Source organism: Lactuca sativa, chromosome 5 (assembly GCF_002870075.4).
Source record: "Lactuca sativa cultivar Salinas chromosome 5, Lsat_Salinas_v11, whole genome shotgun sequence".
Lineage (NCBI taxonomy): Eukaryota > Viridiplantae > Streptophyta > Magnoliopsida > Asterales > Asteraceae > Lactuca > Lactuca sativa.
In genome coordinates, this window is record NC_056627.2 from 313,951,103 (window position 1) to 314,023,191 (window position 72,089).

At 32.5% G+C, this 72,089-nt stretch overlaps 2 protein-coding genes and 1 long non-coding RNA gene across 3 annotated transcripts in view; all 3 read right to left on the minus strand.

Annotated features, from left to right (window-relative positions):
• Positions 1-23,383: 23,383 nt before the first annotated feature.
• Positions 23,384-42,649, minus strand: LOC111887914 (uncharacterized). Its single transcript, XM_023884050.3, has 3 exons — positions 41,687-42,649; positions 36,495-36,837; positions 23,384-23,653 (listed from the first exon to the last, which is right to left on the minus strand). Exons 1-3 carry the CDS (start codon positions 42,148-42,150, stop codon positions 23,438-23,440), a joined length of 1,023 nt encoding a protein of 340 aa, XP_023739818.1. The 5' UTR covers positions 42,151-42,649; the 3' UTR covers positions 23,384-23,437.
• Positions 42,650-53,207: 10,558 nt separating this feature from the next.
• On the minus strand, positions 53,208-58,420 carry LOC111887993 (probable serine/threonine-protein kinase WNK5). The gene is made up of 7 exons (XM_023884117.3): positions 57,677-58,420; positions 55,849-56,114; positions 55,175-55,398; positions 54,938-55,095; positions 54,426-54,750; positions 53,952-54,332; positions 53,208-53,848 (listed from the first exon to the last, which is right to left on the minus strand). Exons 1-7 carry the CDS (start codon positions 57,764-57,766, stop codon positions 53,481-53,483), a joined length of 1,812 nt encoding a protein of 603 aa, XP_023739885.1. The 5' UTR covers positions 57,767-58,420; the 3' UTR covers positions 53,208-53,480.
• Positions 58,421-70,959: 12,539 nt separating this feature from the next.
• Positions 70,960-72,089, minus strand: part of LOC111887934 (uncharacterized) — a 1,141-nt gene continuing 11 nt past the window's right edge. Inside the window, exons 1-2 of the long non-coding RNA XR_002848954.3 lie at positions 71,673-72,089; positions 70,960-71,220 (exon numbers count right to left, since the gene is read on the minus strand). The exon at positions 71,673-72,089 is cut by the window's right edge and continues 11 nt beyond it. This is a non-coding gene — a long non-coding RNA (uncharacterized LOC111887934). The remainder of the gene's footprint in view (positions 71,221-71,672) is intronic.

The following is a 72,089-nucleotide window of genomic DNA, read 5'->3' on the forward strand; positions in this document are numbered from 1 at the left end:
AGATAGTGGGAGGCAAATAGATCTTGAAGAGATTCAAGAGTCGAGCGATGAAGGAACCTCTACCGCTGGCGCTCAACCCGAGGAGGAAACTTCGGCTGAACCAATTGACGAGTCATTACCTCTTAGAGTTCCGAAAGAGTTAGAGTTCAACCCCAGTTGTATGGTTTTCATATTACTACCGAAGGGGACATGTATATTAGTGATAGTACACTAATAAATCTAGATGAACCTAATTGCTATAAGGAAGCCATGGCAGGCCCGGAGTCTGCAAAATGGAAAGAGGCAATGGACAGCGAGATTCAGTCCATGTATGACAACCAAGTTTGGAATTTGGTTGACAATGTGCCCGGACGTAAGATGGTTGGGTGCAAATGGATCTTCAAGAAGAAGACCGAAATGGATGGAAATGTGCACACATACAAGGCACGATTGGTTGTGAAGGGCTTTACTCAAACTCCCGGAGTTAACTATGATGAGACCTTCTCACCAGTTGCGAAGATAAAATCTATTAGGGTGATGCTAGCTATTGCCGCATTTCATGATTATGAGATATGGCAAATGGATGTCAAGACCGCTTTCCTTAATGGGAAGTTGGCTGAGGATGTTTACATGGCTCATCCAGAAGGTTTTGTCGATCCGAAGCATCCAAATAGAGTGTGCAAGCTTGAGAAGTCCATTTATGGACTTAACCAAGCGTCTCGCAGATGGAATCTTTGCTTTGATGAGAAAGTCAAAGAGTTTGGATTTGTACAAAGCGAAGATGAATCATGTGTATATGTCAAAGACAGTGGGAGCATAGTTAGCTTTCTCGTTTTGTATGTCGATGACATACTACTCATAGGAAACGACGTCCCGACTCTGTAGGAAGTAAAGTCCTAGCTCGGGAAGTGCTTCGCTATGAAGGACCTCGGAGAGGCTTCATATATTTTGGGAATAAGGATAGTGAGAGAAAGAAGTAAGAGACTAATAGGACTTAGTCAGAATACTTACTTAAATAAGGTACTAAAACATTTTAGTATGGAAAACTCGAAGAAGGGAGAACTACCGATACAGAGTAATACCAAGTTGAGTAAGACTCAAAGTTTGAGTACCAAAGCCGAGATAGCTGAGATGAGCCGAGTACCTTACGCTTCCGCAGTTGGCTCGATCATGTACGCTATGACTTGTACTCAACCCGATGTGGCCTTTGCTTTGAGCATGGTCAATAGATATCAAGGGAATCCTGGTAGAGCGCATTGGATTGTGGTCAAGAACATCCTTAAGTACCTTCGGAGGACCAAGGAATGGTTTCTGGTCCTCGGAGGGAGTGATGACTTGAAGGTGCGAGGTTATAGTGACGCCATTTTCTAGACCGACAGGGACAACTACCGTTCGCAGTCGGGATGGGTCTTTACCCTTAATGGAGGAGCAGTAACTTGGAAAAGTTCCAAATAGGAAACTGTAGCTGATTCAACATGCGAATCAAAGTACATTGCAGCGAGCGAAACATCAAAGGAGGCAATATGGTTGAAGAACTTCATTGGCTATCTTGGAGTTGTGCCTTCCATAAAGGAGCCCATGGAAATTTTCTGTGATAATGAAGGAGTGGTTGCTTTGACCAAGGAACCGAGGGATCATGGTAGATCTCGGCATATCGACAGAAAATATCACTTTATTAGGCATCGAGTAGAAAAAGGACACCTTGTGGTTAAAAGGATATCATCAGAAGATAACCCAGTAGATCCGCTTACGAAGGGACTGAGCAAGTTTAAGCACTTGCAGCGTGCTAGGAGTATTGGGCTGAAAGATGATATTAGTTTAGATTAGATAGTATTAGAAACATGTAATAGATAAATGTAATTGACATTTGATGATTAAATAAAGGAGTATTATTTATAAGTATTGTTACTGTCTTATGTTAATTGTTTAGCTATTGTTTCACTTTGCATGTTTTGACTTCCAGAATAATTGAGTTTATTAAGAATAATCGAATTATTCAAACTGTCCACAATCGTTCATATGTTGGAAGTAGGTATGAATGAAGATTGTCGTGAATTGGTGTGTAGATTGTCTAAATGGTATTATACATAGCAAAGGTTTGCTGCAACGTTCATGAGTGCTTATGAACAAGTTTTGAGCATTGGAATAAACCCGCGCTTGTTGGAATCACTTTGGAGTGATCGCAAGACGATAATATCATATGGTCTTAAAACCTAGATATATGGTTTATTATTTACTAATTGATTGTACATTGATAATGCGAAACCGCATCAGTAAATTGATGTCATAAAACGCATCGTTGTGTATAGTTGGTTAGTTGATAAGTAAATGCATATAAGTCGAAGTTTATCTGTTACTTTTATCCTAAGAGGGTAAAAGCGATATCACAGCCGCTCGATGATTTGATTTGACTTATGTGCCTGGCCCAGTCAGGACTGAATTGATGTGTTCAATTAAGTTCTATGTCAAATAAATCTGAGATCGAGAAAATAGTTGCAAGACAATGAGTATCGTCTGCACGATATCAAAACAGAGGACTATACGATCCCTTATCTAAAGGACAGGTTATTGATATGATCAGAGTTGACAACGTCTTTGAGAGCTACGATTGCTAATCGGAGTGTGTTTGCATTTATAGTTACTAGACTTATCCAAGTGGGAGACAGTTGGATTAGTGTCTAAGGCTGTAACTATATTTGGTAAGTACTTGACCCGGTTATGCATGGTCCTTTTGGGTTGCCTTCACCATAGCAACTTGACAGGATGATTTGTTAAGAGAGAAGAGATATTATTGTTAATATATTATGAGAACAATATATTAAAGGAATAATATTGTTATTTGATTAATATAAGTTATATATTAATTGACAATTAATTTTATAACTTAAAGAAGTTAATTGAATAAAGGGGCATAAACTGTCAAATGTGTGATAGTTGTGTTTTGGGCTATGTATCCTTATGAGTAATGGGGTGGACGAAATTTAGGGTTAGGGAACCTTAAATTCGTCCAAGCCTAGAATCTAGAAGGATCTTGGATTGCTTAGGGCCTAAGTTATTCAATTAGGGTTAAAGGTGAAACCCTAGTATCCTATAGTATAAATAGATCCCTAGGGTGAAGGAAATCGGTACTAATGCAAGGCAAGGAACCCTATGGCCGATTTCTCACCCTCTCTCCTCTCTCTCAATATCATCCTCTTGCTAGTTTGTGTTTGTAAGCCATTAAAGGAGTGACAATTGTGACTCTAAGCTCTAAGGAGAAGAAGTATCAAGCAAGTAATCTAAGGTATTGTTCTAGATCCAACTACATATGATTTGATTCAATTGTTTACATTAGATCTAGTATTGTAATTCTTGGATTCAATGCATGTTCAATTAGAGAAACCTAGATCCAAGCATTAGGGTTTGCATGTGCCCATAGGAAAGTTCTTATGGCTCAAACCCATCATCATGTCCATAGGATATCTTGTAGAACGGATGAATATTTGATCACTTATCTAAGGACACCTATCTGACTAGGTTAGAGTTCAACAATGGCTTTGAGAGATACGATTGCTTGTCAATTTTTAACGTCATACTTGCAACTATAGCTATTAGACTTATCCAAGTGGGAGAGTGTTAGATTAGGTGTCTAAGCCCATAACTATATTTGGTATGTATTTGAATTAAGAGTTGCATGGTCCTTTTGGGTTTCCTTCACACTAGCAACTTGAAATTGATATAAATGATTTATTAATATGTTATGGAAATGATATATTAATTATAAATCATATTATTAATTAATATTTAATCAAAAATTAATTTGGAGTTAATTTTGGGATTAAAGGAATTAATTAAAAGTATAGGGGTTGTTTTGCAATTTATTGATAGTTGTGGAATTTGGCTCTTGGACAATCCTAGGAGGGATGGACGAAATTCTCTAGGGAAGGCCTTAAAAATTTTGTTCATGGCCTTAAGGATGAGGATCCATGAGTTGTTTATGCCTTAATCAAAGGAATTAGGGTTTCCTTATCTTAACCCTAGCTTTGGCTCTAAGAAACCAACAACTATATAAAGGGCATAACCCCTTGTGGATTTCGACTATGCTGAGGTTCCAAAACCCTAAGAAAACCGAAAATTATCTCCTCTCTCCCGCACTCATAATGCATCCTCTTGTTAAGTGTGTTTGTGAGCCATTAGAGGTGTGACGCTACGTTCTGAAAGTTCAAGATCTACAAGGTCTTAGATTGTTGTTACAATATAACAATCAAGGTATGCATTATGATCCCAATTGTGTGAATTTCGATTATTATACGTAGATCCTAAGGTTTCTTGTATTGTGTTCATTGTTTGCATGTTCAATAGAGAAAACTTAGATCCAATCAATTTAGGGTTGCATGCACACATAGGAATATATGTTTTGCTCAAAACCCATCAGTTAGATTTTTTGGTACTTCAACCTTCGGTAAGGTTGTGGGTTTCCTTAATGGTGTGTATTATGGTAAGTTCATTGGATATTGTCGTTAGGGGTATGTGTAGGTTGGATAAGATAGCAATGGAGTACTTGGTTCGAATTATATGCATGGTTCTTATTTAGGTTATAACATTTGAATTGGAAGAAGAGTGCAACCCTCTATCCTATTATTGGGTCATGCTTGACTATGTTTTTTTTATCATATTTTGAATTGGTAGCAGCCTGTACTGTGAAAGAAATTGTGTGTGGTAAAAGAGTATGGTTGTGTTATGTTCGGTTAGCATTGAAATGGATGTTGATTAGATTCCTACAATATGGTGGATTGAGTTTAAGTATCTTTAGGTCCTGTGGTGGTGGTCGTGATTTTTTTTGGCAAGTGATGGAATAATGGTAGGATCGGTGTGGTAACATGAGCTTATCATTTCAGTGATAAGAAGGTGTCACGACGTATCGTGAACTAGTGCTTTTATGTTTCACGTGGGCGAGACCCAGTAGTCAATTGGTTGCGACTCTTAGGTCTCAAAATCGTTAGTCATATTGGCCTGTTTTGGATCGGTAGTCATTTGGAATACCAAGATACTGGGAGCATTCCAGACATGGGCTGAGGGTCGGGAAGGGCATTACAGACTCATGTTGTGGGCTCGGAGGCAATCCAGACTTATTTTGAGGACCTTATAGGGGTATTCCAGACATAGTTTGTGGGCCCCGTGGTCATGTTTGTTTATCTTCCACGTGTAGTACTTTAGATCTTAGTGCATTGTTGGGAGTCAGGATAAGCAGGAACCAACTGGTTCGGATCATGTGGTCAGTAAAAGTTTGTTTGGTTGATGTATTGTTTGTGCATCAGAAGTCGCTTGATGAATGTTTGCAATAGTGGACCCTGTTTCCTTGTAGGTTGTTTATTAGAAGTTTGGTTACCAGTGTTAGGTATTGGTTCTAAAATCTCGATTCATGAAGTTCGTTATAAATGTCTCGAGTGATCTGTCAGGTGGAGGTACACCTGAGTTAATAAGGGATACAGATGCAATGTTAAAATCATCGACGGACCATCATTATGTTCGTGGTCATGGGAGCACTGGGTTGGTGATGAATTGTCAGGAAGTCAAGTGTGTATTTAAGGTTTTTGGTCAAAACAACCAGATTTAAGGATTTGTTGGAAATTCACGATCGGTGTCTTCTAAGTATTTTTTCTGCATGAGTTGGTGGTCTTCCCAGTCAGGGACTAAGAGTATGTACGTCATATAGGTGAACATCAGTCTTAGGCTATGGTTTCTGAAGTTTAAACTGATGGGTTCCCAGCTCATAGAAGTATATTGATGGATTTGATTTTTGGTTGTAATTTTGAGTGCTCCCGATATGAGTGGTTCTCTGTAGACGCTGTGTCTTACTTACAGTTCTGGTTGTAGTTGAGGATTTTCAAGTTATTCGGTTGTTTATTCGTAGTTGCGGGTTTCCAAGTGGTTTCTCAAGTTTTCTTTATATGGAGCCTTGACTTTGAAGTGGTTGAACAAATTTGTCAAATATGTCGGCGGTGTGTGTGTGTGTGTGTGTGTGTCTTTTTCTTTACAACGACTTTCTTGTAGAGACTCATGTTGGGAGAAGGGTTTAACAGCAGTGGATAGGCAGTCAAGGCTTTGGATTTCTGGATTTCGGGTAGAGTAGTAATGTTTATTCTTCAAGGGTTAAAGATAGTGGGTCAAGAACACATTATTAGCTAGTCTGTAATTCTTCTTAGACAGGGTTTCGATTGTTGTATGCGAAGGCAGCCGCTTGTGGGAGTCGAATTCGTAGTTCAAAGCGAGGGCGTGGAAGAATTGTCCAAATTTTCGGGTATGTCTGAAGAGTGGTAAGGAGTGACTTCGAGGACGAAGTCTGATTTAAGTGAGGGAGAATTTTAACAACTGGTTTCTTGATCGGATTGATTTAGGGCTTCGAGAAGTCAACATAATGGTTTTCGGGTAAGACCATGGCTCATCACATGACTATAGAGAGGTCACGACGTGAGTAGTGATCAACTAAGATTCTAATTTAAACCGAGCTCACGACGTGAGATGCGCTACAGCTCAAGCCCATGATATTTTATGGGTTCTTTCATACTTAAACCCCATAAAATTCATTTTAGGGTTCCAAAAATAGCCTCCTTCGTCCCTAAGCTTAGTAATGGATTAGGTGTCTAAGCCCATAACTATAATTGGTATGTACTTGACCTGATAGTAGAATGCTCCTTTTGGGTTGCCTTCACCATAGCAATTTGAGAGGTTAAATTATGGAGAAAGAGGTTAATTATGATTTATTAATATATTATAAGAAAAATATATTAATGTAGAAATCATATTATTTAATTAGTGATAAGAAATTAATTTGGAATTAATTTGGCGATCAAAAGAGATTGATTAAATTACGAGGCCTAATATTGTAGTTATATGATAGTTGCAAGTTGGGCTTATGGATCCCTTGGAAGGGATGGACGAAATTCTATGTGTAGCCCACATAGAATTTGTCCAAATGGTGGATTCTGGAAGGATCTAATGGGTTGCTTAAGGCCTAAGCATAGAATTAGAGTTCCATTTAGATATCCTAGCAACTCAACTATATAAGGAACTCCTAGGAATCCTTAAATCGGCCACTTGATCCCAAGTGCATCTCTAGCCGAGTTTTAGAGCCTTCCCACCTTTCTCATAATCCTCCAATTCTACTTGGTGTTTGTGATCCATTTGAGGTGCAACATTTGAGGCACTAAGCTCTTGAAGGTCACGATTAATCGAGCTACAAGAAAAGGTATTCATCTAACTTTGTATTAGTTGTCAATTTCGAAAATTGTATGCTAGTTAGGGTTCATGCTCTGGATGATTAGTATTGCATGTATAATTTGAGAAAAACCTAGATCCAAAGCATTAGGGTTGCATGTACATCATAGGATTGTTGTAGTGCTCAAAACCCATCAGTGGTATCAGATTTTAGGGTGTTTTTCTATTATATTTGATGCATTAATGAATTATTTCAAGCAAAAGAAAAATCATTTTTTTGTTCTGCCTGATGAACATGACGTGGTCATAATGGACCACGACGTGTAAATGGCATCACACGACACGGAGACGAGTCAGACAGCAGATTTTCGAGATTTTGGCTTAAGTTAGGTTTAGATAATTACCATAAGTTATTTTACTAATTAAAATTTTGAGTTTTTGATATGGTAATTGATATCTTAATCAAATTAAAATATAATATTCAACTTTTAAGATAATTACAAGTTTTTATGATAAATTAATTATTTGTAAAATTTAATTTGTATTTATCTTGCCAATTAAAATTGGATCAGGTCAAATTTAGATAATGGTAAATTATATGATTATCTTAATTATTTTAAATTTGATCTAGAAATTTTTGAAAAGTTTCAAAACTTGCCCTCAAGTTTTAGAATTTTAAAATTTGATTAAAAAGTTTTAATTTTGAAACATTAAATTCGAAAACCCTAGTGTTTTAAAAGTTTAAAATACAACCCTTATACTTATATGTATATATATATATATATATATATATATATATATATATATATATATATATAATTTTTACCGTTAGTAGGCCTCATTCACGAAGCCGATCTATAAGGGGGGGGGGGGGGGTATAAGGAAACTGCCTATAGAATGACGATTGAATGGGTGTCCACTCTCACCCACCGCTTCCTTGATTGGTGGAGGGCCGTTAGCCGAACGGGTAGGATAGGACATTTAATTGCTCATTAATATGTATAATGATTAAGTCACTAAATCTTTCCATAAATTCCCAATCTTAGTTACTTTAGGAAAAATATGAAAATGATGTTATTCCATGAAATTGCACTTTGCACCTTGCTACGTCGTTAGTGGAGCATGTGTGGTTAACCGACACACTAACTTGGACTAACAAGGGTGGAAAAGGGTAGCTCGATGTTTGTCATAGATCAAGGGAGCATGTGTGGTTAACCAGCACATTGATTAGGTGATAAATGACATCGAGAGTAGCGAGCACATTTGTATGATTATTCACACCTTGTTTGTGATCCTCGGTATCCCAGTCACAAATTTGAAGGCCATAATCGAGATTGAAACATGCCATTGAAAAGTTAAATGAATCACAAAGAATCTAGGAATTTCAATTCATTTAAAACCTAATGTTCATTTTCGTTTTTCATGGTGGAAATTGGTAAATCGTCATTTACCTACCTTCAAATATTTTGAAATTGGATTACGACATCCCTTTTCTGAATTGAATAATATTGTGTTGGGTCCTAGCCTTAATATTTCATTTGGGTGTTATATTTAGGATTCTTATCTAATCTAAACTTTGTCTCTTTTCTTTTTCAGATGTTAGGCTCGAACTCCTCCAACGCCAACTCCTCGAAGCCACTTTCTCTCTTGGGCATTTGTGGGAGGGTCACATTTGATAGATCCAAGTTTAACGGTTGGATTCGCAACATTTGCATGGACCTAAAGTACAAGGACAAGGAAGAGATTCTCTACAAGGAACTCGTCGAGATCAACAAAACTATTGCTTCTCCCGAAGAAATCATCGAGTATAGGGCTTGATGCAAAGAGGCGACAAAGGTGTCGTGCATCATGGAAGCCACTATGACTCCCAAACTTCTAAAGTTCTATGAGGACTATTGGCCTTATGACATGCACCAAGATTTGATGAAAAGGTACCATCAAAGTGCGCGTCAAGAGAGGTACGAGATATTTGCCTCGTTAATAACAACCAAAATGAAGGATGGAGAGTCCATCACGACCCACTTGCTAAGAATGCAAATATATGTGGATTGCTGAAGTTGAATGTCAACTTCGATGAAGAGATGGACATTGATATTATCCTTCACTCTTTATCTCCTTGTTATGAACAGTTCAAGATGACTTATCATATGAACAAGGATGAGGTGACCTTGAGAAAACTTCAAGGGTTGTTAAGAACTGCTGAAACCGGCTTAAAAGGCAAAGTCGTCGCATCAACTCCTACTGCTGCCTCTATCTTGGCAATTGGACAAGGGAAGGGGAAGAAGATGAAAGCTCCTTCTAAGAGCCACAAGGGAAAGTCTCATGATGGTTCTTCTTCAAGTGGAACCAAAGGTGATTCTTCTACTCCTTCGTCTAATCCGAAAGATGTAGAGTGCTTCTACTTTCATGATAAAGGGAATTAGAAACGAAGATGTCTGAAGTATTTGCAAGATATCAAAGATAGGAAGATAAAGTCCACCTTCAAAGGTATTTACACTATTCAATCTAATAACTCATCACATGCTAGTTCTTGGGTCCTTGACATAGGGTGTGGTTTTCACATTTGTTCTGATTTGCAGGGTCTAACAAGAAGTAGGGATGTGGAGCATGGGAAGATGAACTCGATCATGGGGAATAGGAAAGTATCGCTTATCACTAAGATTGGAGTTTATTCCTTAGTTCTTAGTAGTGGGTTATGTTTAAAGTTTAATAAATGTTGCTACTCGTCAAAGACGATAAGGAATATTATTTCATTTCATGGTTTGTATAGAAAAGGTTTTATATTTTCAATTTTCATTAAATAATGAAATTGTAGCTATTAATGCTTTCTATAATGGTATTTTTTTATTTTGAAGCATTTCCTTGTAATGGTATATGTGAAACTGTGATGGTTGTAGACAACATAGGAAATAATGTGTTGTATATTGATTCGTCCAATGGTTTGGACAAGGCATGCTTGGGGCATTGTCATCTTGGACATGTCAACAAGAAGTGCATAGCCTGACTCCAAAAGGATGGAGTGCTGGAGTCATTTGAACTAAAGTCGAATGACACGTGCGAATCTTGTCTGCATGGAAAGATGACTAAGTCACCTTTCACTAGTACTTATGAAAGAGGTGAGGGATTATTGGATCTCATACACATCGATGTGTCTGGACCCTTTAGATCCACCAAAAGGGATGCAAATCACTTCTACGTGACTTTTATCGATGATTATAGAAGATGTGGGTATATCTACTTAATTAAGCATAAGTCAGAAACTTTTGAAAAAGGTCAAAGAGTTTAAGCAAGAAGTGGAGAATCAATTGGGCATGAAGATAAAGATGCTCTGATCTGATCGAGATGGTAAGTATCTTAGTGTCGAGTTCCTCGACTATCTTATGGAATATAGAATTGTTTCACAATTGATGCAGCCTAGGACACCGCAGCTGAATGGTGTGGCTGAGAGGCGCAATCGAACCTTGTTGCACATGGTTCGTTCCATGGAGATTCGTTACCTATCTCATTTTACGGGTATGCCTTAGAGACTGCCGCCCATATCCTTAATCTAGTCCCAACTAAGAAGGTTACCAAAACACCTCACGAGATGTGAACAGGGAAGGTTCCCTCGTTAGCAGATATCAAGGTTTGGGGTTGCGAGGATTTCGTAAGACGAAAGACTCACGACAAGCTTGAACCTCGCAGTGAGCGGTGTATTTTCATCAGCTGCCCATAGAATTCCTTTGGATATCTCTTCTACAGACCGAGTGACAATGTTGTCTTCTTTGCAAGGGGTTTTCCGAGAAAGAGAACTCATATGCCAAGAGGACAGTGGGAGGCAAATTGACCTTGAACAGCGTCAAGAATCAAGTGATGAAGGAACCTCAAACACTAGCGCTCAACCCTGATGTGAGTTATGAGCATTGGTTTGGCATGTAGAATTATAGAACACCCAAAGAACACAGTGATTTGGATGTTTAAGAGATGCATTCGATTATGAAAGGTGTTTACAAAAAAGGATCTAGATCTAAATCTCCATAATTAACACACACTAACACTCTCAATGTTACATCTCTCAAGCACACCTCTACAAGTGGTATGAACCCACCTTATATAGAGGTGTTTACATGTCTCTCTCTTTCTCTCTCTCTCTCTCTCTCTCTCTCTCCCTCTCTATCTATCTATCTATCTATCTATCTATCAATCTATCTATCTATCTATCTATCTATCTATCTATCTATCTATCTCTCTCTCTCTCTCTCTCTCTCATGTCACCAGGCTATTTTACCACATGCAAGTGGGTCTACAAAAGTCAAACCATTTACAAAGTCATAGATGGATAACTTTGTACCCAACATTCTCCCCCTCAAAGTTAGGAATGGATGACCCGCTTCAAATCTTCCAAACTCGAGCAACTACACGAATCGAGCCTCAAACGTGACACATGTAGAGATGAACATCAAATCTTCAATACTTCCATGATTTTTCAATCCGGGTTCTAGAATGTGAGACCACACAAACTGAGCATCAACGGATAATTAGGAGTTTCTCAATCTCCAAATAATCACCCTAAAGTTGAGCATAAAAGCATACCCCAAAAATCTTCAATAAGTCCAAACCCATCATGAACCGAAATCACTTCCAAATTTCCAATCGAGTCACTACATAAACTTCAAATACTTGCAGTCACTTCAGTCTTCAAGTCCATCTAATATGAAAAATTTAACTTTCGAATTCCCATATCTAAATCTCTTCCCCTTTTATAATCGAAAAATGATTATAAAACCAAAAAGGAATGAGAAAGTGCTCAATTTGAAAAAAAAAATTATCCAAAACTCCCCCTTAACACATGGCATAAACATTTTGCTTCAATCCGAAAAATCCAAAAAATCTTCAATTTTTAGCTTCGTTCATGGACCGCCTTTGACAAAATTTCTCAAATTTGGGTAGATATTATCAATTTCCAAATTCCGCAGTGACCCGGTGCGCCTAAAACAGACAAAAATGAGAAACTCTCCCCCATTTGCGAAACTGGATAGAAAGCGTCAATTCGCATTAACTGCAGGGGCCTGTTTTGAAAATTATACCATTTCTCAAAGTTTTTAGCCCAATGTCGAAGTTGGGTAAATTCTGCCAAATCTTCAAAACTGCAAGGACCAACTTTGAAACTTCTGCACAATTCTTCATAATGTCGAAAATTAGTCCTCATTTCGAAAGTGGTTACAAACTGTCAAACCATCAAAACTTTTAAGACCGATTTCCAAACTTCCCATTATCTTCTTCTACAATTCTTTAGTTTCAGTCCACATTCAAAACTAATGCCAAATCTTCGACAGTCGACTTCGGGTCCATTCGAATCCAAAACCTTCGATAGTAAACCAAAATCTTCGACATTAACCCAAAATCTTCGCTATTTATTCAACATCAATGCGTTTATCAAACCATCGGAATCAATATGATTGATCGACTGAAAATCATGGACCTTCGTTATCAAAATCACTTCTTCCTTCGAAATCAACGATACTGGACTCAAAATCAACAATCTTCGCTTGTCATCAACAATGACTCGACATCACTGATTCCAAATCTAAAATCGCTCCATAAAAGTCGACCATTCCCAAATACAATTTACTGACAATATCAAACGAATCCAACAATCGACTCCAAACAACAAATCTTCCCAGTCAATCCAAACCTTAGAAATCATAATCAATAATCATCGATTAGTGACTCCAATTCAAAACACAGCCTTCGTTTTTCAGTAACTCAACCTCATCTACATGCTTAAGAATGAAGCACGAACAAAATTTGATGACGAACTCATTAACCATCACAACTCGACGTCGACTTCAAAATCTTCGACTATCGACATCCAAGCAAACACAAAATCAAATACATTATCACTGACTTCGCTACCTAGAAACAATCAACCAAATCAAAATCGACATAAACATACATACTTCGCACATTGACCAACACAGGGAGCCTTTGCCATCACGATTTCATGTTTTCGTTAACACATCAAGTATAATTGTTCGAAATCAAAATCTCAGCTTTCATTCTTAATTAACTTCCCAAAATCATTCGACAACTATAAACCCATCCAATTTCGAAATCGATTTTAAGAGTCGAATAAAACTCATTTACTGTGTTCGACACCAAGAACTCCAAACCAAGCAAATTTCGAAATTAAACCTCAAAGCAAGTATGATTTCAACATCCATAGCGCAACTACAACTTGTAGCTTCCAATTTCTTCTACCAGTTCATTGATTCATCCCCAGAAAATCGACTGTGACTTTTTTTGGATTTGACTTTTCGAAGTCAAGGATTAATAAACACAAAATCGAAGATTCCGTCACCAAATCTCAGATCAAAACGTGTTCAAACAACTGTTCTAAACCTCCTTCAAGTGTTCTTGACCAAGATTAACAAGAACAAAGAATCAATTGCCGATTTCTAAATTTTGACTTGAATAAAATCGATTTTATCATAAACCAATCATATGAAATCGAATATCATTTTCAAACTATCAATCAACAACAAACAATTAGGAGACGTGAGAAAATGAGAACGATAATGCAGGAATAATCGATGAAGAACAGAACAGTGTATGCTTCGAACACGTTGAATGACAAACAACAACAAACTTCGAATGGACTTTATGAATCAATGGGCTTCAATCATTTAAAAAGAATTCAACTACAATTGGACTTATTGATTTAAGATAACCGATTGAAATTTGGGCTTGACAACAAAAACATGAACAGTATGCAGATTAAATGATTGGGCTCAATCAATTTAAATGAAGTAACAGAATGAATGATTTGGATTAATGAATTGTAATGGATTAAATCTTTTAGATTCAGATTTGGGCGTGATCTAAAAAAATTATATTGGATCAACAATGGGGTTTGAATCAAAATAGATCCAATGTAACAAAACTATCAAAATTGAAAAACGGAAACGCACGAATCAACAAGATTTAGAGAGATCATAGAGAGACTCACTATGAATTTTCCAATTGTGATGATTGTAGCCAAATCAAGAATCGTTTCTTCAAAAAATCATGTTGATCTTCTAAGACCTACTCTAATACCAATTGATGTGAATTATGAGCATTGGTTTGACATGCGAAATTAAAGAACACGGTGGTTTGGGTGTTTAAGAGATGCATTCAATTATGAAAAGTGTTTACAAAAAAGGATCTAGATCTAAATCTACATAATTAACACACACTAACACTCTCAATGTTACATCTCTCAAGCACACCTCTACAAGTGGTATGAACCCACCTTATATAAAGGTGTTTACATGTCGCTCTCTTTATCTCTCATTTCACAAGGCTACTTTACCACATACAAGTGGGTCTACAAAACTCAAACCATTTACAAAGTCATACATGGATATCTTTGTACCCAACAAACTCGAGGAGGAAACTCATGTTGAACCGATTGGCGAGTCCTTACCTCTTAGACGTTCCAGTAGAGTTGGTGTTCCACTTGTGTTATATGGATTTCATATTATTATGGAAGGTGATACGCTTATCAGTGATAGTACACTGGTAAATTTGGATGACCCTACTATTTATAAGGAAGCCATAGCAGGCCCGGAGTCTGCGAAATGGAAAGAGACAATGGACAGCGAAATTCAGTCCATGTATGACAATCAAATTTGGAACTTGGTTGAATGTACCAGATCGCAAGAAAATCAGATGCAAGTGGATCTTCAAGAAAAAGACCAAAATAGATGGGAAAATGCATACGTTCAAGGCACGATTGATTGCAAAGTGCTTTACTCAAACCCCTGGGGTTGACTATGATGAGACCTTCTCATCGGTGGCCAAGATCAAGTCTATAAGGGTTATTCTAGCCATAGTTGCATTTCATGATTATGTAATATGGTAGATGGACATCAAAACCGCTTTCCTTAATGGAAAGTTGGTTGAGGATGTTTACATGAATCAGTCAGAGGGTTTTGTGGATGCAAAGTACCCGAATAAAGTGTGCAAGCTTGAGAAATCCATCTACGGATTGAAAAAATCATCTCGCAGATGGAATCTTTGTTTCGATAAAAAGGTCAAAGAGATTGGTTTTTCGAGAAGCAAGGATGAGTCCTACGTATATGTCAAAGCTAGTGGGAGTATAGTTAGCTTCTTGGTATTGTGTGTGGATGACAAACTACTCATAGGAAACGACGTCCCAACCTTGTAGGAGGTTAAGTCTTGGCTTGGGAAGTGTTTCGCTATGAAGGACCTTGGAGAGGTTGCTTATATTCTAGGGATAAGGTTATTGAGAAATAGGAGTAAGAGACTAATATGACTTAGTCAAAGTACTTACTTGGATAAAGTGTTGAAACATTTTAGCATGGAGAATTTAAAGAAAGAGGAGTTACCAATCCAGAGCAATACCAAATTGAGTAAGACTCAAAGCCCGAATACCGATGTTGAGATAGCAGAAATGAGTCGAGTGTCATATGCTTCCGCCGTTGGCTCGATCATGTACATTATGACGTGTACTCGACCTGATGTGGCTTTTTCTTTGAGCATGGTTAGCCGATATCAAGGGAACCCTGGTAGCTTACTGAATAGCAGTATAGAACATTCTTAAGTATCTACGAAGGACGAAGGACTGGGACCTTGTACTTGGTGGAAGTGAAGACTTGAGAGTGACAGTGTATAGTGATGCTAGTTTTCAGACAGATAGAGATAACTTTCGCTCTCAGTCGGGCTGGGTATTTACCATAAATGGATGAGCAATGACTTGGAAAATTTCCAAGCAAGAAACTATAGCTGATTCAACGTGCGAATCAGAATACATAGCAGCAAGTGAAGCATCAAAGGAGGCGATATGGTTGAAGAACTTCATCGGAGACCTTCAAGTTATACCAACCATAAAGAAGCCTATGGAGATTTTCTGTGATAATGAAGGAGCGGTTGCCTTGACCAAGGAACCAAGTGATCATGGGAGATCTAGGCACATCGATAGAAAATACCACTTCATCAGACATCGGGTAGAAGAGGGACCCCTTGTAGTAAAGAAGGTATCATCAGAGGAGAACCCAACAGATCCCCTCACAAAGGGTCTAAGCAGGTTTAAACACTTACAGCATGTGAGGAGCATTGGTCTGAAGGATGATATTTGTTTTGGTGATTAGATAGTTATTTAGAAACTTGTAATAGATAAAATGTAATTGACATTTTATGATTGAATAAATGAGTTTTATTTATGACTAAAGTTACTATCTTGTGTCAATTGTTTACTATTGTTTTACTTTTGCATGTTTTGATTTCCAGAATAATAGGATTATTCGAATTATCCACAGTCGATCATACTTTGGAAGTAGGCTATGAGGTTAGAATGTCATGAATTGGTTTGTATATTGTCTAAGATTTGAGTTTTGGATTAAACTCACGCTCATATGAATCACTTCATGGAATTTATCATGAGTGATTGTAGGACGATAATATTGTGTGTGCATTTATAATGCATAAACGCATCAGTAACTTGATGCTATAAAAAGTATTGGTGTATATGATTTAATACGTAAATAGTATAAGCATATAAGTCAAAGTTTATCTGTTCCTTTTATCCTAAGAGGATTAAAAGCGTTATCTTGGGCCCTTCGATGATTTTGTGTTGAGTTATGTGTCGCGCCCGGTCAGGATTGAATTGACGTGTTCAATTAAGTTCTATGTCAAACAAATCAGAAATCGGGAAACAAACTGTTGGACAATGAGAATGATTATGTTCCATGTCTTTGACCACACGATCTCTTGAGAACGGAGGACTGCATGATCCCTTATCTAAATGACGTGTTATTGACTTGGTCAGAGTTTGATAGCTGCTTTTGAGAGCTATGATTGCTCATCGGATCTTGAACTCATACTTGCAGTTATAATTATTAGACTTATCTAAGTGGGAGACTGTTAGATTAGGTGTCTAAGCTCATAACTATAATTGGTATGTATTTGACCCGATAGTAGCATGGTCCTTTTGGGTTGCCTTCACCATAGCAATTTGATAGGATGAATTATGGAAAAAGAGGTTAATTATGATTTATTAATATATTATAAGAATAATATGTTAATTATGATTTATTAATATATTAAAAGAATAATATATTAATTGAGAAATCATATTATTTAATTAGTGATAAGAACTTAATTTGGAATTAATTTGGTAATCAAAAGAGACTGATTAAATTATAGGGACTGATATTGCAATTATATGATAGTTGCAAGTTAGGCTTATGGATCCCTTAGAAGGGATGGACGAAATTCGGTGTGTAGCCCACATAGAATTCGCCCAAAGGGGGATTATGGAAGGATCTAATGGATTGCTTAAGGCCTAAGCAGAGAATTAGAGTTCCATTCAGAAACCCTAGCAACTCAACTATATAAGGAACCCTAGGACTCCTTAAACCGGCCACTTGATCCCAAGAGGAACACTAGCCGAATTTTAGAGCTTTCCCACCTCTCTCATAATCCTCCATTGCTACTTGGTGTTTGTGATCCATTTTAGATGCAACATTTGAGGCACTAAGCTCTTGAAGGTCAAGATTAATCAAGCTACAAGAAAAGGTATTCATCTAACTTTGTATTAGTTGTCAATTTCGAAAATTTTATGGTTGTTAGGGTTCATGCTTTGGATTATTAGTATTGCATGTATAATTTGAGAAAAACTTAGATCCAAAGCATTAGGGTTGCATGTACATCATAGGATTGTTGTAATGCTCAAAATCCATCAAGTAAAACCCTAACCCTAGCCTCTCATTGTGAATCTTGAGATTTTGGTGGAGTTTTGGTGGCTTGGAGAGGAATAGATCACCATTGGGGCATAGTTTCAGCATGGAAGTTCCATTTGCAACTTCTAGCTACACTTATGGACCATTTTGAATAAATAATATCCAAACTTTATGTTTCATTGTCGCTACATCTAAGTTTTTATGAATTTTTTTTCCACGGTTTAAGAGTTAGAGTGTTGGGACTCCATAAAGTTGGCAACTTTATTGGTCTAAGAGTCCCTTGGTGCTTATATCTTATGGATCTGAAGTTTGGAGGATATTTGAGTCCATGCTTGAGAACCTAGCTTATTTTTCTTAATAAATGACCTAGTTTGAGCTCAAGTCTTGTATTAGACATACGAGACCTTAAAGCATCAATTTTTATGATCCTTGGAGTGTTAGGAAGCCTCCTGGAAGAGATGGGTTAGTGACTTAATGGATTAAGATGCTTTTGGATCAAATGGCACTCAGACGGATCTCATGGAGTGAGGAGATGAATGTCACGTCGTGAGGGTTGTGAGACTCGACTATTTTTTCCTGTAGTGGCTCACGATGTGAGCCATGGATGGTCACGTCGTGAGGGTCTGTTAATCGTTGACCGTTGACTCTTTGACCAAGTTTGACTTTAGGTCAAACTTGGTGGTTTTGGGCTATTTGCTAAGATTCTACCTGGTTTTGGTGATTAGCAGATTTGTGGGTGCACGCAATGCTTAAAAGGGGATCGTATCGAAATGTTTCAGAATTCTTCGATTCAAGTGAGTTTTCCTCACTGTACTTGTGGGTCGAAGGCACGAATATGAACTCACTAGATTATGTATCCTAGTATAGAGGATGTTGTTATTTTGTAGTGATATGTTAGATATGTATCCTAGTATATAGGATGTTATGTTGTAGTGATCTGTTAGATTTGTGTCCTAATATATAGAATGTTGATATGTGGTAGTGATGTGTAGATTTGCATATTTGTCTGCTGACTGGTTATATGTTTATCTATTATGTATATGTCGACATGTTATGGTTTTGGGTTGAGGCTTTACTGCTATGTGCGTGATTCAACAGACTGGGGGTAATCCATCTCGATGGTTGTGGACCCATTGCATATTGGCATTCTAGTCTGATGACTGATTGGGCCAAGGGTAATCCATCTCGATTGTTGTGGACCCTATGGTATTCTAGTCAAATGAATGATTGGACTCAACATGCTTGTTTGTATATGTTATGTTGTTTGGTGGTACTTTAGCAGAACTCACTAAGCTTTGGCCTATAGTTTCAGTTGTTGTTTCAGGTACTTCAGATGATCGTGGCAAGGCAAAGACGTGATCGCGCACATCCTTTGGATTTATGTTATTTGGATTTTGGTAATACTCTGATTATGATTTATACTTTTGAAACAATGGTTTTGTAAACAATTATTGTCTTGGGCTTGTTTTGAAAAATGAAAAATGAAAAATTTTACGTTGATTTTTGGGATGCAAGCAACTTTCATGGCGTCATCAGAATGCTTGTTGAAAGCAGCTATTTCTTCAGGAGTAGCAATGGATTAAATGTTTTCAACCAGAGGCTTTTTGAGAACATGTTCCTTGTTCTCGTATCAAATATTCATCTTCAAATTTCTCATCAGGTCCATATAGTTTGGACCAATGAGCTTCTCTTTTGACAGAATCGACAAGAGAGTGAAGTTAGAACTTTGGGTGGAGTTTTGAGAAGCAGTAGAGTCACCATTTACAGACATCTTTAATGATATATATATATATATATATATATATATATATATATATATATATATATATATATATATATATAGTTTTAGACAGTTGATATAAATCCTTAATGCTTTAACCAAAATTAATATTCAAGGCTAGGATCCAAAATATAATTCACAATTAAGAAGAGGGAAGTCGTAATCTAATTGCAAATTTATCAATGTAGGTATAACAATTCACAAATTTCAATCTAATATGAATTCCTAGACCATTTGAAATTCATTGAATCATATCAATGGAATGTTTAATCTCATATTATGTTCTTAAATTTGTGACTGGGATACCGATGATCACAAACAAGATGTGAGTAACCATGCAAACCCAGTCGAAAACCTTAATATCCTTTATCATCTCAATTAATGTGTCGGTAAACCACACACGCTCCACTAATAATGATAATTTATGATTTGTACCATCATTCAACTTTATAGTCCCAAATTAATGTGTCGGTTAGCCACATACGCTCCACTAACAACTTACAAAGAATGATGTGTGTTTTCATGGATTAACATACATTTCACATTTTTTCTTAAAGTAACTAGAGTGGGATTTTAAAATAAGGTTCTAATACTTTTATACCATTATACTTTTAACGAGATTATGTCCTATCAAACTCATTAGCTATGACCCTCTATCACACAGGAGAGTGGTGAGTGAAAAAGACACTCATTCAACGGTTATTTTATAGGTCGTTTCCTTATACACTCTTTATAACATGGCTTCGTGAATGAGGCTTACTAGAGATCTGACTAACTTTGTTTATACATATAGTAATTAATCTTATAATGCATATATAAGGTGGATTTTAAAACACTTCAAAATACTAGGTTTAAAATTAATTATCTGAATTAATTGAATACTTAATTAACCGTTTAAAAATTTAAAATTATTTATTTAATTAGTCATTTAAACCATTTATGGATTTAATATTTTTCTTATAATTAATCAATTAATTAAATTAATTATTAGATCCAAAAGGATAATATTAATCTCATAATTAATCATTATTTTATCTAAGAATATCTCCTAATATTTAGGGTTTTTATTTAATCATCTAGAATAAGCAAAAATCAGATTTTAGCATATATCAAAACAGATAACTAGCAAAGTACAAACACATAAATCAGATTAGGTAGAAGATCTCGAAAATCTAGATATGATCCACCTTCACGTCGTGACAGAAGCATTGTCACGTCATGAATCAAGTTTTTGCGAAAAAAAAATTGTTCGATTCACAAATGCGTTTTAAATTTAAGACACAACAATTAGCTCTGATACAACTTATGGGTTTATTAGATTACAACAAAGTGCTCAATGTGGAAAATTACTTAACAATTAAGAAGGGCACATGCAACCTAAAAGGATTTAAGTATTCACATTAAGGCAACATACTTTGAATAACAAAACTAATATGCATCCTAGTAACTTTGAAAATCATAAACTAGAGATAGATACCTTAAAATTCATATATTAAACAAGTTACTTGATTCCTTCCTTTGTAGACTTGAGAAGCTAGCACCAACAGTTTAGTGCCTCTAATGGTTTCTACCCAAATCCTAGCAAAAAGAACACACAAGAGGAGATAGGAAAGAGGTGCAAAAATTCGGATATTCTAATGTAAAAATGTTGGACAAAAATAAGGCACCTAAGGGGTCCTATTTATACCTGATACTATAACCTTGGAAACCCTAATCCTGAATAAAATCTTACTATTTCAAATCCAGGTGGTTATCCAGTTTCCTTATCTTAGAAGGAATATTTCAGATGCCCTTTTGGCATCACCAAAACTGTCAACTCTAGTGGAAGGTTGTGGAATTCCTTCTTCTTCAACTATTGAATAATTACAGTCAAGTGCTTGCAACTTCAATTAATTATAATTAACCCGAAATTAAATCCAAATTAATTTTGATTAATTCTTAATTAATTATTACTAGTTTAAATTAATATATTAACAAATTGTTTATTACAATTTATTAATCATATAATAAATCAACATCTCTCTTAAAATGTTATTCTATTCAATTACTAGTTATGAGGGTAACCCAAAAAAGATTTTGCGTCTACTTACAAGTCATACTGATTTAGTTTTGGGCTTAGACACCTTAATCCAACAAGGATGTAGTAGCCCTTTAGTGTGAAATTAGGCCACTCGACTAGCTTAGTTAGTTTCTTGTCGTGTTGGATTGTTTGTCTTTTCTTTATCTCTCTCTCTCTCTCACTCTCACTCTCCCTCTCCCCCCCTCTATATATATATATGTGTGTGTGTGTGTGTGTGTGTATGCGTGTCTGATTGTGTGTTGATATATTATTATGTGAGAGTTGACGGCGGACCAGCCTCGTGCTAGAGGCCAATATACTCAGGTGGACCAGCTTTGTGCTGAAGGCTAATGGGGGAGGCCAACTTTGTGCTGAAGGACAAGGGGCGGACAAGCTTTATGTTGGAGGCCATTATGTGTATTATTGGTGGATATGTGAAAGGTCATGATCCGTTAGGTGTATGGATTGTATATGTATTGTGGTATATTGTATTTTAGGGAACTCACTAAACTTTGTGCTTACCGGTTAATTATAAATGTTTACAGGTACTCCTTCGGATCAAGAGAAGGGCAATGCTTGAAACCGCGCATTCTAATCATGTTTTCCACATAACGTAATTATACTCTAATATATTTGAATAAATAAAAATGAAAATTTTATTTTGAAAATCGGGATGTTACACACAGAAAGTACCTTGCTATTTTGTGTTTTGAGAGATAGATAGAATCAAATGATCAATTTTCGAATATGGAGAATCCAACCCTTTTCTAGAACATTGTCTATGTTCTTATACAGGAGAGAAAGTTGGTTAAAAATGGTTGCATCCATTTTGGAGCAAAAAGTGATAGATAGAAAAGTGGTTATATATGAGACATAACTAATTCTTACATCATAATGATTATTACAACCGCTAAAGGGGGCACTTCCCTTTGGAATCCTATACCCTGAGGCATTGTCTCCAAACCCTCGTATTTTAGAGTTTACTTTTATCACTCTGTGTATGCACCCCACACCTCTTGCCTCAGTGAGTAAAGAGAACTCAAACTTTCTTAATATTGATAAATACCACCCTAAAATATATTGATAATGCTAAAATCATGAACAAAGTGGATGGTGGTTTTGGTGGTTGGTTTCATAGTGGAATGAATTAAGGCTTTTAGAGTGATAAAGAAAGATAATCTAGATTTTATAAAGAATGGGAAAAAGGTGATATACAATTCAAAATTCAAATAATTTTAGAGTCTTTTGATATGTGGCATTGCCATGTTCCTCTTGTGTGAATTTGTGGAAGCTCTAAATGTTGTACAATGAAAGAAAACATCAATAAATCCAACATAGTGCTTGATATAGTTTTATTATTCAAAGGTGGATTTTGATTGGTTGATTATTATCATCATATACAACATCCAATTTAAAATTAATAGGTAAGATCTTTCCTTATTCTTAATACAATGTCTTAATCACTTTATGTTTTAAGAATTTGTACAATTATCCATGCATTATGATATACTCTCTCTCTCTCTCTCTCTTTATATATATATATATATATATATATATATATATATATATATATAGAGAGAGAGAGAAAGAGAGATAGAGAGAAAGAAAGAGAGAGAGAGAGAGAGGGAGAGAGAGAGAGAGATGTTGCAGTAGAAAGAAAATGTCCAAAAATAGAAATATTTTAGTTTGTGCATAAATCTAAGATAGTAAAAAGGAAATTAAACAATATAGAATAGAAAGAGCTAGTAGAAAGAGGATCTGATCCGTTATAGAAAAGGTGTTGATCCTATCAACCGCATGATTAAGGATGGAAGGTGAACACTTGAGCTCTATGGAGTATGCTCCTTCTGCTTGTATTTCTGGCTCTATATTTATCTCCCCGAATGAACCTTTAAACTCTCCACAGCTCCATTCCTTAATCACCATAATTTTTGGTATTAAAATACTTACAAAAACCATAAACCATAAAAACTTATCCACCAAAATAAAATAATTATTAACAATTAATAAAATTGCACCATATACACTACTATCACCCATTATGATATATAAGTTATAATTATAACCACGTTATGATTATGTAAAATAAACATTGTTGTGTCAAAATGATTCACAAATTGATGTTAACTATTATACTAAAAATATATAACCAGGATGACTACTATGATTGATGGGATCCATAGCCTTTTTTACCATGATCATCGAAATATTACAAGTTTTGATGCGAATTTTATAGTACTCGTTTACACAACAAACCTATTTAGGGTTTAAACATAGATTAAGAGATACTAGAACACATGCAAAGACATAAATTAACAAATCCCAACAACTAAGCCACTAAATATGTTTGTATGATCATTTTTTATTTGGTTAATGTCATAAAATGGTAATGAACTATTTAGTTTTCATGGCAAGTGGAGGGGGGGGGGGGGGGTAGAAATAAATATATAACACTTTTCCTTCAAAATCTATCGCCTTAAAATGAGATGAATAGGAAGGAAAGTTCCTTTCCGTCATTCTCCCCCCCCCCCCCCCCCCTTCATGAAAACGGGTTGTTAGATGTAGCGTATTATTATTTTACAACCAAAAAGGTTTTTTGTTTAGATTTTTTTTAAAAGTGAGGGAAAAAAGTTTTATTTATACGTAAAAGGTCTCCCAAAGTTTTTAGATAGTATCTTTAGTTATAGAAATATTTTGGACGACTCTCTCACTAATGTAGGTATATTTATGAGTGAGTTCTTGACTTGTAAAAGGTTGTCTTCTAAACTAAAAATAAGATATATATATATATATATATATATATAAAGACATGTTTAATACACACACTTAGTTAGAGGAGAAGGTGGATGAATGCTCAATCTGTTTTGTAAAATCTTCAAATAAATATTTACGGGGGCCTTTAGTAAGATGCTGACAGTTTGTAGTGATAAGGTAAATATAGAACACAAAATTTGTCGTTGGTAACTTGCTCTAAATGAAAGAATGCTTTAACACTTTAACAGTAAACAAGAGTGGCTTTTGTAACCCTTAAAGATAGTTCTAGATGTAAATTTTATATCCAATAGGTTTTCAAAAAACAAAGTCTGTGAATATGTGGTATTTTGCTTTGGTGTTGGAGCAAAAAATTTTAGCTTGTTGTTTGGACGCCCATGATAAGGGTAGGTTTTGATTTGCAAAAGTCATCTCGTCATATTCCAAAATTCCCATCGTGTACTTCTTGTGAGAGAGAAAATGACCTTGATCATGGTAAATAACAGTATATCCTAAAATATAATTGAATGGACCTAAATTATGTTAGTTTATTCATTACATGTATATGAAATTTCAATAAATTAATAAAGAGTGATTATGCTAAATATAGTAAAACCCGAAGGAAGATAAATAATTCTTAAATCTTTGGAACCATGTTTGTGGAGTTTGTTCCGACCTATATACTGATTTGTTGAGTGAACAAACATCATTTAGATATGATGGGTCGCAAAAACCCCATTAGTGTGTACATATAAACGGTTTCAATTAAGTCAGTATGTTGGAACAGATTTTTACATCTATTTTGATGGATGAGACATGATAATTAAGTGGAAATATTAAGAGCATAATGATTGTTACAAGTTTTAAAACTAGACTAAAAGTTATCACAATAATTTATAATTTGTTAACCATGGACATCACTAACTAGTCTAGCTTTGTATCATTTAGAACAGTGGTCTAAATCAAACTTATGTTCAAAAATCCGTCTTACATGGCATTCTTCCAATTTGGATAGGAAAGTATGAATGTAGGATCGCATGATAATAGAGAAGGAATGGTAATTGTGTTAATATTAAAAAGTTTTTTTTTTGTTTTTGAGATGTCATGTATACTCCTTGTAGTCATGGTTCGATAAAGATAAGTCAATTGTGGTGGAGGGTTGGATTTTTGTGTTTATGGAGATAACATAGATGGCAAATTTGTCATCACATGGGGTGAGAACACTCCTCATTAAGAGTGGATAAATGATTCTTATAGCTAGCAAAATATGTCATCACTAGATTTTGGTATTTTTATTTTATTTTATTGTACAGCTTCAGGTCATACATAAAAGTAAGGGATGATATTGGTGATTTTAAGTTGTGTTTGGTATAGAGAAATAGAATTAAATCAGGGAAAGAGAAATAATTCCACTATTTGGTACAACCGAGAATTCACAAAGAGATTTAGTCGGGAATCAATTCTCTTGTTTGGTTTTATTAAATAGTAGAATGGAAATAATTTTCTAAAATTCTCTCAATCAACATTATTTTACAATAACAATAATTATGATTTACATATTAATTTGTAAATGTATATTTTTAATTATTTATATATCTAATTTTTTATTTTTTAATTATATTTTACCAATTATTTTTGATAATTGTTAATTAACATTTATATCTAAACTAAATTTTATAAAAATATATTTTATTTGGAACATGAAAAAAACTAGCAGCGATGATTGAAGTCAAAAACAAGAAACAATGTCTATTATCTATCTAAATTTTGTCCAATCAAGATTTAATCCGACTCAAATTAAATTCACTGTCACAATTAAACAACTGTAAAAAAGGGATAAATAACTTTTAATAAAACCATTTTTCCATTTGGCTCTAGAATGGGGAGTAAGAAACCAATGACGAGGGAGACCTTTTTATTTTTCATTTCTCCGTCGTATTTACCAACCAGGCGAATGCCCACGCGTTGCGCAGAAACACTTATATAATTGAAGTCTTTACAATTATATGCTTTTTTGAATATAACAATAACATTGTTGTTAAATTTGATATAATAATTTCTATATACTATATTGATATAATATATTGATTATTTTGAATTATATGATAATACATACATTTATTATAACTTCATAATCTCAATCGTTTGAATGACTTCTACCCGCGAGTTACACATAAATAAAATTAAATACAATATATGATTTGATGTTATTTATAGTTGTTTTTATTGTTAATTACTTTTTTAAAATTTATTTGCTTAATGTTTTAATTTCTATCATTATCATTATTTAAACCATCAAACATTGTTTTTTATTTTAAAGCTAACAATATAATCATTTATATAGAGTTGTTTTTAACTATTGTTATTATAAGTTATTTTAAGCTACTTATTTGGAAACTTTTAACGATTATAAAAATATATTAAGAAATATTTTAGTCAAATTGAAATTACAATTTAGTTTTTGATTTTATCACTATAATTTATCACTTTTAACTATTTACAAAATATTCTTTAGTTTTTTTAAATGGAACTGAAATTTAGATTTGAGTTGACATTGTAATGCACAGAAACACTTATATAGTTGAAGTCTTTACAAATATATATTTTTTAAAATATAATAGTAACGTTGTTGTTAAATTTGATATAATAATTCGTATATTAATTTGATATAATATATTGACTATTTTGAATTATATGATAATATATAAATATATTATAACGTCATTATCTCAATCGTTTGAATGACTTCTACTCGCGAGTTACACATCAATAAAATTAAATATTATATATGGTTTAATATTATTTATAGTTGTTATTTTTAACTAATTTTTTAAAATATATTTGTTTAATGTTTTAATTTCTATCATTATAATTATTTAAAACATCAAACATTATTTTTTGATTTTAAAGGTAACAATATAATCATTTATATAGAGTTATTTTTAACTATTGTTATTATAAGTTATTTTAAGCTACTTATTTGAAATTTTTCAACGATTATATAAATATATTTAGGAAATATTTTAGTTAAACTGATATTACAATTTAGTTTCTTGCATTTATCACTATAATTTATCACTTTTAACTATTTACAAAATATTATTTGGTTTTTTTAGTGGAACTGAAATTTATATTTAAATTGACACTGTAATGTTATATTTAAATTAACAATTTAAGTATTTTGTCCAAACTGTTCAAAAATTGTAGCTTTAAACTGCTAATGGTTTACATGCAACAACATTTTTAATCTAATAAATTAAGTATAATATGTTAAAATTTAAAGAAATAACTTTATAAATAGAAGTAAAGATATTATTTTAAAATTGAAATTTAGTCTATTTATGATTACACTTGAGGTTTGATATTTATTTAACCTTATTAACCAACTTACAATCGTTATTAGAAAGACACTATAATTTATCACTTTTAACTATTTATAAAATAATCTTTGGGTTGTTTAAGTTAAATAAAATTTATATTTAAGTTGAGCCTATAATGTTATATTTTAATTAATAATGTAAGTATTTTATACAAATTGTTCAAAAATTATACCTTTAAAATGATAATGGTTTACATCCAACAATATATTAAAACTAATAAATTAAGTATAATATGTTAAAAGTTAAAAAACATAATTTTATAAGTAGAATTAAAGATATTATTTGAATATTGAAATTTAGTTTATAGATGAATACACTTTAGATTTGATATTTATTTAACCTAATTACCAAATTATAATTATTATTATAAAGAAATTGAAAAGTCATGGGAGTTTCAAATGAATGTGGTGAAAGGAAAAAAGAATGGGGGTTTCAAATGCATGAGATTCAAGAAAAAATGCTAGCTTTATAAGTATGTATGATTCTCTGTGTTATTTAATTTTCTTTTTCCTTGTCATTTCTCCTTATTTTATAGAAAACTAGTTGTGAGACCCGTATATTATACGGGTTAATTAAAATAAAATGTTAATATAAATGATTAAATGAAAATTTTATTTGAATTTGAAATTCAAAATAACTGAAAATTATGAGAAAAAAACATGCAAAAAATAAATAAATTAAAATTATGTGTTTAGTTATCAAATTTATGTACTAAATGGGTAAATTATAACAAAATGTTAAACACAAAGGTTTAAACTATAAATTTATTTGAAATTGAAATTAAAATTTAGAATTTGAAATTTGAAATGAATAGTCATTATTGTATGTTTAATTTATGGAAACTAAATTAATGATATATTGGAAATGAAAAATTAAGTAAATGACAAGTGGAAAATAAATATATCTCAAAATTATGACAAAATGACATATGGCCAATTGAATGGGAGAATAACAAATAGCAAAATAATTCTTATTTATTAGGGTAGATTCAAAGGGAGGAAAAAGAATTCATTTTTTTTCCCATTTTCTCCTATTTCTAACATTAAACAAACAAAAGAAATGAGATCAATTCCATTTCTTTCATTCTAATTCTCTCTACCAAACATGCCCTTAGAGTCATATGATATTTTTAATAATTGGAATTTATATGCATGCGAAATGGGATCTTCTATCATAAAATGTAAGTTAGACGATGTAGAGTACATAATTGTATTAGTATATAATGATCATGAAGATATTTGTACTACAAGTGCATAGGTAATTACTTTGGTCAACTTAGGGTTAACTATGGTCATCATGAGGTTGATTTTGGTCAATTTGGTCAACATGCACCTGATCTTCAACAACTTGATAAGTGAGCTCAAGTTGCTGACAATGTCAATTGTCCATCAACATGACATCCACAATACTATTCTCAACCGTTTGGAAACCACTTAAAGTTGTTACATGTCATTGTTATCCATGGTATGGTTATTATGGGTTATATACTTATTTACAAGATATTGCCCAATATAGTCATACATTTTAGGGTAATTATTCTAATATTTGGAGCTTAATGTGTATATTTAAAGATAAAAGATACTTAAGATGTTTTGTATTCATAAACATAGATAAATTGATTGTTTGGAGCAAAATGAAGAATTTGGAACTGAAAAATACTAAAAATGAAAAAATAAATAAATAAATAATGAAAAATACCTAGGATGTGCTGCCCCTTCAGAAAATCAGAATTTTTAGAAAAAGATTTTGGCATCGAAAAGATCGTGACCAAATAAGGCTTAGTGTCACGAACCTTTATCCTTAGCGTCGTGAAATTCCACCGACCTAAAAAACTATAAATATGTGTTTTTACACCCCCAAATCTAGTGTGCAACCTATGGGGACTTCTCCCAAAAGGTCAGAAGGTATTCTAATCGTCCAGAAACCCTTTTAGGTCGATTTTGAAGAAGTCAATGCAACTTGGAGAGAATATTTGAAGAATCGAAGCGATAAGCGTTAGAATATCAATTCAATTTGCTTAATAATCATGTTTAGTAGATCATTTCTTATGTTTTTCTATTTTTGTTTATCAATTATGGGGTAAAATCCTAACCGTTTTCACTATATTAGATGTAACTTAAAGATTTGGTGTGATTCTATTGTATGAATATTAGGTTTTATTTAATATATTATGTTTGATCAAAATCCTAATGTGTTGAAGTTTTGATTTTTATTACTTATTGCTAAAGTTAGTAGAACTTAGACTATCAATCTAGTTTCATTAGCTCGTTTCATAGTTATATTATGACCATTAAATAATTATGACTAGTGTTTTAACCAAAACCTAGGGTTAGGTAGTAAATCGTGAACTGTAATGTGTAAGAAAGTGTTTGTGAACAACTTATGCTAATAATTGACTCTCATGATCATTGAAGTTAATTTGTAGATCAAGTCCCTCATAATACAAACTTAATTATAATTGTATAGATAGCTAATTGCATGAACAATGTGTTAATTCTCTTTATAATTATACAATCTAGTTAATCGGATCAAAATAACTAATACATTAGAAATCGGTAAATGTTAACTAATACTCATTGAACTCAACTGGAATCCACTATATTTGAAGGTCAAGTCGAAATTTATGTGAAAAAGTCTTTAGATCTTTTGTTTCCAAATAAATTCCTTAGTTTTGTAAGTTTAACTTAAGTTTAATAAACCCCCCATTTTATTGTTTATAGTTTAATTAGCATTCAAATATATTTGAATTGAATTTTCATTCTCCATGTGATCGATACCCATACTTATCAAAGTTATATTATACTTGATTGTGTTTACTGCTTGTTAGTGTGTTATTATGTAGTTAACTTAAATTAGGGTTTATAAATTTAAAACCTGATAAAATATCCTCTCTTTATTATTCTAATAAATGAATAACTTTATTCTTCTGTTGACAAGTGTCACAATATTAGAAATCGTCATCCTCCCTAATAAATAAAGAACTTTTTTGTCACATGACATGCTAATAAATAAAGAACTTTTTTGTCACATGACATGCTCTCCCTCAATTTGACAAACGTCAATTTGTGGTAATTTTGAATTAATTTTTTTTTCAAATGTCATTTTATGGGTTTTCCTATTTTATAAAATTATATATAATAGTTAAATGTAATAATTGCAATAAATATAGTAATAAATAAATATCAATTTCATTAATGAGCTTACCTTCTAATTTCAATTTGTTTAAATAAAGTTTATTAGTTTCTTTTGTTTATTTATTTAAATTTAAAAGATATAAAACATTTCAATTTTAATAATTCATTAGTTTTTTTTTTATAAATTCAATGTTCTCAATTATTTAAACCTTCATATTTTTTTTTAAATTAACTCATGTAATACATGAGTCTCACAACTAATTAATATTATATACCTTCTAACATACCACATGTCAACCTATTAATTCTCAATTTCAAATTTTAAATTTTAAATTTTCCATTCTAATTATATTAAATTAATAATTGACTATCCATTTCAAATTTCAAATTTTAAATTTCACACTCTAATTACATTAAATTAACATTAGAATAAAAACATTTAGTCTCATTCCTCTCTCTCTCTCTCTCTCACTTTATATATATATATATATATATATATATATATATATATATATATATATATATATATATATATATATATATATATCCTACCTAATAAATAAAGAATTTTTTTTACCAAATGACATGCTCTCCTTCAATTTGACAAATATCAATTTGTGGTAATTTTTAATTAATTTTTTTCCACATGTCATTTTATGGGTTTTCCTATTTTATTAAATTTCGTATAATATTTTAATGTAATACTTGCAATAAATATAGTAATAAATGAATATCAATTTCATTAATGAGCTTACCTTCTAATTTCAAAAATTTTGAATTAAAGATTATTGGTTTCTTTTGTTTATTTATTTAAATTATTAGTTTAAATTTAAAAGATAAAAAAACATTTCAATTTTAATAATTCATTATTTTTCTTATCTTCTTATAAATTCAAAATTCTCAATTATTTAGACCTCCAAATATTTTTTTAAATTAACTCATGTAATATATGAGTCTCACAACTAGTATATATATATATATATATATATATATATATATATATATATATATTAGGTCAGAAACCCATCGAAACCACAGATTTATAAGATAGACAATGAAAGTACATTGTTAAAATAAGAAAATTTTAAAAATTCAATACTAAACTCTACTGAAATATGATTGTCAATCTAGGAGAACATTATATTTTAATAAACGAGACTTGAATTATTCATAATTTTATTTTGTTTTTTACTTTTTAATAGAAAATGGTTAAGATGATTGTAACATAATATGATCTAAATAAAAAAAAAAAAGTTATTGTCTTTTTATCAAAGGATAAAAATATGCATCCTAGAGATCTAAAGAATAATTAGTTACTTCAATATTATTTTTGTATGATTTGCATAAAATTATGTCTTCCAAATGTAACAAGAGATCAATACATCAAGAACTTAAGTTGTAACTTTAAAGTTAGAGCACCCACACCGGTACTATGTTAAGGTCTTTCGAATGGTAGATAGTTCATCAATATTCATCCATTTTTAGAAAGAGAAACTAGTTGGCCATTATAAAAGTATTTGCAAGCCTTTCATATATAGAAAGATGAAGTCCTAAGTGACATTAAATTATTGCTTAGTGGCATTGCAAATTTTACTTGAAAGACCCGATGTAGATAATCTTAGTGGCTCAAAATATGTAAACTTTTTTTTTTTGCTCAAGGTGAACGATATTTGAGATACAAAAAGAAAGACAATTTTATATTTATTTATAAAAGATAAAGTATATAAAAGATAATGATTAATGATTTTAAAATTTAAATCATGATTTGGGCTTTTAAAATTCAAAATATGTAATATGATCTAAAAAATTATTATATTTTGATGAGAGGGAAAAAATGTATACATCTTATAGATCTAAAAAAATAATTAATTATTTCAAGGATTATTTTATATGATTTACCTAGAATTATGTCTTCCAAATGTAGCAAAAGATCAATATTATATTTGAGATACAAAAAGAAAGACAATTTTATATTTATTTATAAAAGATAAAGTATATAAAAGATAATGATTAATGATTTTAAAACTTAAATCATGATTTGGGCTTTTAAAATTCAAAATATGTAATATGATCTAAAAAATTATTATATTTTGATGAGAGCTAAAAAGTTATACATCCTATAGATCTAAAAAAATAATTAATTATTTCAAGGATTATTTTATATGATTTACCTAGAATTGTGTCTTCCAAATGTAGCAAAAGATCAATATTTTAAGGACTTAAGTTATAATTTTGAGGTTAATGGCTGAAAATAAGTGAACTTTTTTTGTTTTGCTGAAGGGGGACGACTTTTGAGATACAAAAAGAATGACAATATTATATTTATTTATAAGAGATAAAGTATATAAATGGTAATGATTAATGATTTTAACATTTAAATCTTGATTTTAAAATTCAAAATATGAATATTAATATTTATATTTTTAAGTATTAAATGTGAATGTATTTCTAAAAATGTCACATGATAGAACCATACTTTGGAAAGATGGTATTTTTTTTAAGTGTTAAATAATGTGAAAACGTAAAAACACTACTTTTATGTTATTATTATGCAATGAATTTTATATGCATAATTTTATGTCATTATTGATCAATAAATAAATGAATATTCATATGTTAAAACTAAAATTAGAATTACTATAAAAATGCATATACATAAATTTGTAATAAAATAATAACATTTTAATGAATATATGAGTAATCATACATTAATATTCATATTAGAATTACTTCAACAATACATATATACAACATTCATTTGCAGTATAATAACATACAAATAATTTTTTATGTTTTTCACACTATTCACTGTTTTATTTAAACTTACTTATTATATATATATATATATATATATATATATATATATATATATATATATATATATCCGGGGTGTGAGCCATCCTTGGCGTACAGACGTACACCCTAGCGAGATGCTAGACGCGATGCTTAGCGAAGCCCACAAGGCTTTGATAAGGACCTTAGCGTAGGTTACTCTTCATAGTCTAAGTACATGAAACTATTCTAGTTGGTTATCATGCATTATATATATATATATATATATATATATATATATATATATATATATATATAGTGAGTAGTGGAAGATATAGGATCAATGTAAATGGGTATCCTCAATAAGTAAAAGGGTATCCCAACAAAAAAAAATCGTGTAATACACAATTACAAAAAAATTCCGGAAAAAATTACACTATTAAAATTTTTTGATGGGTATCCCGGGCTATCTCGGAATACATAATAGATCCGCCTATGGTAGTGAACCATTCTTGGCGTAGACCCTAACGAGATGCTAGGCGTGGTGCTAAACGAAGCCAACAAGGCTTTGATGAGGACCTTAGTGTAGGTTACTTTTCATAGTCTAAGTACATGAAGCTACTCTATTGGGTTATCATGCATTGAGTTTTGAGATAAAAAAGACATATGATCGAATTATAAACTCTGCATATTTCTTCCCTTATTTAAGTGGTAATTTTAGGTGCATTTAATTCCATTATTTATATTTTTTCCCTGTGATTTATATTAGGTTCATAATATTTTAAAAGGTTAACTGTTTTTTGACTAGTTAGTTTATATTGAGTTTTAAGTTAAATGCTTTGGTTAGAATTTGAATTAGGTATTAATATGTTTACCAAATATTAGTCTTTTTAGTGTATTATTGAACGTTCATATCGTCTTTACCTATTTCAATTCTATAATTTATACTTAATTTGAAAAGAAAATACAGTTGGGATAACTGACCGTGGAAGACTAATAGAGTTGTCACTCGAGGCTCACATGTGATCAATGTAAAGGGGCTTATTAGGATACCAAAAGGCTAATGCAATGAGGTGGTGTAAGCTCGAATTGAGCCAACTCCTAAGGGAACCAATTCCCATTCTAATTTGGAAGAAGAATACGAAAAATGCAACCCATTAGACAGTCATCCCTGGGGCCCTTATGTACAACTTTTCTTAGATGGATAACACAAAGGAATGGAGACAAAAAAACCTTTGAGGTGAGCATGTAGACTTTGATAATCGTTTGAAGTGACCAAAACTCATAACAGATTTTATAATCTTTTCAAGTCATTAATGGCAATGATTAATTGATGGTTTAGTTTTTTTTTTTTTTTTTTTTTTTTTTTTTTTTTTTTTTGAAACGGCAAATAATATAAATTTATCCTTTGCCTTGGGATAGAACTCAGGACCTCTTGGTTAGTTGTTAGATTAGAAATCACCTTGTTAGTCAAGTGGGCTAGCCCCAACTTGTAATTGATGGTTAGTAAGATTAAGAATGAAGCTAAACAATAATCAAGGTTGATTCTTTTTCGAAGTACGAAGGATAATGCACGAAATACCAACGAGATTTCGTAATCTCTCCAAGTCATAGTGATAGCTAAAACCAGTTGTACATACAAAAGGATCTTTTTCATCGGGCCAATTGTGGGTCATTAATGGGTTTCTTTGTTAGTTATAATTTGGAAGGATAATTGGACCAATATTTAAGGATATTTTTGGATTTTGGTTATACTTGTGTTATGAAATTTAAAAGTAATTCTTAGAGTAGAGGTTTAATTTTTCCTTTGGGTTTTCTTTATTTCTATTTTATTATCAATTATTTTTTATTTCCTTTTCTTATTAAACAACATTTTTTTTAAACAACAAACTAATCTATTTCTAATTATCACCTCTTATGTCTCAAGAGAGACTTGAACTCATGACCTCTCCAAATAAGAGCTACTCCATACCACTAGACCAAAGACTTTTGGTTTATTATTAAAGAGCATTTAGTTAAATAATTTTTTGTGGATTAAAATAACTTCTTTTAAATAAATATCAAATAACCATTAGAATTTAAAAGTTACTCCAATCAGATAATATATAATACTCCTATATAGTGGAATCAAACTCTTATTATTACTTGATATAATCTAAAGGTTAAAGATTCTATTTTACACAATTTTACAAGCGTGTAGATTATCAAAAATTGATCGATAACAATCATCTATATAAGATTTTGCTTCTCGAATTCAGTTTTGTTGCGTCTTCTAAAACAGGGGCGGACCTAGGGGTGGTCCACGGTGGCACCGGCAACCCCTAACTTTTCCGGCCGCAGTGGAAAATTTTTCGAAAATTTTTGAAAATTTTATTTTTTCTACTACCGTGCAACCCCTAACTCTCATGTGCAACCCCTACTGTAAAATCCTGTGTCCACCCCTGTTCTGAAATATCATTTAGGGAATGTTTGGGATATCTTATTTAAAACGACCTTATGTTTTGTAGTGTAAATGTACATATCAACTTACGTGGTAAGAAAACATAATAAATTGATAAAATATTAAAATAACTACAAAAAGCTATGGTTAAAAAGAAAAGCGAGCATATGATCCTTATGTTTTTTAGGTTAAACCAGTGGTAAAAAAATGGTTTTTAGTTATAATAAGCACTTTAAAAAATTAAACAAAAGAAAACATATACAAAGTTGAAAAATTACCTGTAGTTGTTCTCCAAAGGTGAAGATAATAGTGTCGGGGCTAGTTCTAAAAGACAATGGGCCTTCACTGGTTAAGAGGCAAAATTCAGCTTGCTCGGTTGGGATATGAAGGCCTAAAGCAAACGAACATGATTCTGTTTTTCCATCAGCAGCTGCACGTGGAGTGTGGGAAGATCGTGGGGTATGAGGTTGAAGAGCCGAGTTATTATGCTTGAACAATGTCATTCTCGTTTCATTTTCCTTGATTTTCTTTCGAGAATGTTTGCTTCCATAGCTTCCTACAATCGTGGCAGCAGCATCTGCTATTACTTCAAGTTTACTTGCAATATTGTCCATCTTTTGGCTGCAAATGGATTATATAACAAAACTTAATGTACATATATACATTCATTCAAAATAATTCGTTTATTAGTAGCTCAACATCTCTTACACTTTTTGGAATAATCAAAACTAATTTTTTATATCAAAATCAATTAAAAATCCAATTGATGGGAAAAAGGTGCACCAAAGAACAAAGCACCTAGTATGTGTGCGTGGGACGCATCAATTAGATATTTCATATTTGGGTGGTGTTTCTTTTTAATTTAATGTAGTTAATGCTTAAAATCTTAATGTTAACAAAGTGTTTAAGTTAGAAAAGTTATGTTTTAACATTAAGTGATGATTTTATATTTATTTCTCTCAAATTACCCTCTTCTTGCCATGAAACAAATTAGGTTTCTCTTGTTAGATATATCTCTATTGTTTTAACCTTGACCTCCTTAAAAAAATCCATTTCAAAAAAAAAAAAAACAATTGAAATTGTAATTTCGAACACATTTTACCAATTAATGACCCCCCCCCCCCCCCCCCCCCCCCCCCGGTTCAACTGGGGCAAAGACACCGGGTTATATAAACATATGGATGAAGGTCATGTGGGAGAATTTTCTCAGAGCGGTAGCTGAGTTCGGATCCCAGTTAATGCGTGAACCCCACAAAGGGAAGCTAGGTGCACAGATCGGGGGTGGTTATTCTCCATGGAGAGGTTTCGATCTCGGGTCTTCATGAGGTGCCATGGTGGCATGAAGATACTCTGTTGCACCATTACCGTTCTAAAAAACATAATTTCATACACATTATATAATTGGCATTTAACTTAAAAAATATTAATCACAAAAACCATTGGTGGGCGTACCATGATATACTTATTGTTTTTTCGTTATTGTTTTATAGTTCTTCAATTTTTATATAGACCAAAATTTAATTTTACTTGTTTATACTTTAAACCTTTAATTTTTTTTAATTAGATCATCATTTGACAAATTAGTTTGATCATAATGAATAGTACTTTGTATAAATTATGTTTAAAATACTTTCGTTTAATTTTGTGAATTTTTATCGAATTTAATATGCATAGTACAATTGCTAATCTACTATAACCAATATTTTGTTTTAATTAAACTTTTTAAAGAATTTTTTTTAATTTATGTTCAATTTAAGTTACTACTCATGCTAATTTTCAAATATTTTTAATGAGATAATGTAAAAAAATTTAATTTATTATAATCACTAAATAAATGATTTATTTGTTATTTGGCATCTTTAATATGAAGGTAAAATAATCATAAGTAGTTTAGATTCAGTGTCAATTAAATAAAAGATATACCAGTATGTATATATATATATATATATATATATATATATATATATATATATATATATATATATATATATATATATATATATATATATATATATATATATATATATATTAACAACATTTTGTCTATATAGATAACTAGATTATAGTCCGCGTTAAACGCAATGAACGCATAAAAAACATATAATTGTCTACAAATATTGTATAATGATTATAAAAAAAAATATATAGTTATTGGTATTGTTGAAATGTGTAAAAAAATACATTGAAAACGATAAATATCTATAATCATTGAAGGACTTCTTTGTAGACAATATTTTTTTTTATTAGTTGAACGACATTCTTTGTCTCATATAGTTATGATATTGTTATATAATTATAAGCATTTTAATTAGACGTTCCTTCCATAATAAGATTAACTAATTTAAACATATATTGACAACCAATATACCGTTTTTCCACTGCATTAAATATTGACAACTATTTCATTTATTAAAATAAAGTCATATAGTATAATTTATAAAATGTTAAATGTTATATTGATTTAATTTTAGTATATCATCAATGGAGATTCTTTTCTAAATCATGATTGGTTTATTTTAATTTGATTATAAATATAAGTGCTAACTTTTATTTTTGTTCTTATGGGGAAATGACACAATGCCCAGCAAACTTTATAAGGTTGACCTTTTAAGTCCCTAAACTACTTTCGTGTCTTTATAGGGGCATAAGGTTAGAAGCAACATGTTTCTTTAGTCCCTCTAACCTATTATAGCAGGTTTCAGTAGCCACATCAACTCTTTTCCATTTAATAGTCAAAATCACATTTTGACTTTCTTAATATCGATTTCCATTAGACATCAATGGTTGCACATCAAACCTTTGTATATGATTTCACGCCTAAAATTTCATGATTCATAGAAGGAGGAAATTGAAAGGATCCGGTAACTCGATCAGATTCGACATTATCTTCTCTGCCACAAGCGACGACACCTGAACACCATCGACCAAATCGTAAAGCTTGTAAAATGGAATTTCAATCTAAATCGGAAGGCTCAAATTCTGAATTTGCAATCAGAATAAGGTTGTTCGGAAATCATTCACCGGAATCGGAGTTAAGGAATCGGTTTCGGAATTGGAAGTAATTTTGATTCAGATTCAGAGTTACTGCAACTAACACATTGTGATCGTAATTTCAGTTTGCGAACTCGCATGTGTCGATCTCGCAATCAATGCGTTTTGTCTTTTATTTTGCAGACTGTTGCTTCCAATCTCGGAATCGGAATTGATTGTATTGGTGATGGTCTGCAATTGATTTGCAAATTGGAATCGTTTTCGTTAGATTTTGACTTTCAAAGTCAAATAATGCGTTCGATCTGTCCAGATAATGAAGAAGCTTCTTTCTTTATCTTTCTACATAGTGATTTTTATCTTCATGGTGTAGGCCTGTTGTGCCAAGTTAACATCTTCATCATTTGTCGATGATGATAAAGCCAAATAGTTAAATTATAGTGTTTCTTTAATTGTGTGTGAATTGAAAATTTGGTTTGTTTTAAAAGACCATGTTTATAGTTATGGAATAGAGAAAGCTATTGGAGAGTGTGAAAAATTATCAATGAAGATAAAGTGGAGAGCAGACAAGGGAAAAAGGTGAAGAAAGCACAAGAGGAGAAGATGAATAGTATCGGGTATTTGGTCAACAAGTCAAAGGGGTAACCGGATGACCCCTTCATTTTGTCCAAAAGGACGTAATCGACCTGGAAAAAATGAATTTTTTCCCTCATAAAGCAACGAAAATACTTTAGGGACTAATTGAACCAACCCTAGAATGTTCGTTGGGCATTTGTGTCATTTCCCCTTGTTCTTATTTAAATGGTGTTCGCAAGAACTTTGCATTAGTTTTGGCGCAACTTTGAATAATTTTACTATATCATCAATGTAATTTGGTATAGCTTTCAATTATATTAAATATCAAATAATGACATTTCATTACTATTGTGATAATTTATTTTATATATTATATTTTTACTAATCTTAACGGTCTTATTTTTTTTTTTCTAATAACCGTAACATTTTTACTAATTGTACTTTTTACAAATCTCCTAATATCTTATAATTTTTATCTTACTTTATAATTTTTCATAACTACGTTATTTTCAAGATTGACTGTCTTAACAGTTTTTTTTTTCAGTCTATTTAATTTTATATTTCATTGTACAACATCATCGTTTGTATGTATTCTGAAATTTCACTTTAAAAATGCTTAATGTTTACACCTTGATATTAATTTTTTTTAATAAATCCATGTAATAATTATGGAATATATATATCTGGTTTTAATTAACATTTACTTCCTTCATTAAATCAAATTCCTATATTTTTGAAAAGTAATAATTATAATTAGGCAGCATTATCTAAGACGTAAATGGTTGATATACTTTTAGAGGAAAAAAATCAGGATCATTATAAAATTTTATATAAAGAAAATACAAATTTAAATTTGGTGAAATTATGGATGAAATTATTGGTGAAAATTATTTTGGAGGGAGTTGTATTTTGTAAGATATATTAATATTATAAAATTCGAAACGATTGCAAATAAGCAATAAGAATGATGTTGTAGAAGAAGGTTTGAAGAAAAGAAACGATTGAAAATAAGTGTGAGCCGCGGATTCAATGATCAATCATATATGTATGTGATAATTTGATTATGGTTTTTTTATATTAATGATTTCCAAATAAAAATAGATTTTATAGTAATGGTTTACTAATATAAACAGATTTATATTAATGGTTGATATTAATACATTGATTGAAATGGTTTGTTAGTAATATGCTTTTAAAATTGACCATATTAAAATCTTTATAATTGAAAATTCAATATTTAAAATATGGAAAGCTTTTATTGGAATTAAATACATTTCATTTCAACGAATGTAAGTTATTGTATGACGATTGGAAAGCATTTATTGGAATTAAATACATTCCATATGGAGAAGATGATGTCAGCAATTTGATTTAAAAGTGGAAAAAATAATATTAAAATACAATCAAACGTCCAGATTATTTAAGATAATGTCATAAAGTTTATGTTTTAATAATATTTAGAAATTATTATTCTTTCACTTCCAAACTTAATGCCGCTCAAAAAATAAATAAAAGATAAAAAGATAAAACTTCTAAACTTAATAATTAAAAATAACATTGGCTTATTCGGAAAGCTAATTTGTAACGATTATATACTAATACATTATTGAAAACAAGTGTGTGCTTGCTTTTTTTTTTTTTTTTTTTTTTTGCAAAATGCTTTCATAAAATTATGATGACATTTCCTGAAAAAAAAAAAGAGACATAATTGACAACCAAAACATTTTCATGAAATCCATTTTAGAAAATACGTTTTTCTTATGAAAAGATTGCCATTTGAATTATATACTTACCCTCTAATATTATTATTTTTTGTGATTACTGATTAGCACCAAAATATTTATATAAAGTATGCGTATGAAAAATGAGATATTGAAATTATACAAAAACACAAACAAAATCTTACCTAAACTTGCGAAATCTCTCCTCTCGCGCAACGTCTCGCCTACGTTCGGCAGCAGCAATGGCGGATCGTGACCATTGAAATTCCTCCCGATCTCCATCGCGACTCCACCGGTCAGCCAACAATCCAAAGCAGAATTCCGCCTCTGTGAATGCTTGTTGTAGCTCCTCCGTTGAGATCCCATGCCCACTAATCCGAAATACACCATACTTTTTTGCAGATCTCATCATCTCACTAATGGAATTCCTATCCTTGTTTTTAATCAAACGGTATTCAACATCTGCAATGACAGATCTGTTGACATAATCCGGAAGATTCAGATCTGGCATGTGCTTCATCTTGTCAACATAATTGCTGAAAGCTGGATCACTCCGATTGCCTCTGGCACTGAGTGGCGTCGGAGAAGGAGGTGGTGCTGGTGATGATGATGAGGATGACAGACGATTCTTAATGCGAGCGAGAGCCATGGCAGGATGTTTTGTTACGTCCAATGTGCAATCAAATGGAAGAGAAAGAGAAAGAGATGGAAGTAAAGAGCTTTTTATACTATTTGCATGCCACGTTTTGTGGGATTGAAGTGGCTTGCATGCGATACACACGTCTTATTGAATGCGTCGTCAACGTGTATTTTTCAAATGCTTCTTAGCATATAAGTTATTGGGAAAATTGAACATCACAATGAAACGCTTAAAATTCGCAGATCTTATAATTTTTCTTGGATAATATATGCTGTCCTATATTTGGCTTACCAATGTCATAGTTATCCGAGCTTGTCGTTCTAAAAGTTGAACTTTGTTTCATGGTATATTGACATGTCATGTAAGAGAGAACCTAAAATTCTGGATCAATATGATGATAGATGAAACATCCCCTACATATAATCGATAAATTTAAATAGAAACTGTCTGCTTGGATGTCACATAACGTAACATTTAGTGGGCATCTAACACTTTCCAAATTGGTGTTAGGAAGTATGGGGCAAAGCTTCTTTTCATTGTTAAAAGATTCGGTGAAAGTTTTTAAAACCCTGAAAACGTGAGAAGAAGATTCGTTTACTTTAGGCAACAAAGATCTAAAAGATCGTTGGACTATTAAAGAAAGATCAGATTGATATTGAAAGTCTAAAAGAGGCGAATATCGGATCTCTATTATTGAAATGGTGGTGGAGGCATAGAGTACGAAAAAGACTCAACATGGAAGCAAACGATTGTAACCTGGCAGGGTTCACATGGTGGGATCACTAAATAAAAAAAAAAACTAAGGGTGAAATTCGTATGATAACGGTTATTTTTTTCTTTAAATCCTGTACCATATCAATTATAGTTGGTATAATTTTTTTTATACCATTAACATAAACTTGGTCGGTACCAATTTAATTGGTTACCAATAAGTTTGAGGTTGATACTTGTTAGTAATGGTATGTAAATGGATTTTATTAATAAAGATTTATGTATTCTTGTAAATAGTGAATGGGACTTCTATGAAAGAAAGTTTTGAAAATGGTTGGGATTGAAAACTCAGGTCTACAAAGATTTTTATTAATTTCTACAATGACTTTAAATTTTAAAATAGTAGAGAAAAATAAGTGATGTTGAATATGAGTTTAAACTTTAAGCTTTCTTAATACAATAAATGGTAATTATCAAAGCTTTTAAATCTTAAATACAAAACATACTTAATATATATATATATATATATATATATATATATATATATATATATATATATATATATATATATATATATATATATATATATATATATATATATTGAATTGGGTGGTATGGTACTATCATGATATTTAGAAATTTGTATAATTACCCTACCATGTTTAGGCTATGGTATATATATACTACTAACCAAACATGTTGGATACCAAAAATATTAGTTACCACATTATTGATTCGGTTGATAACATAGTGGTTGGTTTTGCGTGGTACTTATTTGCCAACACTAAACAAAACGACATCTAATGACACAAAGAAAACGCTACTAAATATTTAGAAAAATGTAAGTAAATGTCTCTAGGAGAATCAACAACACAAATAAAAGTGTCACTACCACTAAACTCTTAAGTGACTTTTTGATCATGTTACATTTTTTAGGTATTTAATGGCATTTTTTTCACGGTAAACATAAAGTATTTTGTGACATATATTTTGTGCGTTAATTTTCATGTGATTCCAGAATTAATGTTATTTTTAGTGACATTTTCTATAACAGAACTATATTTTGTTTGTGTCAGAAAATCACAAGTTCTCCGATCACAGAATCCACCAAAAGTATGTGGTGAGATCGTATGCTTCAGGTAGTTTTAGTTAGGAAAATAAAACAAAGAGAAATTAAATTACCTTCTACTTTTTATGTCTACAATTATTCTTACCCATTAAAATTATGACAAATTACCGATCAATTTAATTTTATTTAATATATTTCTAATATAGCATTAATTAATTAGTTAGTTAAAAAATATGGAATTATAACACTTGTCATAATCTTATTGGATATGAACATTTGTAGGCATAAGAAGTAGGAAATGATTTAATTTCTCTAAAACAAAATATGCCCCTATAATTAGAAAAACAATTATGAATTATAAATAATAAAAGTGCATTTAAGTTATGCAAACGAGACTGAAAACACAAACATGTGAAGTTAACGAATGATGGTAGTGACAAAATTACATTCATTTTTAATTATCGAACCAATTAGATTGATACATTTATCTTCCAATGAATTGTAATAGAATTGATAAAGATACATAATTCTAGTTTTAATGTTAAATTAATCAAATCTTAGACGCACTATATGTCCTTTAGATTATTTGCATTAGTCCCAAGTCCATCAATAGGTTCAACACAAAGAATAAACACACAAAATATCTCGCAATTAAATAGCAAGGCACACCGTATGTCCCGTCAATTACCATAGTAGTTCGTTAGTATAAGTTAAATATGTATAATGACCTTCTGATACGGTTTCTCATGCTTAGGGCCACGGGATTTATAAAAATAACACAATAAATATTCGAAAGACATAATAATTACAAAACAATGAAAAAATCAAATAACCACAATCACAGTTTCTAGCAATAATCAAAGGAACAATCTAACCGGGTGATAACCTTCCGTTAGCGATCTTGAATGTTTTAACTTTCATGTTATTCAAAAACAATAATGTGATCGCTATTGAATGTCTCGAATTCCATGTACAACATAATGATGACATAAATGGGGGGCATTTCCGTGCTTGGATTCTCAAACTTTGTTGTCGAGGTGATTTCTAGGGCTTAAAACCCTATACCCCCCCCCCCCCCCCCTCTTAAGGCAGCCATATGTCACAAAGCTTCAATCCCACGTACAAGTGGGTCTTCTCAAGTGAAGTCATTACAAAATCAATCCATATATAACTTTGCACCTTAACAATAGTATATAATGCACTCAGTTACATAAGCATAACAATATCAATACCAATACCCATGGATCTTTAATCGATCATTAAGACAATAAATTAAATAACTCTTAATACCAAATAGTAATTAATCAAACAAACTAGGGTTTCACAAATAACAAATAATCATAAAGTGTTTAATTCCAAATATCAACAAGAACATATAAGAAATCAAAAAGTTGACTAATTATAGACAAAAAAAAGTAAACAAACTAATAACCTAATGATTTCTTCTCTTGATCTTCAGATTTCTACATCTATATTAGCATGTCGGCCGATATAGTCTTCTAGACCCTCAAAACAACCTCTCAAGATCGTCCTCTACCCTCCACGGTTCCTAGAAATTATTTTCTTGAATACTATCCTGCTATGTTGCTGCTACGGACGAAATTGGGGTTCTATATATAATTTTCAGAGACCGACTTATTTTTTGGCGAGATTTAGAAATCTCAGTGTGAAATAATAAATCCAGAAAATATTTTCAGAATCTTTTCCATGCTTAACTCCAGCTTTATTGGTGTAACTTCAAGTCCGCTTTTGGACAAGATAAATGCCGAATTAGCAAAAAGGCACTTACACATGAGTTGTAGCAAATTTTTTGTATTTTCCGTAACATATTTAAGCTCGTTAATTAGAGTTACAAATCATAAGATATGGTTAAAACATTGCAGTGGAATATATCAGCCAATTTATAACTTTGAAAGCATTTTCCTTATCTGCTCCAACTCATCAATTTAGCTCAATTTTAGCCCATTTTTGCTTCTACTTAATTAGCATGGACATTTTACCTAAAAAATATAAATATAAAGGATTAAACACCTTTTTCCTATTTTAATTATAAAAATACCCATAAAATATCCCTTAATATATGTATAATTTAAGACATATTATATATCGACGGAAGTGAACGAGGTGAATGAGATATGATGTGGGATTGTTGAGCCTACTCTTGACCATAATTATGGTTGTAAGGCTAAATTAGGCCTCATGTAGTTGTAACGTGAGGGGAAAAAGAAGTCGAGGCATGTAGGATATTCCAGTGCCCTCAATACCCATGTATTGTGACAATGAGGCCACACTGTCTAAAGTATATAATGCTGTATAAAATGGGAAGTCGAGACATGTAGGTCTGAGACACAATTTTGTGAGACAACTAATTGACAGTGGTACCATCAAAGTTGTCTATGTCGAGACAAATATGAACTTGGCATATCGGTTTACCAAACCTCTGATGAGAGATTTGATTATATCTACCACGAGAGTCATGGGTCTAAAACCACAATACAATCGCTTAGCGATGGAAATCAACTTTGCATTAGTGCTCCTAAGTATCAAGTTTAAAGGGTAATAATGAAGTCACTAACAATAAAAGGTACTATAATTAATGACAGATACATGTCAGGTAGGATAGTGTGTCGTTGCTAGGAACGAGGTTGAGTTAAGACTCTTAACAAAGTTTTCAAAATATCTAAGCAACGAAGATGTTGCCAAACTTTACCTATATGATCTAAAGGTGGTGCCGCCTAAAGTGAATATTAGTGGTTTATCTTCTAAAGGATCATGAAAATGATTTATAATGCATGGCCATATTATCGCTCAGGGAGAACGTAAAGACGGCACATGATGTATGGGGGTAAACCGAAGATCAAGTCACCAGGTTCATGGTTTAAACCTATGAGGATACCATTGAATTTGTTTCTTCTTGTTTGTCCTCATTAAACTAGGGTTTAATCTTCATGACACCCAAGTGACATCATCTATTTGAGTGAAATGAAACTTTCCAACTTGGTGGGGGATTATTGGAAATTTTAATGTAATAATAAAGTTGGCTAGTATCCATTATCCCACATTGGTGGGGGAAGAAACATTTAGTGGGTCAATAATGTTTTTCTCTTTATTTGCCTTCAATGGTTTTTAGTGGATCAAGGGATGGGTCAAGCCCACACACGCGCGCCTAGCCTAGCCTAGCATTATCCAATATTGCGAGTGCACGAAACAGCATGATTTAGGCACACTTGGCACTTTGCATAACGCATAGTTTGTTGGGAGCTAAGGAGCTTCTATTTTTAGCAGGTTCGGGATCGGTTGAGTCGAACCGAATCTGGTTCGTTCAGAATATTTTGGAAGGCCCAGAAAACGGCTTGCTTGGAGAGCAAGGTATTGCCCTATGGTTTTAAGGGGCATGCCTATGAGGGTTTTTTGCTTCCTTCTAGGGTTTCAAAATCTATAAATACAACTCTCTAGGGGTCATGCTCTTTCAAAAAAAAACTCTCTAGGGGTCATATTCTTTACTGGAAAATTAACAACCATCTCTCTCTCTCTCTCTCTATATATATATATATATATATATATATATATATATATATATATATATATATATATATATATACCATGGTTGTAAAAATTGGTCTGGGTGGCCGATTAATCGACGCCTAGACGCTTGGCGGCCTCCAACCGCCTACGAATAGGTGCTAGAGGGTTAGGCTAGGCGGCCTTGGTCAATATCGGTCAAGACCGGACCAAATTGAATCAAATCGGACCAACTCGGTCCTAATCGGTCCAGCTGACTCTAAAGGACCCACTGACTCAAAGGAGCCAGCTTGCCTAAAACATAACTGCATTTGTTTACATACGAAGGATTCCCTTTTATAGAGTTTATTTTTTTGATAGATTGTTCCCAGCTTCGATGTGGGATGCTCAAACTTTTACACTTCCATTTATTTCCTTTGCCTTACGTTCTTCCCCATTTTTCTTGATGGTCCAACTCCTACCCTGCTGGACTCCGAAGTCTGAATCCTCTCCTCCTGCTACCGTTAACCATTAGCTATCGATACCCCTGAAGCAAACGTGATGACGCCCTAAGAATCGCAAATTGTAACCATTAGCCATTAGCCATCGACACCCCTGCTATCGTGCTATCGTTCTTTCTTCTTCTTCTATTTTCTTATTCGTATGTTCAGAGGATGTTATGGATTCTCGGTTTTATCGGAAAAGCCTACTCCACCGATTTCATATGATTTTGTTAAGACATTTGATTGTTTTCTTTTCTTTAATCCGCTCACCTGCTCGAATCACCTATTCGACTCTTTCTTTAATCCCCTCACCTGCTCGACTCTTTTCACAGGGTTGAAGAGCAAGCATCAGTTTGATCGGAAAAGCCTAATCCTGCTGATCGAAATCGCTTCATCAGAATTCATCACAATTGAAATCAACTGTCATACGATCTCATTAGCCTAATCCTGCTCACCTGCTCGACTCTTTCTCCCTCTCGTTAGCGATTGAAATCAACTGCCATATGATCTCATTAGCGATTGAAATCCTACTCACCTGTTCTTGTTCTCAATCATTGTGAGGAGCAATCAACTGCCATCGTGATCTCGAAACAAGTAAACTGGAGTTGTTCCTTATTCTCCTTCTTGTTATATCTTGGTTGTGAATTTGTGAATTTGTGAATCTGTAATCACTTTGGGTTTTATTCTATTTGGTTGTATACTGGACATAAACAATTATTTGTATACTAGAAATAAGAAATTGATGCTTGTGTGTTATATTTTGTGTTAATCAACATGCATACAATGTGCTCGATGAATTGCCTAAATAAGAAATTGATACTTAATAAACAGTGGGGGTGGGAGGGGTAGAGATGGATTAAACACATGGTTTACTGGTTTGTTTGGAGGATTTGTGTTGAATTATTTGGTATACCATTATTATGGAGAGAGCATGATATTGGGTTAATCACAAGAATGACCATAGTGTTCGATCTCATTCCTGATTGAAGAACAGTCTCATTCTAAACTGATTATGCTTATTTTGGATGATAAATGGTTGTTCTTGGTAAACTTATTAAGTTAATATTCAACTTTTATGTAACATCCCGAAATAGCGAGAGTAGAGTTGAAGGGCCAAAAGTGTTAATTGGGAAAGAGTGACTCGGCGAGTCCATGGACGGACTCGGCGAGTAGAGTCGCGGCTGGACCGCGTGTTAAGTAGCCGACTCGGCGAGTCGATGAGTTGGACTCGGCGAGTAGGCGCTGGGTGGAGAAAACCCTAATTCTCGGGATTGAGCCCTATATAAGGAACATTATGTTCCTTCCCCAGCCTCTTTACTTCCCTCTTGAGTGCTAGAAACCCAAAATCGCAGAGGAGATCCATTGTTGAGAGGATTGAAGCTTGGAGAAGTAATCTTTGAAGGAATTGGTGGGAATTGAAGGCTTGGGGCAAGGGGCTTTGCTTGGAATCAACTTCATTTCAGTTGGGGGCGTCCATTGGAGGTAATATCTCGTTCTTGGTCCGATTGTATGTTGTTTCTTCAATTTGGGGTTTGAGGGATCATGTTTAAGGGTGTAAATGGATGTCTAGAGGGTAGATCTGAGGTTGCTACCTCAGATCTGGAAGGGAGGAGAATCAGAGAGCATGAAAGTCCCTGTGTTGGTGTGTTTAGTGAGGCTTGCAAGTCCCAAACCCTAGTTATGAGTGAATATGGCCTAGATCTCTATGGATTCACGTAAAGATTGCCACTTTACGTGATGGATGAGTTGTAGGAGGTTGGATCTATGTTTTGGATCATTTGCATGGCCTGGAATGCTTCTGAATGGATTCAGATTGGTGGAACTCGGCGAGTCACATGGGTGAACTCGACGAGTTGCTTGAAGATGAGCTGGGACTCGACGAGTTGGAAGAACAACTCGGCGAGTCGGATGAAGATAGCCTTGGACTCGGCGAGTCTGTTCTTGGACTCGGCGAGTCTTGTCGAAGAGTTCCGATATTCTCTGGTTGAGTCGAGAATCGGTGAGTCAAGGGATGACTCGGTGAGTTGAGTGCGAGTGGTCTCTGAGTTGTTGGACTCGGCGAGTCTCGGGGTGACTCGGCGAGTTAGGTCGCGGATGGAGTGAAGTCTGAGCATGGGAACTCGGCGAGTCATAGGGTTGACTCGGCGAGTAGGGTCAGTCAGGAGTTGACTTTGACCTTGTCTTTGGCCAAGGGTTGACCAATGGTGTTCAGGGGCATTTTGGTAATTATTGTTTGTTGTTTTGAGTTCAGCGCATTAGTGGTTGACCAGTGGTGGAGATCGTATCAGTGATCGGAGTAGCTCGGATTATCTGTTCAGTCGGCAGCTTCGAGGTGAGTTATCCTCACTATATCAACGGGGTCTAAGGCACCAAGGCCGACCCTTATCGGATTGAGATCCGGGTAGTTGTTTTTATGTTACTGCTTTATCATGTTTGCATCCTGTGAGTTAGGATGGTATATGCTAGAGACCTGATTGAGATCGGTATCCAGAGAGATAGGGAGATGCGATGTTAGTGACCTGTTAGGTCGGTATCCTGGTTAGGATAGTGGCATGTTATGTGATTTGTTGATCTGCTTGTTATCTGTGAATTGTTAGATGATTGTATGTATATGTGCACATGGATGTATGGACTGGAGTTGGGTTGAGGCGGGTCCTGCTGTGTGCAGTAGGCCAAGATACCCAGGGCGGACCGGTTGTCCCGTAGGCCCAGCGAGCGGTCCGGATAGGCTGTAGGTCCCGGTAGGGGCGGACCAGACGTGCCGAAGGCTCGGAGAGTGGACCAGACAGACTGAAGGCCCGGTGCGGGCGGACCAGTCATACTGTAGACTCAGAGAGTGGACCAGGTGGATTGAAGGCCCGGGAACGGGCGGACCAATCACACTGCAGACTCGATGTATGCGGATTGACTCAGAGGGTGGACCAGGTGGACTGTTGGCCGGTGCGGTGGACCAGTCACACAGTAGACCCGGAGAGCATGGTTGTTCTATGATCGGATATGTTATGGCATGTTATGCGTGTATGGTATTTGTGGTTGGTATTTTGGGGGTATCTCACTAAGCTTTCGGGCTTACAGTTGTGGTTTCATGTTTTTCAGGTTCTTCAGGAGATCGTGGCAAGGCGAAGGCGTGATCGTACCGCTCCTCGTAATTTTATGGTGTTATGATTCTGGGAATACGATAAATATTTTGAATTGAAAACCCTTTTGTAAAGAATTATTGGGATTGAGATGTTTTTGAAAAATTTAAAATTTGTTGTGTTTTTCGGTCGTTACATTTTATGCTTATTTACTTATATTCTTATTATTAAAGTTAGATTTATAAAATTTTGAATTATTTTTTTAATAATTAATGGTCCTCGATTAATCCCCGTCTAACCGATTAATTCCTAGACCCTAGTCCACCGTCTAGCTAACGTCTAGCGTTTTTTGCAACCTTGATATACATATATATATATATATATATATATATATATATATATATATATATATATATATATATATATATATATATATATATATATATATATATATATATATATTGGCGATTTCTTCCAGATAAATCTGCATGAAATCTTGCGGTTTTACTTTATTGCTTACAGCCTAGAAGCGAAGTAAAAACCTTTAAGGATAGAAGTACGATTTTTACAGTTTTACGTTCACTGAGATCAACTATAAACAAGTTGATTTTACTTTATTGTTTCACATTTAAATTAATAACAGGACAGTCTGCTTCTGCTCCTTTCTTATAATTAGATCTGATCATGAATGATCAATCTGATTTCTAGACGAAACTTAGTGACAATAATAGTTATAATTGAATTTATTATCTTCCAGCATATCAACATTTAATCGTCTATATTTATCACTGGTTGTTTGTGAAAACGTTTGGATATTGAATCATAAATATTATTTGTCCATTCGATTGTTTGTCTATTCTAAATAACTGATGATTAGTTCATCAGTACTAGTGAATGCAGGTAAATTAGACTCTCAACAAGAACATTCTGATCAACAACGAATATTTACTAGCATTCAAATTAGTCTAAATTCATAGTTATTATAGAACATGATTAACTATGGGTGTTTAGAATAAACAAATGTTAATCATGGATATATATATATATATATATATATATATATATATATATATATATATATAATGTTCCAAATATCCAAATACTAAATTTACAATTCAAAATAAGCTTCAAGTGAAACGAAGTCGAGTGTATAAAAATATGATCACCATGATTAGCACGAGGCATGAACTTTGTAAGCAAATCTACCTTATTTCAATTTTTATGAACTTTAAGAATAGTGATTTCATTTGTGTCGACATAGCTAATGTAATGGAATTTCCATGAAATATGTTATCTCCTTTTAGCTATTTTCGGTTCTTTTGCAAGTACCAAAGCACCAACAATGATAATATATCTACATAGGGTTTTCAATGTTAGGGACTACACTTAATTCAACAATGAAAATCATAATCCAAATAGGTTCATGAGTTGTTTCTTAGGCTTTACTATATTCCGATTCTCTTGTAGACTACACAACTAGGCTCAACTTTCACCTGCTCTAATCCACTGTTCCATCTATTCATGATGAAGATATAGTTGATCAATTAAGATCAAGAATCATCTCAATTAGTTTCTAAGTTTGAATTTATGTAACACTTTACATTGCGGTCCTTATCCCAATCTACATAAACTAAGAACATATATTTAGTCCTTTGTAAGTATGTAAGAATATTCTTGACATGAATCTATTGAGATTCACCTGGATTGATATGTATTATTCATGCTTAAAGCATACACCACATCTAGTTGAGTACATAAGATGACACATATGATGGATCCGATGGTAGAAGCATAAAGGACTCCAATCAACGTGTTTCACTTTAGCAGTTCTATAGGACATTGCTCAGGGCTATGTCATGTTGCATTGACAAGGTTCTATACTTGGAGTCTTTCATATTGAATCATTTCAAGATTTTTTTCAATGTATTTAGTTTAACCGAGACCAAGTAGCCACTTAGATCTATCCTTATAGATCTTGATTCCAGGGATATACGGTGCTTCTCCTAGATTATTCATAGTTCCAATCCAAGACTTTGATGTTTATACTCTTTAGAATATCATTAATTATGAGTAGTATGTTATCTACACACAAGATCACGAAGACAACAGTGACTTGTCTCATTAGCATGAGATGTCGACAAGGAGGCTGCATGGCATCTTTGAAGTCACCACAAGATTCCAACAAGGTAAACAACATTGTGGTAGTTCAGATATCAAATGAAACATCTTAATTGAACATTACATATATCACAGTAATTTTATTGCACCAAAGTTTCATATTACATATGCAACTTTTGGTTGAAACTATTTGCATACATGCTATCATGATTTACACACCATTAACATTACAAATATCACATCATTAATCAAAACCACAAATCTCACCCTTCAAACCTTTATTTCTTTGTACAACTTTATATTTGATTATAGTTCTCCTAGAAAAGTCGTTGTTGTTCATCCTAAACCACTTCCTGGAACTCACCAAGTTGGCTCATGGTAGCCAATGTTCTCAATGGCAGCAACAGTCTTGAATAAACGACGCTTGTGAATCTCCTCTACTAGGGAACGGTGAAGCAATTGACTGCGAATATCAACCACTGATCGTGTCCTCCTTATATTCCTATGTTGGGTTGTTTCTTGGTGTACTTTTTGCCTACTGCATCTTGTGCTTACTCTCTCTTCACCACAAAACCTAGTAAAGCTCTCCTTCCCAACAAGTTGTTGGTCTTGTCTTATAGATGATCTCGAACCATATTCTTCTTCAATATCTGAGCAATAAGTGAAGTTTGAGTAGTTACATGAAGATGAACTTTGAGAATCCGTATCATCATTATTGATGGCTTTACCTACATCCAGTTCGTAAAATTAGATATTACCAAAACATATCTATCACAAGTCCCCACAGCTAACCCCATCTTGTAAAGGTATTACATTAGAACTAGAGTTTACCTCGATTCCAATGATCAAGAGTTGAAGAGATCATGGTATTATCCGCTTGAACATGTACTGCATCGAATCGTCTCAACAGGCTCTGGAGAGAAGATTGAGATGATGATTGTGAGGAAGAAGAATGGAAAGGGTGAGGGGTGTTGTCTTCGTCGTCATCATCATTATCATCATCGTAGCAAAAGCTATGATGATGAAGGTTTTTTAAACACATTGTTTGTTTCTTCCAAGTCGGAATTAAAGTCACAATCTCTTTATTAATCATCTCAGCAATATCAAATGGGTCCCAATCGTGAATCTCCAATTCCTTCACCATCTCGGTTGCAACATCATGTGCTGTGTCACTTGCAATATCAAAGGGAAAATATATATTCCTTGCTATACCTATAATTTCATATAAATATACATTTAATGATCCAATTACGAAAATGTTGGTTTAGTATAACCAAGAAACAACTAATCTCTTCTATTGCATACCAGTTTTATCAGAAATGAGTACTTTGAGGAAGATAGAATCGTCTTCTACATTCATGGTGCCCGTGATCCTCATATCAGTAGTCCTTTTTGGAACAATATTGGGAAATGAAGAAATCATCTTTTCAGGTTTCTTTTCGATGAAAGTAGGCTTTTGGGTAGAGATTGTTGACTTATTCATCGTTTGATCGATGTCCTCAACAAGAAGGAAAGGTTCCATCAATAGATCTCTCGCAGATGGCCTACTTGATGCATTTTGTAGGCATTTTCCAACAAACTCTTGAGCTTCTGCATCTTCAATCTGATAGAATGCGTTCGGCAACTTTCCCTGACAATTTGGAGTATTAATTTTTCAACATTTATAATTGAAATACGCTAATACACTTCAAAAGCCTATAGATGCTCTTTTATTTTCGAAATATGTTTTCTTTTTTCAAAAAGATTGGATTAAGACTCTTTTGGGAAAAGATGGAGTAACAAAGTGTCTAATTGTTGAAATCATATATCAATCATACCGAAGTGACTTTCTTATAAATTTGAGCTGGGTTGGAGCATTCACTATAAGGATATTCAGACGTAAGCATTTCCAAAACACACATGCCAAATGAGTAAATGTCCACAAGCTCATCGTAATCTTCTTCATACATTTCAGGTGCCATAAATTCAGGCGTACCTGTTTCATGCATAATAAAAGTTAGTAAATCTACAAGGAAGAAATAAGTAAGAGAAACAAGCATGTCAAGAAACTTTGCCTATAACGCTATGAGCATGTTGTGATTCACAAAGTGTCGCAGCTAACCCAAGATCCCCAATCTTTACTTGACCAAGATGGCCATTGATGAAGATGTTATCACATTTTAGATCTCGATGGATGACTGGAGGATCGTAGTTGTGCAAATAAGCTAGGCCTTCTAGGATTTGACGTGCCCAATCTTTAATCGCTTGTATGTTCACTCGCTTGTATTTCTGTCTATACCTGCAAAATCAAGGTGTTGAGAATATTAAGGATGTTACACAAGCAATAAAGGGTAAACAATAAAAAAAAAGACACATAATGGCTTAATCGACGTGATCCAAAAACTTTGTCACATAATGTGATCGACAAGGTATTTAACTTTGAGTACATTTTTGTCGAGTTTAATTAATTTATGCCAATTTATATCGGTCCTATATTAAATGGGCGGATGTAAACATTTGAGTTTATCTTGAAATTTAATAGAAAATTTTGTTTGTGAGTTTTAAACAAGTAGAAGAAAAAGAAGAAAAGAACATTAGAGCTTACAAATCCTAAAGAAATGTAGTTATTTTCACACTAATACTAAAAGTTACCTTTAAAGAAATTAACTTCAAATTAAAAATTAAAAGCAATCATGTGGAAAAATATTTGATATAAGTCATGTGCTAAGGAATTAAGTTTAGTGATTACTCTCTGAGGCTTCCGGCAGTGAACATCTCCGTTATGAAGTTAAAAGTCCTCCTATCAACATCGATCCAAGATGTGTGAAATCGCATTATGGATGTGTGATTGAGGTTTTTGAGGAGATGGACTTCTGAATATAGGCGTTGAAGGTCCTCGGGTGATCGGAAAATGTCATTGAGTTTCACTTGGTTCCAAGCCACTTCGAGTGCTAAAACCTCATCAAATGCCTTGTAGACTGTTTTGGTTGCTCCTTTCCCAAGAACTTCCTTGAACTACAAACAACATTAATGCCTCTTTCAAAAATGTACTATATAGCAATGTAATTTTTTTTTACTTATATGCAAAATTGTAAATGACATTAATCAGGAGCATAAAGATCGGATCCAATATAAAACCATTTTTGGGTTTTCAAGATTGTGATAGTAACATCCTACCAAAATCATTATAAAACATATAAAATACATTGTCATCCATCAAGTAATAAATATACTACAAAATATAATTTAAAACATAAAAAATATGTCTACAATACATCATCTCCCTTTCCCTATTTTAATAAAAGAATAGGTTTATTTTTCTTTTGTCGTATGTCATTCTATGATGCATCTTAATTAATATCATGCCACTTGTCAATCTATTGATTTTCCATTTCAAATTTTAAAATTTTCCACTCTAATTACATTAAATTAATAATATTATAATAAAAATTAAAATCAAATTAATACATATTACAAGGTCACACATTTTTTTAAATCAACGATTATAATTTTATATAACTAAAAATATGTCTTAATTAATAATTTATTTAAAATAATTGATTAATAATTTTGAATTTTTGGTATTAAGGTTTAATTAATTTTGTAACCGTGATTCCTACAAGTTATAAACTTGTTTAACAATAAACAATTAAAATTTATTTTCTAAAGTTTATACTCGATTCATTTAGTTAGCCCAAGACAAAATATTAAAAAATAATTAATAATAATGATCTTATTATCTACCTTTGATTTACCCAAAAAAACGATCCAAGTATGTTATCGGGATCGATTTATTTATATGAGATTGTAGAAATACGAATATTACGATTATGATCATGATTTTTTAACAATTTAGGTGTTAATGTCCTGCTAGTTATTTATTATTAATGTTAGATGTTAAAAATGGTGATAAAAATTATATAAAAGTAATATAATTCGTATGATTTTTACCAGCATGTTTTTATAATCTTTTAACCTTTTTGTAGCAGCATTATTTGATGACCGGCTAATAAGTCTAAAAAAAACCATGTCGACCCAACACGTATACATTCTAAATTAAATAAACAAAAAACTGTTCCTCTAATAAATTATTAAACGTTAATTGATAAAGTCATAGAGACACCGATTACTTAAATCCAAATAGGAAAGGAATAATATAAATAAAAAATGAAACAAGATTACTTATATAATTATGCATTATTCCGACTATTAAAATGCTGGTCAACTTTCTAATGACATGAGCAAAAAAATTAAAATTAAAAAAATTAGTGATGAAGCCAGCTTTTGATACCGTCCGACGGTTTTTTTTTAGTTTCGAGTTAGTTATGAAAATTATAATCATTTTTTAAAAGAAACTAATGACTAAATCTTCAAAATTTTCATTAATATATTAATAAAATAAGATTAGTAGCATTATCATGTTCGTATGTTAAGAGTTGAGCATTTACTTCAATATTGTGCATAAACAGTATGAGTAATTTATGTTTTGAAAAACACAAATCTATCATATTTCCTATGATAATTAATTAATCCAAATATAAAGAATAAAACCCAAAAATAAAGAAAAAAAAACTTACACGTCCATATCGACCCGATGGATCCATTTCAGCGTACTCAAGTTGTGATTTTGCTCCACGGATGGAATCATTGCTTCGCGATCTGTACATGGTATCTTTTGAAGGTGATACAATGAACTATTTCTTTGTAAAGTAGCAAGTATTAATAACTAATTGTCCTTTAAACACTATAAAATTTAATTCTTCCGAAAAAATAAATGAAAACAAATAAAAAAAAACAGAATTTGCTGTAAATAGTAACGTAGATGATTAAAAAAACGATGGGTAATCAAGTGCTAGATGATCGGAGGTCTCCCTTCATGGTTTTCATAAGGAAAAACACCAAAAACGAGCCAGAAAAGCATAGAGTAATCGATCCTAAGCATAATCCAAGCCATCACTGCAACTTCAGACCCAGAAATGTGTCCCTTAGAAGCCATTTAATTTGATAAATGAAGCAAAAAAGATGGAGAAAATATATATTTTTCTATATATAAGAAATAAACTGGCTTTTGATTGATGAAATATTAAAGATTTAAAAGCTTAAAAGTTGACAAGAAATCTGGCCCCTGAATTTGAAAAATCTGTGGCCACGTTTGGGGAATGCCATTTGTGATTATTGAGGAAAAAGAAAATAATTCAGAAGATTGAACTCTTGTAGAGATGAAAAGAGATTTGGAAGCCAAAGAGAAGGGGGGAGAAAGAGAGGATTCTTTGAATTGTTAACAAAATGAGTTGGTAGGTTGTGTTTGCAGCGACTTGATATATCAACAAATGATGTTATTATAGAAGGCATTAGAAACCTACCGAAATTGACACAGATAATAAATATAATATAGAGAAAACTAGCTATTTGCTTATGCAAAGTCGATTGTGTAGTTTATCTTAGAGTGTAAAAGACAATATTATCCTTTGTATTAATTGTATAAAATATTCTAATGTCTTTGTGATCAAATAATCATTTCATATAAATAGCTTAAGGGGCGGTTCATGCTTCTTTTAGGTTAGAGGCAAAAATAAAAAATCCCACAAAAAATATTTGATGCAAATTATAAAAGAAATTTATCAGTCATAAATGAAAATTAAATATTTTAACCAAATAATTAAACTTAAAAGTAAAAGAAAACAACAAATCTAGGTTTTAAATGTTGTTTCAAGCGGTGTTGCTTCTTTGTTATTAACTGGAGATAGAACATTACACTTGACTTTGGTATTCCTTTAAATTTTAATGAAGAATATTTTTGTTCTATAAAGCGAAACATCGATGCCTCCAAATTACTACAACAACATCAATGGATTATTTGGGATGAAGCACAAATGGTTCATAAACATGCATTTGAAACCTTGGATGTGACTTTAAAGGATGTATTAAGTTCAGTTAATGTTAGCAACTCACATATACCATTTGGAGGCAAAGTAATAGTATTTGGAGGTGATTTCAAACAAATTCTACCATTTGTTTCCAAGGGTAGCAGACAAGAAATTGTCGATGTGTCTTTAAGTTCTTCATATATATGGAGCAATTGCAAAGTACTAAAATTAACGAAGAACATGAGGTTGACTATTAGAAGTGATCCATCTGAAGTACAACTAAGAGAAGCAAATGTTTTTAGTTCTAATGATGGTGATGTGATTATTCATTTTCCTGACGAACTTCTTATTACTTAACCTTGTCATCCTATATGTTCATTAACTGATTTGTATATCCATCATTTCTTGAAAACTTCAACAATCCAAATTATTTTGAAGAAAGAGTAATACTTGCACCAAAAAATGAAGTCGTTTAATGTCACACCCCAAAACCGGAACGGCGGAAACGTTCTGGGGTGGATGACGTCATGTCAAGTATCACAACACATGCATTATAGTAATCAAAGTACAACAAAACATTGCATTAATAGTAATAGTTTTACATGGTTGCATTAATACATCAAAGTAATACAAGTAATAGAATAAATACAGCGTGGTACTAAGCTATCTTCATCAACAGCTCCGGGGATGTACCTGTCTAATGCTAACCTGAGAATACAAGTTATTTGAAAAGCGAGTATCAGCATTATTATAAATGTTGGTGAGTTCATAAGTATTTAGTGACGTTTTCATTCAAATAACTTTAATAAAAGTAGTAGTTTAAGAGATTTTAGTGTATTAGAGTCCTTTCCAGAAAATCCTATATTTTCTTTATCAAAGCAGTCTTCTACCAAGACTGGTCAGTGTTATGTGATAAAAAGTGGTTTTCCCCTTAATTGCTATCATTATCAAAATACTGAATTTGATTATTAAAGAAAGCAAGAGACAACAGGGAAATAACATATGCCTCAGCAGTAAGGACTGCTGACTAAGGCAAAGGAATCATAGACTCTAGGAGAGTATCGAACGAACGACACGCCTGGTTCAGTCTAACAAATAGAGACACAGACCCCCGAAGGTACCAAATGAAAGGTGCAACTGGTAAGGTCGAAAACAGTGAATACAGACCGCAGACAATATCAAATGAAAGATATGTCTAGCATGGTCTAAAACAGTGAATACAATGAATACAGTGAATACTGTGAATACAGTGGATACAGACCCCAGACAACATCAAATGAGAGATACGTCTTGTAAGGTCAAAACAGAGGAGACAAACCCCAGACAATATCAAATGAAAGATACGTCTTGTAAGGTCAAAACAGTGTGACTCTGAAATTAAATTACCAGCATACAGTGTAAATTGCTGGCGAAATACCGTTACCTTAAGGCCATGAATTATAAGGTAACCCGGGATACTCGTAACCATACTAACCGACCCTAGAGTACCAGACGCCCTACAAGCGTCTATATAATGTGACATTTGTCACCCCTTGGCTTGGTGAGCCGTGGACTGTAGCTAGCAGTCAGGGTGCAGGGGTGTCAATCCCGTATAGATCTATACACACAATGTCCGCTCTCCCTACAGGAGACTCTGGTTACCAACTAGACGACGGAGAAGGCCGTGTCCTGAAGATGCATCCCAAATAGTGGGTAGAGACTTCCAAACAGTGGGTAGTAAGTGCTGACCTAGAGGTAGAGACTCTTAACTAAAATGACTGAAGAAAACCCGTATGTCTATGCTTGTGTACATAATATATAACTAATAAATCAAACGACCTTCGGATGGACATCCGATCCCACCAGACCACATCTCAACGAAGAAAAGGAAATAGGGCGGACAAGCCTTCCTAAGTCCTTCAATCATTATTTATATGCATCTATACAAGCACAAACATACATCTAACTACGCTTGAGTGTGTATCAAGTGGTATCATACAGTGAAGTATAAGTGTACAGTGGAACATCCGAGTCGTGAAGTATAAATGTACAGTGGAACATCCGATTCATGAAGTATAAGCGTACAGAGTGGGATAATCGAATCGTGAAGTGTAAGTGTACCAAGTGTAAGTGTATCACGAAGTGGAAATGACGATAAGTGAAGTAAGAGCGTCTATCAAGTATAAGCGACTACAAGTATACGCGAAATAGAGACAATACCAAGTATAAACGCATCACGAAGTGAAAGCGTTATTGAGTAGGAGTTTAAAAATAAGTATAAGTGAAGCAGCAGTAACTAACAAGTAAAAGTATACATGAAAACCTTGGAAAAACCTTTATACTCAGGAAAATCGCATTTGTATTCTTTAGTAAAATAAGTGTGAAAACCTTTAGAAATCTTTGGGGATCTTTCATAAATCAGTTTGAAAATGGAACTTTGATAAAGCAATAAAAGTAAGAACTTGAACAAGTGAAAACCCTTTTTGAAAGCCATTTATAGTGTCCTACTCGGTAAAAACAGTGTACAGTGGTAAAATCTTGTGCATGCAGGTTATCAATCACATGTGATTGATATGATAACTGACATGTTTAACTTGTATTCCCCCCTTATAAAACATGTCAAAACATTTAAAAGGTTCATTCAGGGGTATGAACTCACTTGGTGTAAGTAGGTCCGATGAAGGTGCCGTTTGGGCGTTCGGTGTCACGTAAGGACTTGAACACACACAATGACCTATTTAACATATGATAACATATGTTTATATACAATTAGCATATTTAATACTAATTAAACAAATATACGTGCTCACAGGAGCGGAAAACACTTTGGTTAAGTGTTTGGGTGTCCCGCGTAGCGTTTAAGGGTGTCAATGGCTAAGGAATGGAGTTTACTATCCAAGAGTACACTCCCAATGTTGTGTTTACGGCCCAGGGACATCTCACCATGAGTTTACGGCCGTAAACTCATGGTGATGGGTTCTAGGGTGTTTAAGGCTTCTACTTGCATCATGGAATTATTCTAAGCACTTTTCCTAAAAGGCATGAGTGGGTTCAAGGCTCCTAAGGGCTTTATATTGGAGTTTACGGCCTAGGGACACTCCTAAGGGAGTTTACGGCCGGAAACTCTCACCCTTAGAGTTTTGTGAAGTTTCAAGCCCCTATTACCTTTCTAGCAATTTCTAATGGAGTGTGATGCTATTTTGGGGAATTAAAACTATCATTTGGATTTGTTTTGGGGAGTTTACGGCCTAGACACTTGCTTGGGTCGTAAACTCCTTTTAGTCCCTCCATTTCTTGTGTTTAAGCCCTTAAATCCTTCCTAGTATTTTATGGTAATTGTCTAAGGCCATTTGGGGAAGCAAAACCACACTTTGGGCATGATTTGGGGTGTTTACGGCCTTGGTATAGACCTAGGCCGTAAACTCCTTTTTATCCTTCATTTTGATGTGTTTAATTGATCCAAACCCCAAATACTAAGTCCCTAAATTATGTATGAAGCCTAAGGGTGGTTTGGGAGTGTTTTTGGGGCATTTTGACATGGTTTAGAGGGGTTTACGGCCTAAGCATGTGCTTGGGCCATAAAATCTCATTTATGCCCTAAATCATTGTGTTTTGATGTTTAAACACTCCTAGGCTAGATCCCCAACTAGTTTCCAAGCTTAAGGGCAAGTTTAAAGGCATATTTGGCACCATTTTAGGGGTTTACGGCCCTAGAGTGTTCCTGGGCCGTAAACTCCTTATCCCATGCCTTCTTGGATGGTTTTTGGGCTATAACTACAGCTAGTAATGTTTAGAACAAGCTAGGGTAAGCGGACTTACAATTTGGAAGCGTTTGGTTGCGGATTCGGGGCGAAAACGGGTCTAGACAGAGAGTATAGAGAGAGTGTGTAAAAAGTCTCCAATGGACTCCACTCACCCTTATATAGGGTTCATATTCGGGGCTCAGTGGAATTTTACCCGATACTGCCGTTAAACAGGGCTTTTGGTCGCACCCGATTTAGTGGTTTTAACAATAAAACTTAACATTTTCCAAATAAATGGAAATGGGTGTTATGTGTTTTTATTTCTTTTTATCACGACTTAACGGCATGTTAAATGTAAACAAATGGAATGTTTATTTAACTGACGGCCTCTAATTAACGAAACTTTTATAAACTGTAATATTCCGTTAACGGTAACGGGGAAATGTAACGGAACAACTTGGGTTGTCACATTTAAGAAATAAACGATTTTCTGTTTTTATTGTTTCCTGAAGAAGAAAAAGAATACCTCATTGCATATAGTACATGTCAATCAAAGTTTATTCACGATCAATTTGACGAGACTTTATACTCACCAGATGTTCCAAACCATAAGTTAAATTTAAAAGTCGGTGTTCCAGTTATGTTATTAAGAAACATCGACCATAAAAATGGTTTGTGTAACGGGACTAGACTTCAGGTGGTATCATTGGGTAATCGTGTCATAGAAACGGTTGTCATAAATGGAAGCAATATCGGACATCGAACTTTTATTTCAAGATTGTCTTTAACACCTTCAGACAACAAAATTTCATTCAAATAAAAGTGAGACAATTTCTCTTGATTGATTGTTTTTCTATGATCATAAATAAAAGTCAAGGACAATCATTATCAAATATGGGTTTGTTTTTGCAAGAACTGGGTTTCACACACAATCAGTTATATGTTTCTTTATCTAAAATATATAGCAGAGAATGATTGAAGTTATTGATTTAGATAAATATGATAATTTGACCAATAAAACCTCTAATGTTGTATACAAAGAAGTGTTCCAAAATCTATGTTAAAATATTATGTTTATTTTACTTATCACAGTAATTTAGGTTTACTTACAATCCAAAATACGTTGTTTTTTTTTTACATTTAATATTTTTTGATATGTATAATAATTTTAAGCATACAAACCGTGATTTCCACGAGTTATAACTTAAAATAATATAGAGAAAACTAGCTAATTATTTATGTAAAATCGATTGTGTAATGACAATATTATATTTTGTATTGTATAAAATATTCTAAATGTCTTTGTAATCAAATAATCATTTCATATAAATAGCTTAAGGGGTGGTTCATGCTTATTTCAGGTTAGGGGCAAAAATAAAAAATCTCATCGAAAAATATTTGATGTAAATTATAAAAGAATCGTCAAAAATTAAAATTAAACATGTTAACCAAATAAACTTAAAAGTAAAAGAAAATAACAAATTTAGCCGCTTTAGCTGATTATTCATCACAATAATGCCTAAATTTTTCGTTATTCTTTAAAATAGTCATAGGTTTCGTAATTTTCACTAAAGTTACTACCATTCTGCCCGTATTTAAGACAATTTTAGACTTTTCATCATAATATAAAGCTTCGTTTTGTTGTGAAAATGGTTTTTAACGATCTTTACAACAAAAAAATGTTAGTGATTTGTATCACTGATATTATTTAAGTGTAATAGCATTAATTTATTGATCAATGTTGCATTGATAAAATATTAAACAAGTTACGGTGGTGTTGAGTGCACATTTATTTAAGTTTATCTTAGTTGAAAGTACATTGATATTTAGGTGCGAAGCCCCTGAACCAACAGGGTTCGTGGGCAACACCCCTGGAAGGGGGGTCCAAGGGGTGGAATTCAATGGCGAGGTCCAAGTGGCAGAGTATGGAAATTCAAATTTGAGAAAATGAAGCTAATTTTGTGATCTTAATTGACTCGATTTTGTGATAGTTTGTGACAACTTGTATGATAGTTTTCAGACAGAATGTTATATTCCTGTAACTAACATTTAGCAGCTTTAGGACAAGAAGTTATGTTCTTGTTATATGATCATTTTCAAATTCAGATTGGTACAATAGAATATCATATCTTCCTCATTTTTCTGTTCTTGAACTCTCAGTTTTATCCGATTAGAGATTTTTGAATATACCTTCAAAATGCTTTAATCTAAAAGTGTTTTCATAACTCTCATTCATCCCCCGATTTTCTAACAAAAATGTCAAATAATTTGTTTTTTTGTTAGAATTTAAGATTTTTGGAATAAATATGAACAATTTCGTATTATGAAACATAATTTTATAATTTATTAAAAAAATCACCGGAAAGTGGAACCATACAAGAAGCTAATTTGGCAAAAAAAATGTATTTTGCTATAGGGTATTGTCCAAATTGATGACTATTTTGAAAAACAAAAAGAAAAAATAAACCTAGGCTTTCAACGACAAACCTTTATGGAAAATGGTTAAAGAAGTTTTTCTTAAAATAGTTATTTCATAGAGGAATAATCGCTACAAGAAAATTTTGATATAAGTACGAAAATTTCCTTAACTAAAAGCTAAAAATACACAGCTAAACTTGACTTTGCTATAAAATTTGACGATGAGATCTCATAGTTATATTTCTTGTATCAAAGTATTTTGCTATGTAATTGTAGTTTTTTTAGCAATTTTCTACAACTATTGCTACAATATCTATAATGTAACAATTTAACTATGACACAATTTAGTAAAATCCTATAGCAATGGGTTTAACTACGACACAATTCAATAAAATGCTATAGCCATGGGTTTCGTAGCTCAGTAGACCAAAAACCAAAAAATCGAGAAAAACCGATAAAATTGAAATCAAAGGAACAACTGACAGTGTTGGTTTTGTTGGAATCCTAAGTCTTGGGGTCTAAGCAATCTAATTTATGGAAACTTTAGTCTATGGCAAGTTGGTCATAAGTTTCCTAGTCTATTACAAGTTGGTTTGTTAGGCTATATATACATGTCCATAATCGAGTTTATGATTATGAGAATAGATTGTAAAAACATCGGTTTTGAGTTAGTTTCCGATTAATCAAAGAGTTATTTTGGTTATTTTGTTTTGCATTCTTGTTTAAACTTTAATTGGTATCAGAATGAGGTGAATACGGTGCCGGTTTGAGAGTCAGTTTTAAGAAAAGTGTAGCCTTTTGTTGCGGGGCAGACGCAGCGGGAACCAGGTTTGGTTTAGTGGGTGTGGATTGTTTTTGAGTGTAAGTTGAAGCATCTCAACAGCAACCTCATTTTTTCTTGATCGGGCTTGTTCTAAGGTAAAGAGAGACTAACCAGAGGCACGAAATAAATGGACAGGAGGATGTCAAAGCGGGTGACTTTGATTCGATTCGTTTTGCGGGTGACGAAAGACAGTAAAGGTGGCCATGACCTTGTCTTGTTGTTCGGTGGAAAAGTGCTCTTGAAACAAGCTTGATTAAAGAGGTCGGGGTGGTGAAAAGAGATAATAGGTTGTTGATCGGGGTTGAAGAATTCTATGGAATGACTTAGAGATTCGATGGTGATTGTTGGAATCCTAAGTCTTGGGGTCCAAGCAATCTAATTTATGGAAAGTTTTGTTTATGACAAGTTGGTTATAAGTTTCCTATTCTAATACAAGTTGGTTTGTTAGGCTATATATACATATCCATAATCAAGTTTATGATTATGAGAACAGATTATAAAAACATCGGTTTTGAGTTAGTTTCCGATTAATCAAAGAGTTATTTTGGTTATTTTGTTTTGCATTCTTGTTTTCTAAACTTTAGGTTTTGATTTTATTCAAATACCAAAAAAAATCGGTTCGGTTCGGTTTTGCCATATAAACCCACTCATAAAAACTGAACCGACCCATAGATGAAAAACTGAAGGCAAAAACAACTCATAAACTCATAGAACCGACCCACTTCATTTATTTTGATTTTTAATTTATATATCATTACTAGGCGAATGCCCGCGCGTTGCGCAAAAACACCTATCTAGTTGAAGTCTTTACAAATATATAATTTTTTAAATACAACAATAACGTTGTTGTTAAATTTGATATAATAATTTGTATATATAATAAATTGATATAATATATTGTTTATTTTGAATTATATGATAATATATACATTTATTATAACTTCTTAATCTCAATCGTTTGAATGACTTCTACCCGCGAGTTACACATGAATAAAATTAAATATAATATATGATTTGATGTTATTTATAGTTGTTTTATCGTTAATTAATTTTTTAAAATTTATTTGCTTAATGTTTTAATTTCTATCATTTTAATTATTTAAAACATCAAACATTGTTTTTTTTTTTATTTTAAAGTTAACAATATAATCATTTATATAGAGCTGTTTTTAATTATTGTTATTGTAAGTTATTTTAAGCTACTTATTTGGAAACTTTTAACGATTATAAAAATATATTTAAGAAATATTTTAGTTAAATTGAGATTACAATTTAGTTTTTTCTTTTATCACTACAATTTATCACTTTTAACTATTTACAAAATATTCTTTAGTTTTTTTAAATGGAACTGAAATTTATATTTGAGTTGACATTGTAATGCGCAAAAACACCTATATAGTTGAAGTCTTTACAAATACATATTTTTTAAAATATAACACTAACGTTGTTGTTAAATTTGATATAATAATTCGTATATTAATTTGATATAATATATTGATTATTTTGAATTATATGATAATATATAAATCTATTATAACGTCATAATCTCAATCATTTGAATGACTTTTACTCGCGAGTTACACATCAATAAAATTAAATGTTATATATGGTTTAATATTATTTATAGTTGTTATTTTTAACTAATTTTTTAAAATTTATTTGCTTAATGTTGTAATTTCTATCATTATAATTATTTAAAACATCAAAAATTATTTTTTGATTTTAAAGGTAACAATATAATCATTTATATAGAGTTATTTTTAACTATTGTTATTATAAGTTATTTTAAGCTACTTATTTGAAAATTTTTAACGATTATATAAATATATTTAGGAAATATTTTAGTTAAACTGATATTACAATTTAGTTTTTGCATTTATCACTATAATTTATCACTTTTAACTATTTACAAAATATTATTTGTTTTTTTTAGTGGAACTGAAATTTATATTTAAGTTGACACTGTAATGTTATATTTAAATTAACAATTTAAGTATTTTGTCCAAATTGTTCAAAAATTGTAGCTTTAAACTGATAATGGTTTACATGCAACAACATTTTAAATCTAATAAATTAAGTATAATATGTTAAAATTTAAAGACATAACTTTATAAATAGAAGTAAATATATTATTTTAAAATTGAATTTTAGTCTATTTATGTTACACTTTAGGTTTGATATTTATTTTACCTTATTAACCAACTTACAATCATTATTAGAAAGACACTACAATTTATCACTTTTAACTATTTATAAAATAATCTTTGGGTTGCTTAAGTTAAATAAAATTTATATTTAAGTTGAGCCTATAGTGTTATATTTTAATTAATAATTTAAGTATTTTATACAAATTGTTCAAAAATTATACCTTTACAATGATAATGGTTTACATCCAACAATATATTAAAACTAATAAATTAAGTATAATATGTTAAAAGTTAAAAAAACATAATTTTATAAGTAGAATTAAAGATATTATTTTAATATTGAAATTTAATTTATATATGAATACACTTTAGATTTGATATTTATTTAACCTAATTACCAAATTATAATTATTATTATAAAGAAATTGAAAAGTCATGGGAGTTTCAAATGAATGTGGTGAAAGGAAAAAAGAATGGGGGTTTCAAATGCATGAGATTCAAGAAAAAATGCTAGCTTTATAAGTATGTATGATATATCTATTGATTATTCAAAGCGTTACCTGTTTATTCCAAACTCCCAATTCCTGTTCCTGCTTAGTCTAAACCCTAGTAGAAGATGTGACCCAAAATTGAAAATCTAAATCGGTAAATCACAAAATCAAAGCTCGACATATTGTCTTCATTCTTCACCATAGAGTCCCTGTGTCCACGAGACGATAGTGGACACTGACGAACACAAATTCTTCGGTTAAATATCATGTACACCAACTCATGAGGCATTATCACTTTTCAGTCATACTATTTTTGTACTTCACCTCGAAGGCCCAAAAAAAAAACAAAATAAAACAAACAAAAAAATTATCAATGTATAAACCCATGGTTTCAAAATTGAAAATCCATAAATCCAAACTGAAAAATCAAAAAACCAACTTATACAGAACCGAACCCATATGGGTTTAAAAACCAAAAACCAAACTTTATATGGTTTGTTTGGTTTAGTTTTATCCTAACAACCAACCCAACCCATGTTCATCCTTATATCTCTAGCAAATTTCTTAGCTTTTGTAGCAAATTTCGTAGTTATTTGTTATGCAGCAAATTCAATAACTATTTGCTCTATAACAAACTTAGAAGATGTGTTCTATAGTAAATTAAGTAGCAATATAATATTCAATAAAACCATTTATCTAATTATGATTTTTATAACAACATATACAAATTCAATTAATATAGATTGAAATGTTATGACATTTTTTTATAGAAACATAAATATATATTCAATGCATCAAAGGTTAACCTAGTACAAAATAAAAATAAAAATAGCTAAAAAATGTAAATAAATATTACATCTCAACACGTAGAGAAACATGCCCTATGATAGATAATGGCCGATTTCTAAAAACAAAAAAGTATCCACAAGGACCACAACACATATTACATATATATATATATATATATATATATATATATATATATATATATATATATATATATATATATATATATATATATATATATATATATATATATATATATATATATATATATATATATATATATATATATATATATATATATATATATATATATATATATATATATATAACAAGAGATCTTGCGTAAGGGCCTGTATGAATTTGTTGAAGACAAAAATCATTGGGGTATAACCTAAGCTACATACAAAATTCTAATCAAGCATAACACAAACAATATATAACAAAGGCTCCATATATGATGGTTGACCACATACAAGTACGAAGGACTTTTCCACTCCTTCTGGAAGACCATTTGATGCAATAATATCTGCATAGATGATGGCTGAATCTAGATAAAAGTAAAAAAAAAATAAAACCCCTGTAACATCACCAACAACCATTAAATCAAGTAAAAAAACCTAGAAATTCAAATAATGGAATTCTCTCACCTAAAATATTCAATACACATTCATTTGCATCTTGACCATCTATCGGTGACAGTCTTTCATCGATACCTTAAATCACAACTTTTAACCTACATCAAAAAGACTAAATATTTTGCTTTCACACACAAACAGATATTGGATTCATCTATAAACATGAATAAAGGTTTTTAACGTCATATAATAGTAAAATAATATAAAATACGAATCGGATTATAAATCATAACCTCAAATAATAGTAATATATAAGATACAAATTAGATCATAAAGGATAACCTCAAATAAATGAATAATAGCAAAAACAAGTAGTATTAAATCCAGCTGAGAATATGATTTCCTACATAGGATCACAACCTCAAATAGTAGTAAAGAAAATAAGACACATATTAGATTATAAATCAAAAAGATTAAACTAACAATCTCATGTTGAAAAGTAAGTCGATTAGGGTCGGTGTTCTTGTCTCGCTGATTCAGGATGCGGTTAGGGTTATTGGTTGTGAGATGGGTTCCTTGTCGATTTCTCATTTGGGTGTTCCAATTGGGTGTTGTATGTCTTGTGTTTCTTCATGGATAAGTCTTTTCGATCATTTTCTACATTGGCTTTTGGCTTGGAAAGCCAGATTGGGTTAATTGGGAGAGAGAGTCTTAGCAAGTAAAAAGGAAGGTGGGCTGTAGCGCTGTAAAAGAATCGAACGAACACGGACGATGGTTGTTCATATTTGTTCATTTAAGTTAGCCAAACAAACGAACGAACAGATAAACAAACAAATTTTCTTGTTCATGTTCGTTTATTAAAAAAATTACATTGTTCATGTTCGTTTGTTTATGTTCGTGAACATGCTAAACGAACAGAAATAAACAAACATAATAAACATATATATGAACATAAACAAACATATAATAAAGTAATGTAATTAAACATAACCGAACATATATGAGTATAAAAAGAACTTAACGAACGAACATAAATGAACAACATAAATGAATTTTCATAAACAGAATTGAACGAACAAGACCATTGTTCATGTCCGTTCATTTAACTAAATGAAAGAGAATTTGTGTTCATGTTCGTACATTTATTAAATAAACGCATAAACGAACTTTTCGCCGAACGGTTCACAAACAATTCACTGAACTTAGGATTTGTTTACAGCCTAGTGGGTTGGGGGTTGGTAGTTTGTTTTCTTTCAATACTTTTAAGATCCACATCTTGAAGTAGCCCAAACCTGTTTCAAATGTTATGTTAGAGAGTCCCCAAATGATCTAAGTGTGTGAAGTTTGTAAAAACTTGAGAAATGTTCCATTAGGTATGCATCTAATTTTGGAAGAAAGATTATAAAATGCTGGATAAACAGATAACAATCATAACATAACCACAAAAGCTCAAAATAAGTTTATTTAGATTGTTTCAACAACATTGAACACATGAACATTTAGCCTAAGAACATCTTGCCTATTAAATATTTTTGAAGGAAGTCGATAGCATCGAAGCTATAGTGCAACTATAACATATACGAGCCTAGAGAGTGAAATTAGGATTTTAGGGTTCCGATTGATCTATTTCGATTAGGAATTTAAGAATCGGTTTTGGGGAATTGGGGTTTCACAAGATTAGGGCACTGCTTTAAAATTTTAGAACCTAATTAATTGGTAAGGTCAAAATGTTGAAAGAGTTTACCTCATCTTTACGAAACCTAAATCACACAACCCGACAGTCCATGAGCAGGTTCTGACGGCAGCCAACTGCTCCGGCAACACCATCATCTCCGACAATGCCTTCGTTTTCAAAACTAGTGATTGTCTTCAGCTGATCTGGACCAAACAACTATCTCTATAACTCATTGTATTGAGGTGGAAAGCTTATTAACAACCTCTAATTTGTTCCTAAAATTTCATCATCGGCAGCCAATTTGGAAGTTGAATTTGACTTTCGCTGTGTGAGAAACCATTTGTAGTTCACGTCGGACTCCATCAGAGATCTCACCGTCGTCCATCGCCACGGCTGACTCCCCAGAGAAGCATAAAGCTCATTTTCACCTTTTTTTTTTCTGCAAGACATCTTATTTTTCCTTTCACTCTTCGTTGATTCTTCAAA

What these genes read in the sequence shown, in the direction of transcription:
- LOC111887914 (XM_023884050.3), bottom strand. Translation starts at nt 42,150, where the DNA reads ATGGCTCTCGCTCGCATTAAGAATCGTCTGTCATCCTCATCATCATCA. An exon ending in GAGAGATTTCGCAAGTTTAG is followed by an intron (nt 36,838 to 41,686) that starts GTAAGATTTTGT and finishes ATCCATTTGCAG; the next exon opens with CCAAAAGATGGACAATATTG. An exon ending in CCTTTGGAGAACAACTACAG is followed by an intron (nt 23,654 to 36,494) that starts GTAATTTTTCAA and finishes ATGGTGATTAAG; the next exon opens with GAATGGAGCTGTGGAGAGTT.
- LOC111887993 (XM_023884117.3), bottom strand. Translation starts at nt 57,766, where the DNA reads ATGTACAGATCGCGAAGCAATGATTCCATCCGTGGAGCAAAATCACAA. An exon ending in CATCGGGTCGATATGGACGT is followed by an intron (nt 56,115 to 57,676) that starts GTAAGTTTTTTT and finishes TGTTGTTTGTAG; the next exon opens with TTCAAGGAAGTTCTTGGGAA. An exon ending in ACTCATTTCTGATAAAACTG is followed by an intron (nt 54,333 to 54,425) that starts GTATGCAATAGA and finishes ATGAAATTATAG; the next exon opens with GTATAGCAAGGAATATATAT.